This window comes from Sorex fumeus, unplaced genomic scaffold (assembly GCF_029834395.1).
Source record: "Sorex fumeus unplaced genomic scaffold, SorFum_2.1 ptg000002l, whole genome shotgun sequence".
Taxonomy (NCBI): domain Eukaryota; kingdom Metazoa; phylum Chordata; class Mammalia; order Eulipotyphla; family Soricidae; genus Sorex; species Sorex fumeus.
This window is the reverse complement of record NW_026606059.1, coordinates 49688950-49761038: the sequence shown is the minus strand read 5'-3', so window position 1 is coordinate 49761038 and position 72089 is coordinate 49688950.

Here is a 72089-nt window from a genome sequence, read left to right as displayed (position 1 = left end):
AACTTGGCCATGAGCATTGATTCATTCGAATGCCTAACAACCTGAATCGGACGTCTACATTTGAATAGATGTGGCTCACTGCCGGCAGTTTCTATCTTTGTTGTCTGCGCACCAACATCTAATTATAATAAAGGAGAAATTGAGAAGTTCTACATGGAGCTGGAGAAGTTCTATAAATAAGACCACACCTTCTACAAAATTATTTTGGGTGATTTTAATGCCAAGATAGGACCGAGAAGATCAGCTGAAGAACTTCACATCGGGACCCATGGCCTAGAATGGAACGAACAGGGTGAGAGACTGTCTGAGTTCATCATGTCTACCAAGACCATCCATGGTAACTCACAGTTCCAGAAGGCCGAATCTAAACGTTGGACATGGGAGTCTCCCGGTGGACGATTCCACAACGAAATAGACCACATCATATTCAATCGACGGTTTTGCCTGACTGATGTCGCTGTTGTCCCAAAATTCCAAATTGGATCGGACCACCGTCTCCTTCGTGCAAAATTCTACTTCACAGAGTGCGGAGAAAGGGCTGCAAAGTTTAAAAAGAGAACTCCCAGAACGACAACCAACTGGGAGCTCTTTGGCACTATTGCTGCAACATGGGAAGATGCCATTGTTGACAACATTGACAAGGAATACGATCGACTGATTCAGCACCTCCATGATTGTGCGAGGAATGACAAGAGAGAGATAGCCACAAAAAAAAAAAGCCTGTCTTCGAAAACTCTTGAGCTTATTTGCCAACGTGGTTTGGCCCATGCCTCAGACAACCGCAAACGAGTGTCAGAGCTCGCAAAGCAGTGCAGAGATGCGATCAAGAAAGACCTCAAAGAGAGAAGAGCAGAAGTGCTGGTAGATGCAGCAGAAGCCAGGAAAAGTATTCATAACGCCTGCCTATCCTTCGCCAACTACAAGACCAAGATGACTGCCCTCCGACGTCCTGATGGATCTATCACATCTTTTAGAACGGCAATGGAGAAGATTATCCATGACTTCTACTCAAATCTCTTCAATAGCCATGTCCAATTACCGACATACCAAATTCTACAGGATGGATATGTCATTCCCAATGTTCTCCCTTCCGAAATCCGAAATGCCATTTCGTCAGTAAAGAAACGAACAGCACCCAGCCCAGACAAGGTCAGACCTGAACACCTGAAGAACCTGCCATCAGTACTCATCAATACGCTGGCTCGGCTCTTCACATGCTACCTGTCTGAATGCAAGGTTCCGTCTCAATGGAAAACCAGCAGGACTGTACTACTGTTCAAGAAGGGAGACATCCATGACATTGGCAACTATCGCCCCATCTGCCTATGTCTGTAATCTACAAGTTGTTCACTCAAGTTATACTAAATAGGATTGGCAGAACACTAGATGAAGGACAACCACGCGAGCAAGCTGGGTTCCGCAAAGGATTCAGCACCATCGACCATATCCACATGATAACCAAGCTCATTGAGGTTTCTCGGGAGTTCAAGATGCCGCTCTGTCTAATGTTCATTGATTTAAAGAAGGCCTTTGATTCTGTTGAAATGGAAGCGGTCATTGAAGCCCTAGCCAATCAGGGCATTCAAGCTCAATACATCAAGATGCTCCGTGAGCTGTATTATGGATTTACTACCAGGATCTCCCCATTCTACAAAGAAGTAATCATTGATGTCAAGAGAGGGGTTCGGCAGGGTGATACCATCTCACCGAAACTCTTCAGTGCCACCCTCAAGAACAACATGCGACGACTGGAATGGGAAGGAATGGGAGTGAAGATAGATGGTTGGCAACTACACCACCTCTTCTTTGCTGGTGACATTGTTTTAATAACACCAAACATCAGCCAAGCGGCACAAATGCTGGCCGACTTTGACCGTGAGTGTGGAAAGGTAGGACTACAGCTGAATCTTATGAAGACAATGTTTATGAGAAACAGCCTTGTTCCTGACGCCCCATTCACTCTCAACGGAACGACCATCTCCGAATGCAACAACTATGTGTACCTAGGTCGAGAAGTCAACATGACAAATGACCTGGCACCTGAGCTGCGCAGGAGGAAGAGAGCAGCTTGGAACACCTTCAAGAGCGTCAAAGAAATAGCTAAGAGAACGAAGAACCTCCGGCTCTGGGCACATCTCTTTGATTCCACTGTTCTTCCTGCATTAACATACACCTTAGAGACCTGGGCCTTACGCAAACAGGATGAGAACGCTATTCAGGTCTCCCAAAGAGGAATTGAAAGAGTTATGCTTGGAATATCACGTTTCACTCAAATGAAAGGAAGAATCCGGAATTCTGACATCCGTCGACGACCAAGAATCAGGGACGTTGTCTCGTTTGCCAAGAAGTAATCATTGATGTCAAGAGAGGGGTTCGGCAGGGTGATACCAAAAATCAGATGGACTGGTCACGTAATGAGATTTAAAGATGACCGCTGGACTAGAGCTGTTACTGACTGGATTCCACAGGATGCCAAAAGACCGCGTGGCCACCCACCTACCATCATGAATGATCGGTTTGAGGCTCTTTGTGTTCCTAGAGTGAACAGACGTCATTGGGCTACACTAGCACGTGACAGGGACAAATGGAGATGTTACTGGCGCCCACTCGAGCAAATCGAAGATTAACGGGAAGTCAAGTGATCAAGTGACTAAGGGGTGGAGAATCACCTCCTTCCTGAATTAAGTTACTTATTTTGTATACAGCAACCTGGTTTGATCCAGATATTGTATATGGTTATCCAGAGCAGCCAGGAGAGATCCCTGAGCACAGAGCCAGAGGCAGGTACATTCACATCCCCTTCCCCCCAAGAGAGTGATATTGTGACACAGGTATGTGAGATTCTGCCTCAGAGCTAGTTTTCTCCTATCATTTCAGAAAAGGGCAAGTCTCTCTGAAGAGGGAAGGACCAGATGCAAAGATGAAGTGTTTCTTCATTCATATGAGCACCTGAGGAGGTAGACTGAAGGAAGGGCTGATCTGTATGTATTACTTCCTGTTCCCAAACTCCCTGGGCAGATAGGTCAGTCCTCCCATCTGGAGAAAGAATGACCCAGGAGGCAGGAAGAGCCCAGGTGCATCCAGTTCTGAGTGTCCTGAATGCAGTTATCAGTTATCCCTGACCACAGTTTCTAAAATGGCTCTCAAAGGACATTCCTCCTAGCATAAATACCTTAGTTGAATATTCTTACCTTGAACCTTGGCTGGGCTTCTATATTTACTGGCATCTATGGAATAAAGTGATGACATTTTATTTTTTTGCTAAAGTTACAAAATACAGTGAGTTTCATCTTTCTCTCATTTTCAGTTTATGCTCTGCTGAGACCAGCTACCATGTTAGGGGCTGTTTCCTGGAGAGACCTATGCAACTAGAAATGATGGTGGATTTCAGGGTTGTCTCTGCCACATCCAGTGAGAGGCTGAAGTCATCATGTTATCAGTCTTTAGGAAACAATCCTGCACAGCCCAGAAAGAGCCTTGAGAGGACCAGCTCATAACTGCCTCTTCTTCCTCCTTTCTTCCTTTTCTGCTCCTACCCTGCCCCTTCTTCTTATTTATTTCTCTTCTCACTTTATTTCATGTAGATCAGTGATTTTAAATTTTAAAAATTTAGTTTTGGGGGATACTCCTAGCAGTGTTGAGCATGGGTGGGCAGGAATGTGGATCACACCCAGGGATCACATGGACAAGGTGGGTACAGTGTCATTTGAGTCACACCCTTGACCAAGATAAATCAAATCTCCTCTTCTCTTCCACACAATGCCCCTTTAGTCTCAGGTAACCCTGAGGTAGCTTAACATAAGGTATACAAAGCTCTGTAGAACCTATTATCCACCAATTCCACTGTCTCTATTCCTGACCATTATGTTCCTAAAATACAGTAACTTTTGAGGGGGTTGGTTGGGGCTACACCTGGTGATGTTCAGGGCATCACTTCTGGAAGTGTTTAGGGAGATCATATGCAGTGTTGGAATTGATTGAATGCAAAGCTGTTGCCTTACCCCTGTACTATCTTTCTGATCCTCTAGTAAAAATTTAATATCTCTTAATAATTGTGAAGATATCATCATCACAGTAAGATAAAAACCAAATCTTTTAGTGCCTGCAGTCAATATTTACCACCATGTAGTTCAAACTGATCTTACATCTCTTCAGGGGACCATGATCAATGAAATATCATAGAAGCTGAAAGCATTCAACTACTCAGTAGCATTTGTAGATGGCAGCAGTCCCAAGGATTCAAGCTTGGTTGGTTCATTGAGTCTATCTATCCCACAGACATTCAACAGTCAGACATTTTTCTAGATGCTGAGGAAAAAAAACAACTCCTGCTCTATGAGTCAACTTTTCCTGTGGGGAAGCAGGCAATAAATAAACAAGCAAAAGAGCAAAATATGTATTATCCTGATGGCAAATAAATACTATGAATAAAAATAAATTATAGATATAGAAGAGTCATGTTTGAAAGTTTTGCATGTTTGAAATAGTATAATTGCTTTAAAAATCAGTGACATTTGGGCAAGGGCCATATCATGGAGAGTCTAGACCATTGTAAATCCCTTTTTGAACATGAATTTCAAGATGTTTTGCCTTTCTAATCAAATGTGGTTGGTGTATTGGTGATGTAAAGTATGAGATGTCCAGGAATAGATTCACTTATGGGCGAGGCTCGTCCGAGCGTATGAAGAGCAGCTGTGAGTGTGGCAGTGATTGAGTTCTGGAGGTTTTCTGGAGTAGCTTGGGCTGGCTCCTTTGGGACAGGGAGGGGAACTTACCCACCCTCCTCTGGGTTTCCCTGAATGAAACAGCCTGACATGGGGTCTGGCGGCATGGCTATGGCGTATTGTTCTGTGCTCAATTCCTAGGGATTTATATTGGGTCTCTGGATCATGGCCATTAATGAGATTATGTGGCGCCAGTGGCAGCTTGTGGGTGTGACTGCCAAGCTATCGGAAATATGGGGAGATGGAGGGGGGTGGAAGGGGGGAGGGGAGATTCCCAGTTCCATTGAGCCAGGAGTTTTCAGTCACAAGTCCCACATACCTGTTTTTTTCTGCAAATTCGCTCATGGTGAGGCTCTTCTGAGCATGTGGAGAGAGGCCACAAGCATGAGGGTGGTTAAGTTCTGGAGGTTTTCAGCTGTTGTAGCTGGCTCCATTGGGGTGGGGAGGGGCCTCACCCTCCCTCCTCCAGGTTGCCTCAAATGAAACAGTTTGGCACAGTGTGTGGAGGCACGGCTATGGAGTATCTCATATTCTTTTTTGTTTGCCACACCTAGTGGTGGTACTCAGGTACTCAGGGCTTATTCTTGACTCTGCAATCAGGGATCACTCCTGGAAGTGCTCAGAGTGCTGGGTATTGAACCCAGGTTAGTTACATGCAAGGCAAACATTCTGCCTGCTCTACAATCAACTCTGACACGTGTCATAGTCTCTTTTTATTGCCCTTCAAAACTGGAGCTGCAGCATCTCATCCTTGACAGGTTCATTAGGAAACATGGAAAGGATATCATAATCACCGTAATCACGGGTTTCTTTTTTCCTTCCTCACCTCATAGCCTGCCTTCTCATACAAGAGCTCACTGAGCATGAGCTCACCTGGCCTGAACGAAGTCCCTAAAGATCTTGTAGAAAACCCGATGCTAATAGTCAGTGACACAATTAGCAGAGAGGGCTTTCTGATACATCTTACTCCTCCCAGTTTCTTCTGTGAAAAATTGCCCTTGAGCTTAATAATCTGTCCAGAAGAGGAGAGCTCCAAAATGCCAAGTGGACACCTTACCCATGAAAGAGTAACACAGTATAAGGAGTCTAGATTTCTCTGATAATATGCATGGGTCATCTCACTCCCAGACAGTTTCACTGACCCTTCCTAGAGAAGCTCCACTGATGAGTAAAAATAAAAGCAAAATCTTGGCTGCCAGGACTGATCTTGCCTCCCCAGGCGAGACTTTTGGATTTAATTTCTTTGCAATTCAACCAAACTGAAGTCTGTGCCTATTAGGAACCAGACACAGTGCTGATTGTTGGAGTATAAAAGTAAATCAGACAGGCTTTGCCTTTAAGGTACTTGCAGTCCTGTGGGGGAGACACACATACAAAAACAATGGTGATGGACCCTGACAAGGGTTATCAGAGAGGCATACACAGTTATGACAAAGCCATTTCCCCAACCCCCACTATTTCTACCCCTCCTCTGTGGTGTTTGTGTGTGTGTGTGTGTGTATTTGTGAGTGTGTGATTGAGTAGCATCTGTGAGTTAAGGCTACCCATGTTTCCAGGATACTTTTTATTGTCAGCTATTCTTTAATAACAGCTTCTGAGTAAGTAGAAGCATAGCTACATTAAATTGTGACAACCATAATGTATTACAGAAATATTAGCATTGTGAAAATAATGTTGCTGGAACACACTTTTCTCTAATCTCTGAACTCATTATCCCTCATGGGATGGGGACTTCAGAAAGAGTGTTCTCCGAATTAGGGTTAGCAGGACTAGATCAGTGGACAAGTTCACAATGTAGAGAGATCTACTATTTGGACCTAGAACTTGACCTATCTACAATGATGGATATGTGACATGGAAAGAATGATTATTCCAAAACTCTTTCCAAGAGAATACTTGGAAATGGAAAGAAAACTTTTTCCATCATTATAAGAAAGACTTCAACAAGATGTGTATAGGGGTGATTTCATGATGCTTCATAATAGTCCTTCAAAGAGACTGAGGCAGGTCAATTGTGGGGGCTCTGGTTTTGTAAAATCGGATGTGGGATCTCAGAGACAATGAATACAGGCTGGAGGGTTCACCAGTCAGGACACTGTCTTTCTTCTTTAAAACAGATGCTATGTGAATACTTAACAAATATGTCTACTGGAAGGCATGTGAGTTAAATTGCTGCCTAGAGTCCCTTCTATTATTCAGCTCTGTCTGAGAAACATTGGTTGCAAATGATAACCAAAGCAATGTGTAGACAGAGCCCAATCCAGACTGGAGACCAAGTAGAATCTGGAGAGAGGCTGTGATGGCAGTTCCAAAGCATGACAGTGGTTCAGAATGTGGGGCTGAGAGACTGTGCATTTTTTTCTATTAATATTAATTATTTAAAAAAATTTTAATTAGTGAAACACCATGAGAGAGACTGTACAATTTTTAACCAGGATCTTTCCCTATCAGGGGGCTTTGCTGGCCTAGTAAGATCCCTGGACAGGAAAGAGCTATGCAGGGAGTTAAGGTAATTTAGACCATATCTATTTTCTCTTGTGTGAGCTTTGTTACTTCTTAATAGACAACTAGTGGATCATCTTTTCTTTTACCTCCAAATACTTCCCTAAGTCACCACATTAACAAGGTGTGTGTTCCTCCCTTACAGTATGTATGCATGTTGTGTGTGTATGTGTTTGAGTATGTCGGGATTATGGATTTGGAGACAAGGGAAGCAAAATATGGAGCCAAAAAGATTGTTCAGTTTAGTGTCCAGGAAACTGAGTGATGGTGTTGAGGATCTTGGCTGGTGCAGAGCAGCTGATTATTGTGGCCAACAGTATTGCAGCTTATATCACACAGACCTCTGTTTGATTCTTCACTCTCACATTGAGCCTATGTGACTTTTGCAAGGTTACTAAGTCTTTTTAATTAAGTCCTAGTCTGTAGTACCTATCTCATAGACTTATTTAAATAATGCAGTTAGATCATGTGTTATCATGTGTTATTAAGGGTAGAGCATTGTGTCTAGGAGATAGAACATATTCAGTATATTGTTGCTGTTATTGTGCTTGTTAGAAAATAAGCATGTTCATATTATGATTTATGTTTTGGCCTTTGGTGCAAATCAACTACTAAGCAGTTAATTGGTAAAACAGCTCCATCACGTATTTCCAAGGAAGAATTTCTTCACTGAAACTAAAAGTAAGGCTTGAAATCCTTATTTTATTCATGAAGATTCTTGAGTAGCTCACTTGACTTCTCTGAGCAAGTTTCCCATTTAACAGATAAAGATAGAGACTCTTAGTACAGGGATTTTTTTTTATTGATTGGAAACTTTTTTCTGACAGAATAACCTATATTCTAGAGAGTTTAGAATTGACACTATGAACTTATTTGTGGGATAAAATAGAGTTAGATGAGTGTATCTTATTAGATGGGATTTTCATCTTGTTCCTCCCTTACAGGGCTGTTCCCTGTAGTTACTCTATACACATATCTGGACTGGATAAAGGAACAGAACCCAAAGGTGCATATTCCCATCTATTCACTAACCACATGGGATAAAAACAAGATTTATTAGCCTGTGAGTGCTTCCTGTCTCTGGAACTCTGTGTAACAAAGCCAGATGCTCATTTTGAGTCATAGGGAATGACCAGTCTGCTTACCCCAGAAGTAGGAAAGTATACCAAAATGGAACAATGGGTAAATATAGGCATGATGTCAAAATCATGGGAAGAAAAGAGGGAGGATTATTGCTTAAAAAGGAAAAGAAGCAAAAAAGTAGAAAATCTAGGTGGATCTATGCAGTAAAGAATGGGAAAACAAACTGGGAAAAGACAGAGAAGGGATGCAAATGGGGAGACCTGCTACACACTTTGGTGTTAGAGAAAGTGTTTGTGTGTGTGTGTGTGTGTGTGTGTGTGTGTGTTTAGGGAAAGGAATGTAAGGTTGACAAAGCAATTTAAAGTATGAGAGAATCAGGCCTTTGAGAAAAGTATTGTTTTTATTTTAAAGTATCATTTTCTGCTCTCTAATGCTTTCTTTTTAAGTCCTTGAAGACACTTGGGTAAAAAAAATTCCCTTTCTTTCCCTTTTTTTTGCAATTTAAAAAATTTGGGTTTTGGTGGTGTTCAGAGCTTATCCTTTTTAAAATTTTTTTATTAGAGAAACACCTTGAGGTACAGTTGTAGACTTACAAATATTTGTGCTTGGGTTTCAATTATACAATAATCGAGTACCCATTCCTCCACCACTGATCCCAGTAACCCTCCCCTCCCATCCCCCACCATCCTACCCTGCCTCTGTGGCAGGGCATTACCCTTTGTTCTCTCTCTACTTTTGGGTGCTGTGGTTTGCAAAAGAGGCACCGAGAGGCAATCATGCTCGGTCTACAGTCTACTTTCAGCATGCACCTCCCATCCTGGGAGGATCCTCCCAACACCCTTTATTTGGTGCTCCCATTTCTATCTGAGCTGCTTTTCCCCTTGCATGTGCGGCTGTCCTACAAGCCATGGAGTGAACCTCTTGGTACTAATCTTGGCTATTCTTGGGTGTTAGTCTCCTATTTTGTTACTTTATGTTCCCCAGATGAATGCAATCTTTCTATGTCTGTCCCTCTCTTTCTGTCTCATTTCACTGAGCATGATATTTTCCATGTAGTACCACTTGTATGTAAATTTCATGACTTCATCTTTTCTAACCGCTACATAGTACTCCATTGTGTAGATATACCAAAGTTTCTTTAACCGGTCATCTGTTCTCGGGCACGCAGTTTTTTTTTTTTCCAGATTCTAGCTATTGTAAAGAGTGCTGCAATGAACACACAAGTGCAGATGTCACTTCGGCAATACTTTTTTACCTCTCTGGGATATATTCCCAGGAGTGGTATTGCTGGGTCAAATGGGAGCTCAAATTCTAAACTGGACAGCTACATGCAAAAAAAAACTGGGCTCAGATCTCTGCCTAACACCATGTACAAAAGTAAGATCAAAATAGATTAAAGACCTCAACATCAGACCGGAATCCATAAGGTACATTGAAGACAAAGTTGGCAAAGCCCTCCATGACATTGAAGCTAATGGTATCTTCAAAGATGTCATGCCACTGGCCAAGCAAGTGAAAACAGAGATAGACAAATGGGACTATCTTAAACTAAGAAGTTTCTGCCCCTCAAAAGTTACAGTGATCAAAGTACAAAGACAGTCTACAGAATGGGAAAGGATATTTGCCAAACACACATCTGACATGGGGTTGATATCAAGGATATACAAAGTACTGGTTGAACTCCACAAGAAGAAAACATCCAACCCCATCAAAAAATGGGGTGATGAAATGAACAGAAACTTTCTCAAAGAAGAAATCTGGATGGCTAAAGGGCACAAGAGAAAATGCTCTACATCATTAATTATCAGGGAGATGCAGATCAAAACAATAATGAGATATCATTTCTCACCACAGAGACTGGCCCACATACAAAAGAACAAAAGCAACCAGTGTTGGCACAGATGTGGCGAGAAAGAGCCCCTCTTTCACTGCTGGTGGGAATGCTGACTGGTTCAGCCCTTCTGGAAAACAGTATGGATGATTCTCAGAGCTCATCCTCGGCTCTGTATTCAGGGATCACTCCTGGGGAGGTTCGGGGGATCATATGCAGTGCTGGGGAGTGAACTTAGGTCAGCCGCATGCAAGGCAAGCACATTACCCACTGTACTATCTATGTGGCTTGTTCTTTTCATTTTATTAGTTGTGAGACCGTGATTCCTTCAATTCAACTGTACCCAGAAACAAGGCACATGTACTTTGAGTTTATCAGACTCGTACAAATAACAAATATTCATTGTGCACAGAACACTGGATGAGGAATAATGGTTACAGGCAGAATAATTAAAACAGATTTACACATGCACACAAACCCACACAGGCATAAGATCTAAGTGGAAAGTTGTACAAAGTGCTGCAGAAATCAAAGAATTATTCACAAAAGGGATGCTATTTAAGTTGAGTTTTACAGGGAATGCTTACCAGAATGAAAACAGTCAATGGGCTTGTTGATTTCAGCACCACCCAAATAAAAACATGTACATGTGTGTATACATGTAACTGTTCATAAGTTTCATGTATAATGTAGAATATGCTCTAAGGTGAATAAGGCACAAAGTATGAAGGGACTGAATCTGATTTTGCAAGTTGGAGAAGATTCAGAGACAATGATCCCAAGTTTGGGGTTTCATAGGTCCCTATTTTGGGTTTTGATAGTTTAACAAGTGAAACCTGTGAGGAGAGTCTAGGCAGAAGAAACATTGAGCATAATAGCCAGAAAACTCGGTCCTTTATCCCCTAGAGGGCTATATGGTTCTCCTGAAAATTATCCTGCTCAACCACGACTAAGTAATTGTTTCTCTGGAAATTCAAGGGTGGGTGAAAACAACCCAGAGTTAGAATGAGCAGTGTTCTCATTAACGGCTATACACAATCCCTTTCTGTTGATAAAAGAAGTTCTGTAGTGAAATGAATTTCTATGAGTTTGCCTCTGTATGTGCACCCAGATAAAGGGCTCATTATACTTTTCAAAGAACGAAGGCACTAAGGTTTAGAGGAGATGGAACTCTGAAATCCTAAATTCTCTTGCAATGGGGATGTGGGTTGATGGTGGGCTCTGTGCAAAGGAATCCAGATACAGCCTAGACTGTGTCAGCACTTACAGACACTGCTTTATACATATCAATGTTTCCCAGAACTTAGATGCCTACTCCTGATTCAGAGAAATATTTTTAACAAGAATCTAGAGGATCCAGAGTGCCACGGTTGGGCAGCCAAAAAGAGCATCTTAGTTGTGATGTGAATTGAGACAGATAGTAGAACATGGGGGTTAACTAGCATTTATGGGGTGTTATGTTAAGGGAAAAGAGACTTTACTTGACTCAGTTTTCCTTCATATAACTGCACCACGGTATTATATTGTGGAATTTAAGGATTCTTTACACGATCCCAGTTTATACCACAAGGAAGGCGATACTGGCTGAACTTCATGGTTGAACAGACTGAAGATTGGCACATAACAGGTACCAAATAAACAGCAGCTGTCATAGTAATCACCTTGTGCACCCTAAGGGAAAGATATAAAGTCTGACCTTGTTTCCTCCCATTTCCCCAGTACCTAGGACAGCGCCAGCAATATTGCAGACAGCCAGGAGAAATGTGCTCAACTACTGAAATTCTAGTGGCTGCACTTCCCACTGTTGTAGCTTTAACTTCTATTGAACTTCTCTGTGTCCTCATCTGTACAGTGAGAATAAAAGTTATGTCCCCTTTGAATTACTAAGAATAATAGGGAAATGTGTAAGTACTCAACAAATGCTTCCTCAAGTATTACTTCTTGGCAGCAGTGGGGTGTGTGATCAGAAGTTCCTCCACTCTGTTATCTGTTCATAGATTTGATGCGTTTCCCCCACCATATGTTTTCAGAAACACATGACCTGAGAGTTTCCTTGCTGACCTCTTTCGAGGAAAGAAACTGGGATTTGAGCAGGCTGGTTGTCTGGGTGTGTGTCGTTGGAACTGCAGTGTTCAGGAACTCTATGAATGCTGAATACTCTATGTCCTTTTACAAGCTACCTGACTTCTTTGAGTTTCAGTCCTGTAGCTTCAAACTGATATTACTAATGTAACCACTTTATAACCTTGGCGCACAGTACTCATGACATAGCGGTAAAAACAGAAACAGAAACATCATGGCTGAGGACAGCAAAGGATGGCTCCTGTGCAGAATTTACTTTTCTTTAATTTGCTTATTTTTTTCTAAATATAATTTTTAATATCTAAAACACAATATTTTTTCATTTATTTAAATACCATGGTTTGCAAACTTGTTTTTTAATACAGTTGTTTCTGGCATTCAGTGTTCTAACACCAATTCTGTCACCAGTGTGACCTTCCCTCCACCACTGTACCCAGTTTTATCACTTAATCACTTAACTTCCCGTTAGTCGTCGATTTGCTCGAGCGGGCGCCAGTAACGTCTCCATTTGTCCCTGTCGCGTGCTAGTGTAGCCCAATGGCATCTCTTCGCTCCGGGAACATGGAGGGCCTCAAACCGATCGTTCATGACCTTGACAAAGAAGTCTGACCATCTGGTAGGTGGGCGGCCACGCGGTCTCTTGACATCCCGTGGAATCCAATCAGTAACAGCTCTAGTCCAACGGTCATCTTAAAATCTCATTACGTGACCAGCCCATCTGATTTTCGACACCTTGGCAAATGAGACAGCGTCCCTGATCCTTGATCGTTGACGGATGTCAGAACTCCGGATTCGTTCTCTCATTTGAGTGAAACGTGATATTCCAAGCATAGCTCTTTCTATTCTTCTTTGGGAGACCTGAATGGCGTTCTCATCTTGTTTGCGTAGGGCCCAGGTCTCTGAGGCATATGTTAATGCAGGAAGAACAGTGGAATCAAAGAGATGTGCCCGGAGCCGGAGGTTCTTCGTCCTCTTAGCTATTTCTTCGACGTTCTTGAAGGCGTTCCAAGCCGCTCTCTTCCTCCTGCGCAGCTCGGGTGCCAGGTCATTTGTCATGTTGACCTCTTGACCTAGGTACACATAGCTGTTGCATTCGGAGATGGTCGTTCCATTGAGAGCGAATGGGGCGTCAGGAACAAGGCTATTTCTCATAAACATTGTCTTCGTAAGATTCAGCTGTAGTCCTACCTTTCCACACTCACGGTCAAAGTCGGCCAGCATTTGTGCCGCTTGGCTGATGTTTGGTGTTATTAAAACAATGTCATCAGCAAAGCGGAGGTGGTGTAGTTGCCGACCATCTATCTTCACTCCCATTCCTTCCCATTCCAGTCGTCGCATGATGTTCTCGAGGGTGGCACTGAAGAGTTTTGGTGAAATGGTATCACCCTGCCGCACCCCTCTCTTGACATCAACGATCACTTCTTTGTAGAATGGTGAGATCCTGGTAGTGAATCCGCAATACAGCTCACGGAGGATCCTGATGTATTGGGCTTGTATGCCCTGATTGGCTAGGGCTTCAATGACCGCTTCCGGCTCAACAGAATCAAAGGCCTTCTTTAAATCAATGAACGTTAAGCAGAGCGGCATCTTGAACTCCCGAGAAACCTCAATGAGTTTGGTTATCGTGTGGATATGGTCGATGGTGCTGAATCCTTTGCGGAACCCTGCTTGCTCACATGGTTGTCCTTCATCTAGTGTTCTGCCAATCCTATTCAGGATGACTCGAGTGAACAACTTGTAGATGACAGACAATAGGCAGATCGGGCGATAGTTGCCAATGTCATGGATGTCTCCCTTCTTGAACAGTAGTACGGTCCTGCTGGTTTTCCATTGAGATGGAACCTTGCATTCAGACAGGTAGCGAGTGAAGAGCCGAGCCAGTTTATTGATGAGTACTGACGGCAGGTTCTTCAGGTGTTCAGGTCTGACCTTGTCTGGGCCGGGTGCTGTTTGCTTCTTTACTGACGAAATGGCGTGTCGGATTTCGGAAGGGAGAACGTTGGGAACGACATACCCATCCTGTGGAATTTGGTATGTCGGCAAGTGGACATGGCTATCGAAGAGATTTGAGTAGAAGTCATGGATAATCTTCTCCATTGCCGTTCTGGAGGATGTGATGGATCCATCAGGACGTCGGAGGGCAGTCATCTTGGTCTTATAGTTGGCAAAGGACAGGCGGGCGTTACGAATACTTTTCCCGGCTTCTGCCGCATCTACCAGTACTTCTGCTCTTCTCTCTTTGAGGTCTTCCTTGATCGCATCTCTGCACTGCTTTGCAAGCTCGGACGTTAGCTTGCGGTTGCCTGAGGCATGCGCCAAACCACGCTGGCGAATTAGCTCAAGAGTTTTCGAAGATAGGCGACTTTTTGTGGCTATCTCTCTCTTGGCGTTCCTCGCACATTCATGGAGGTGCTGAACCAGTCGATCGTATTCCTCGTCAATGTTGTCAACAATGGCATCTTCCCATGTTGCCGCAATAGTACCAAAGAGTTCCCAGTTGGTGGTCGTTCTGGGAGTTCTCTTTTTGAACTTTGCAGCCCTTTCTCCCCACTCTGTGAAGTAGAACTTTGCACCCAGTTTTATAACCACCCCCAAATTGAGCAGACACAAAATAATTTATTTTATATTGCTTTTGACAACAAAATGGCAAATGGAATTATCAAAAAACACAGAACTTACTTTGCAAGGCATCATTTGCTCTTGGCAAGAACTCTGGATGTCAGGAAACTGCTAACAAAGGTGATTTGATAATATTGTTGGCTGGGGAAGATGTTGATGACTTGCAGTTCAGGTTGCATGGAGCTTTTAGGACATAGGTCAGATGAGAGAGGAGAAACACCTTTAGGACATTTTTTTCAACCTCACTGCAAGTTGCTTTCCAATTGGATTTTTTTCTGCCAAGATTTTTTAAACTATGTGTCCATAAAGAAGAGGCTGACAAGATAGCCCAACAATAAACAAATCATTCTGTTTGCAAACTATACAAGAATCTGTCGAGGTTTGGATACATGAAAAGATCCTGTTAACTTTTGCAGGGAAGGATGTGACTGGAAACAGGTGAGGTGGAATTTCTCAGTATCTGATCTTGTAACTCAATTTCATTCAACTTATATTTGATGTCTACTCCATATGCTAAGCATTAGAATATGGAGACTGAGTTCAGAATTGAGCAGAGGAAGATCCAGATCCAACTCAAAGCCCTGCAGAGCAGAACAATAAAGATCATTGGACAGAAATATCTTCAGTGATGCGTGCTGAAAGTAAGCTATAGACCAAATATGATGGCTGCTTAGTACCTGTATAGCAAACCATAACACTGAAAAGGAGAGAGAGAGAGTAAGAGGGAATGTGCCTGTCACAGAGGCGAAGTGGCAGGAGGGATTCTGAGAACACTGGTGGTGGAGAATGGGCACAGATGGAGGGATAAGTACTTGAATATTGTGTGACTGAAACGTAATCATGCAAGTTTGTAAATCTGTAACTGTATCTCATGGAGATTCCTTAAAATAAAAAAAGAAAAAAATGAATTATCTTGAGTGACTTTCAAGATCAAATAATTCATCCAGCTAGGAAAGGGCTTTTCACTCTTTCCCCTACAGTCTTTCAGAGCTCCAGAAAACTTCCAGTCTCACTCATTTCTTCTTCCTGATTTTCTTTGGAATTTTCAGACCTTCCTCATTATAATTTGTCTTTAAGATACACCAACCATGCCTTTGAAGGATGACTTCATGTCTTTGATGATGTAGACTCATTCACTGAGCAAATGTTTATTAGGTCCTTGATGTGGCAGAGTAAGGGAAGATGGAGCAACATTGGGAAAGGTTCTGTGTGGTAGAGAGATGCAAGAGAAGATTATTGCATCAACCACGGGAGAAATGAAGGGGATATGAATCAACAAGTTGGCCCCAGTTAATGAGATGCATGAAGAACTTCAGAGGTGAAGGGGGCAGAATCAGTAGGAGTTGATGGCAGAATTGTGCAGAGTGAGGTGGGAATAAGAGATCACATCATGCTCAAATTGGGCTATTCTGATTGATATTGGATGCGTTCATGAGAATGATTTCCTAGTGAAAGGTAACATTTTCACAGAACCACTTTGTTATTATAAGTAAATATGCCTTCAGAGGACATGATTTTAGATACTGCACCTAGAAGCAACTAAATTACTTTAAACATACAATTTGAAGGAGAGTAATTAGCCTGTTTTTCATTCCATATTGTTTCTCTGCAATACAGAGAAACATTAGGGTTGGGATTAGTAATCACTGCATCTTTTTGACTCTTCCTAATTGTCCTTTTGAAAAAAGACTAAGAGAAGTTAAAAGACAAAATTCTAGCCATGGCATTTAGCTGGAACTCAGTACAGGACTTTGTTTCCCTTCAAGTTCTCTAGGGCTTCTTTTTTTTTTTTTTTAAAAAAGCCTTCTTTTTTATTTACAGGAAACACTTTATCATTTCCACGTGAAATTCTATTTGTCAGTACCATTTCTTTAAATCTGGGTAGTGAGTCCTTTTAAAGAAAAAAATACAGTAAGCAAGCACAGTAAAAACTGTAAAGTATTACTTGAAAGAACAAAGGTTAAGGACACAAGCACTCTGTGATCTCTCTTTGGAATTTTTCCTCTTCTAGCCAGCTCCTCTAGACAGAAAAAGGATCATTATGACAATGATAGTTGGAAATGACCACTTGTAACAAGAAACAAGTGCTGAAAGGAGGTAAAATGGTATACATAATAACTTTTCATTACCTATAATGCGGGCTGGAGCGATAGCACACCAGTAGGGCATTTGCCTTGCTTGCAGCCAACATGGCCGACCCGAGTTCTATTCCTCCGCCCCTCTCGGAGAGCCCGGCAAGCTACCGAGGGTATCTCACCTGCACGGCAAGCTACCCGTGATGTATTCGATATGCCAAACACAGTAACAACAAAGTCTCCAATGGAGACATTACTTGACCTGCTGGAGAAAATCGATGAACAACGGGAGGACAGTGATTGATTTTGCCTATATTGCAAACCATAATGCCTAAGATAGAAACTGAGAGAGAAAGTGAGTAAGAGCGAGAGAGACACAGAGAGTGAGACAGAGAGGAAGAGGGAGAGACAGAGAAAGAAGGAGAGAAAGAGGGAGAGAAAGAAAAAGATGCGAGAGAGAAGAAAACTTTCTGCCATAGAGGCAGGCTGAGGTGGTGGTAGGATAGAAACTGGAGATTTTGGTGGTGATAAATGTATACTGGTAAAGGAGCAGGTGTTGGAACATTGTTCCTGAACTGAAACTCAGTCATGAACAACTTTGTAATTGTGTATCTTATGATGATTCAATTTTAAAAAGGAAGGGAATGTTTCCATGACCACTCACTTAATTATAGAGGGCAACATGTTCATACAAATTTCCCAATAAAGTAGAAGACGAAGAGGGCAGAAGAAGAGAGAGGGCCAAAGCACTGCACAATGTTTTGGGACACGGGACTTGCTTACTTTGTAGGGTATTTTTCTTTCACACAAATTTCTTTCACCCATTGAACCATCTCTAGAGCCTCTCTGCCATGGTGAGTTTATCACTGAGGATATGATATAGAAATGACTCACAGTAAATTGAGAGTAACTGGGTCCCTGACTGAGTACCACCCATGTCCCATACTCACATATACTCCTACAAGCCTCCCTACAGGTGGGGACTTTTTAAATTACCATCTCTCCCATCCCTAATTTATGGACGAGGAAATGTTTTCCTCTACCTAGTTAAGGTTACATACCTCGTTGGTAAATGGAGTTCCAGAATTTGAGCCCAGGCAGCTTGGCCACAGAACCATGCACTACACAGTTCTTCTCTCCTGGAAGCAAAGAGCCTTTGACCAACAGCCCACAGCCTACAGCCTTTTATTAAACATCTGCTCTGTGCCAGGTAAAACATGGGCTGTGAAGGATCACAAAAATAAGGCTCAGAGAGACATCAACAACTCAACACAGTGATACCTAGGAAGAGGACAACAGGGTTTTGTGAGGGCACCTGGAAGTGTGACTGTTCTAGCTGAGTCTTGACTGGAGTGACCACAAATATATACTCACCTGGTGGGTAGCTGTGGGTGATGGTACACATGACTCATCCCCAGCTGGAAGGAGCCATTAGTGCAAAAGTCTCTGAAGCAAAATGATATGCTAAGGATACAGTACTAGTACTAAGGTTTGTGGAAGTTATGAGAGAGCAGGGCTGGAGACTTTAGTGGAAGTGCATCTTATAGGGAGCTGTGTTGGCTTTACCTGGTGAAGTAAAACATTTCCCAAATTCACCCACCACTAAGAAACAACAAGCAAAAACCTAGTGAAATAGGAAAGCAGGCTGAAATACTAATACAATACAAACAAGCTACTGCAAACTTGAGGCAGTTGACTCGAAACCTATAGGGCAGGAAACACACAAAGCCACAGCCCTTAGAAGTACTTAGACTCAGTTAGAATCAGCCTTGGAGAAAAAAGTCTCTTTCTTAATTGCATCCTCATAAAGGCTTTATGACATTTGTCTTTTTTTCCATTCCCCTAACAAATTGTTGCATTTAATTTTCACCTTCTCTGCATTCAATCATCCTCCTTTGAAGAGAGTTGGTGCAAAAGAACTCAGATATGGCAATCGAATTATGCAGAGAGTGGGGAGAAAGTGATCAGAGCAACCTGTCAGCAGAGCCTCTTGTTTGCTCAATTCTATTGCCCCAGCAAAAAACATCTTTAGAAATCATATTTGCACAAATTCAGAGTCATTTTGGACAGAGTGGGATGCTGGTGCTCAGCATGCAGAGACATATAATTCCAAATTATTCTTAGGTGTTGGTGATGATGGCTAACACCACTATCTAGCATTGAGGGAACATAGATGGAACACTGAGAGTATACAAGAAATTTTTATAAGTTTTGGAGGAGATAGGAGATACAGAGATGAATCAAGCATGGAGCTAGATTCAGGAATCTAAGGTCTAGTAGGGGAGAGAGAAAACTATAACTAACTTCAGCACATACATAACATGCTGAGGACCTTCAGGGAGTCGGAGTAGCACTTTATCATTCAGAAGAAGGAGAATATTTCCTGCTCAGGGAAACAACAATAATTTTATTGTTGGGTCCACCTAAAGGGAGTTTCTAGGTCATTTATTCAGCAAATATATGCATGAAATGTAGGGGTGTACTTGTGCCAGATACTAGAGACACATGGGTAACACGGACTAGAACAGATAAGACTACTCTCCTGGAGCTTATTTTCTGGGTGTGGGAAGAGGTATAGATTAATGCTTCAGATGAAACAAAATGAACAGGAAAATGGGTAAAATAAGTGGTAAGAAGAAAAGCAAACTGGGGAAGATGGGGCTACCTATTTTTTTTTTTGGTTTTGAGACTACACTTAGTTGTGCTCAGGGGTTACTCCTGGTTCTGCACTCAGGAGTCAATCCTGGAGGTACTTGGGGGACCAAATGCTGGAGATTGAACCCAGGTCGGTTTTGTGCAAGTCAAATCCCCTACCCGCTGTACTATCTCTCCAGTCACTGATGGGACTACTATCAATTATTTGATCAGGACTGGCCTGAAGGTTGTTAATGAATTGATCTGGTGTATGGTGCCGCTAACAGGTCAACCTGTACCTGCAGAGCGGTGCCTTCAGGCTTCCTGATACCCCAAAATTGCCTCTGTGCTTTTGGCCGAACCTCAACAACTTGGGACCAAGTTTACCAAGAAATTAAATGACCAAGGCCAAAAGTTAGGTATGTGGGAGACATGCCCACAAACCACCTCCAGCTCAGCTATACAAGCTCATTGATTGTCCTTATTTCAAAGACCCATAAATAAATCTCGAAAGAGCTCAAAAGCCACAGTTAATTTTGGACCTGCACATGGCTGAACAGCTGCTTGCTTTCACAATCCAAAATCGCCACTATGGCCCCGGCCTGACTCCACCTTCTCGGTGGACCTCATCAAGATATAATCTTCTGAAAGTTCAGGTATGTGGGTTTTGTGACTGAAATCTCCAGGCTTTCACAGAGTTGGGGTGGGCTACTTCCCTCCACTTCCCAATACACATTGAAGCACTGGCAGTCATCCCCACAAACCGACTCCAGTGCCAACCTGTGAACTCTATTACTAGCCTTGCTTCAGAGACCCATAAATAAATCTCAAAAGAGATCAAAAGCCAGAGACACAGCAGCAAGTCCCAGAAGACACCATAGAGTCAGAGATCTCTCCGGATCCCATACTGAGTCAATTTCACCAGAGCACCCCAGATGGAGCAAGTGAAGTCTTTCCACCTACTTCAGATGGAATCCTGATGATGAAATTTCCACAAGAAAGGCCCAGGTATGTAGGTTCCAGGACTAAATCTCCATGTTGCATGGAGGCAGAGGTGCCCAGGCTGTCCCTCCCTGGCTCTCAGCCCGCTCATCAGCCTGGATGTCACACCCATAATTTGCCTGCCCAATTGAACCCCAAAATAGATTAGTGCCCTACAGAAATGTCTCTGGAACCCAACCATTTACAATCTAGGATTCCAGAAGTGTGTAGCTGTGGCACACATGATATTCAAAATGAGCAATGGACAATAAATGATCTAGCATCTGTCCCTGGCAGGCAGGCTTGAACGGTGGTGGGATAATCTGAGCAAAACATAATGCTCAAAAATAGAGAGAGAGTATTGGGGAAATTGCCTGCCATGGAGGCAGGGTGAGGACTGGGATGTGTGGGGGGGAGGATATACTGGGAACACTGGTGGGGGAAAGTGTGCACTGGTGGAGGAATGGGTGTTTGATCATTATACATCTGAATCTTAAACACGAAAGTTTTGTAACTGTATCTCACAGTGATTCAATAAAAAGAAAAAAAGTAATGTGGAGTTTATGCCCAATTCAATCAGCATAATCAATGGCTGCATAAATAGCAGTACTCCTACATTAGAAAAAAAAAGGAAGAAAAAATTGACCTTGCAAGGATTCGAAACAGGAACTTTCAAGGACAAAGGCCCTGAGGCAGAACCTGGGGTCCTGGGCAGGTGTGGCAGAATTATGGTGTGGTAGAAAAAGAGACTGAAGTTAATAAGTGGATCTAGGCAAGACTTTGGGTTTTACTGTCAGTGCAATAGAAATCTGTACGAGAGTTTAACTATGTAATGTGTGGCTGGGTGTGTGGAGATGAGGGAGAACAGGTATAGGCAGAGGGATGAGCATGATCATGTGTGGGGACCGGGAAAGAGGATGTTTCAGAAGAGCGTATTGGGAAACATCATGGGAGGTGGTAAAGGATCTTGAAAGACCCTGGTTTGAATTTTGACCTGAGAAATATAATGTTAGAGGAAACCGTTACTTAGATCTGCCTTTCTCAGTTAGGGATCATGGTACTCCCCAAGGGTCCCAGGATGGATGAGAGGCTCCAGGAAGGAAACAAGGGGACTTTGGTCAGAGAAGGTTTGCATTTTGAAACACTGCATTAGGCCATAGAGAACTGTCTCTGATACAAGCAGCCGTCTGCTGAGTTATGTCATCTCTGTGAGTAATTAGAAGGGCTCATCCTCTTCCTGATTTTAGATAAATCCCAAACCAATGTGACCTGCATTGTATTTACACCAGTTATCGATTAAATAGCTGAGATCACAAGCTATGGGCCTCTATCTTTCCCCTGCCAGATCTTGGTTTGTATTTTTTCCTCTTTCCTCCCATTCACCACACACAGACGTACACACATTCACATACACACATGCACACATTTACATACACACACTTACATGCACACAGGCACACATGTACATTTATTCAGGCATACACATATGCATACTAAGATAAACACATGCATGTATACACTCATACTCATATGCATACATGGACATATGTAGATATTCACAGGCATATACATACACACATGCACATGCTCACATACACAAATGTACAAATTTGTGTATATTTGTATATGTATGTATACTTTCATAAACACTTTCATATATCCATACATATGCACATGCACATGCTTACATACATACACACACTCAGACACACATGCACATACACAGACATAGATTCCCCCAAACTCACATACACATGCCACACACTCATAAACATATACTCACACTCACATACACACGTGCATATGCTCACATTCACATATGCACACTCATAATACAAAGTTTTCATATTTATGAATATAGTCTTGAGGACTCCTCTGTTCCCCCCAAAACATTTCAAGACCCGTTGTTCATTGATTTGCTCGAGCAGGCCCAGTAACATCTCCATTGGAGACTTTTGTTGTTGTTACTGTGTTTGGCATATCGAATACATCACGGATAGCTTGCCAGGCTCTGCTGTGTGGGTGAGATACTCTCGGTAGTTTACCGGGCTCTCCGAGAGGGGCGGAGGAATTGAACTTGGGTCAGCCATGTTGGCTGTGTGCAAGGCAAACGCCCTACTGCTGTGCTATCGCTCCAGCCTAAGGAAAATGTAATCATATATAAATAATAACATATTATATTATTGTGATATGCTATTATAAAATAGCATATATTAATATTTATGCTATCATGTATTATATATTATGATAAAATATACATGTAATATGTTTTAAGTAATTTTAGTATATGCAATATACAAGAGTAATACATCACATATTTATTCATATAAAATAGAAATCATGAAACAGAATCATATTAACATAGTCATATATTTACATATAACAGTAAAATAATATATTTATCATATTTTATATGCTAAGCATAATCATATATTTAGATACAATAAACATACTTTACATAGGATAGATATAATTATACATTTGTATGAGTGTGTGGGATTCCTAAGCCATACTGAAGGACTCTGGGGACTATGCCCAGCAATACTTGATCAACCAGACTGATGTTCAATGCTTGGCCCCTTTGATATCATAGTATTCGGGTTAAGAGTGCTGGGGCCACAATTTACCCCAGGAATGCTGGGGAAGGTCAAAGCTGTACCTGGAAGTACTAGGCAGATAATTAGGTGCTGTAGATTCAACCTGGAGCCTTAAGGCATGTGGTCCAGCTGAAAGAAGCAGATTTTTATAATGATAAGTGAGGGAAAGTATCACTTTTTTCATAAGCTATACTAGAAATTAGCTAGTATTATATTATGGTATATGCTGCAGCTGAAAGAGGCAATTTTTTAATTTGCAGATGACATGATATTATATTAATAGAACCCTAAAACCTCTACCAAGAAGTTCCTAGAAACAACAGACATATATAGTAAAGTCACAGGCTATACAATCAATACACAAAAGTCCACGGCTTTCCTATATGCTAATAATGAGAGAGAAGAAAGTGATATGAAAAACAATCCTGTTCACAATCATGCCTCAGAAAATCAAGTACCTTGAAATCAGCTTAATTAAGGAGGTAAAGGACCTGTACCAAGAAAACTACAAAATACTACTTCAAGAAATAAAAGAGGACACAAGGAAATGGAAACACACTCCCTGCTCATAGATTGGGAGAATTAACATTGTTCAAATGTCAATACTCCCCAAAGCATTATACATATTCAATGCGATCCTTACAAGGATACCTATGATATTCTTCTAAGAAACTGATCAAACACTCCTGAAATTCATATGGAACAAGTCCCCATGAATAGCTAAAGCAATTCTTGGTGGGGGGTGGGGGGAGATGGGAGGCATCACCTTCCCCAAACTCAAACTGTACTACAAAGCGGTAATAATTAAAACAGCATGATATTGGAACAAAGACAGATCCACAGACCAGTGAAATAGGGTTGAACATCCTTACACATACTCTAAACTATATGATCATCTAATCTTTGATAAGGGAGCAAGAAATATAAAGTGGAGCAAGGAAAGCCTCTATAACAAATGGTGCTGGAAACTAGACAGCTACATGAAAAAAAAATGGCTCAACCTGTATCTAACACCATGTACAAAAGTCAAATCAAAATGGGTTAAAGACCTCAACATCAGACCAGAATCCATAAGGTACATTGAAGAAATGGTCGGCAAAACCCTCCATGTCACTAAAGCTAAAGGTATCATCAATGACCAAACGCCACTGACTAAGCAAGTGGAAACAGAGATAAACAAATGAGACTATTTTAAACTAAGAAGCTTCTGTACCTCAAAACAAACAGTCATCAGAATACAAAGACAGTCTACAGAATGGAAAAGGATATTCACCATATACCCTTCTAATGGGCTGGAGCGATAGCACAGTAGGTAGGGTGTTTGCCTTGCACGTGGCCAACCCAGTTTCAATTCCTCCACCCCTCTCGGAGAGCCTGGCAAGCTACCGAGAGTATCCCGGCAGCACAGCAGAGCCTGGCAAGCTCCCTGTGGCATATTCGATATGCCAAAAACAGTAACAAGTCTCACAATGGAGATGTTACTGGTGCCTGCTCGAGCAAATGGATGAATAACAGGAGGACAGTGCTACAATTCTACCCTTCTGATCACTGTCCTCCCATTGTTCATCGATTTGCTCGAGCAGGCCCAGTAACGTCTCATTTTTGAGACTTGTTGTTACTGTGACTGGCATATTGAATACATCACGGGTAGCTTGCCAGGCTTTGCCGTAAGGGCGAGAAACTCTCGGTAGCTTGCCGGGCTCTCCGAGAGGGGTGGAGGAATTGAACCTGGCTGGGCCAGGCTGGCTGTGCGCATGGCAAACGCCCTACCACTGTGCTATCACTGCATCCCATTAGAAGGGTAAAGGTAAAGGTAAAGGCCCTCCCGTTGATCATCGATTTGCTCAAGCGGGTCCAGTAACGTCTCCACTGGAGACTTTGTTGTTACTGTGTCTGGCATATCCAATACTCTCGGTAGCTTGCCGGGCTCTCCGAGAGGGGCAGAGGAATCGAACTCGGGTCGGCCATGTTGGCTGCGTGCAAGGCAAACGCCCTACCCGCTGTGCTATCGCTCCAGCCCATTAGAAGGGTATATGGTGAATATCCTTTTCCATTCTGTAGACTGTCTTTGTATTCTGATCACTGTTTGTTTTGAGGTACAGAAGATTCTTAGTTTAAGATAGTCTCATTTGTTTCTCTCTGTTTCCACAGTGCTACAATTCTACCCTTCTGATAAGGGGTTGATATCAAGGAGATACAAGGCACTGGTTTAACTCTACAAGAAGAAAACATCCAATCCCATCAGAAAATGGGGAAATGAAATGATCATAAATTTTCTCAAAGAAGAAATCTGAATGGCCAAAAGGCACATGAAAAAATGCTCTTCATCACTAATCATCAGAAGATGCAGATAAAAAAATGAATGAGATATTATCTCACACCACAGAGATTGACTGGCTCACATCCAAGAGAACAAAAGCAACCATTGTTGGCGTGGATTGGGAACTCTTCTTCATTGTTGGTGGGAATGCTGACTGGTTCAGCCTTTTGGGAAAATAATATGGACATTTCTCAAAAAACTAGAAATTGAGCTCCCATTTGAACCAACACCACTTCTGGGAATATATCCCAGAGATGCAAAAAATACACGTAGAAATGGCATCTGCACTTGTGTGTTTATTGCAGCACTATTTACAATAGGCAGAATCTGGAAAAAATCTGAGTGTCTAAGAACAGATGAATGGTTAAAGAAACTTTGGTATATATACAAAATAGAATATTATGCAGCTATTTGAAAAGATGAAATCATGAAATTTGCATGTAAATGGATCAACAAGGAGAGTATCATGCTACGTGAAATGAGTCAGAAAGAGGGTCAGACATAAAATGACTGTTCTCATTTGTGGAATATAAAATGAAAGAGGCAAATTTTTATAATAATAAAGTGAGGGAAAATATTACTTTTTTTCATAAGGTATACTGGAAATCATCTAGAAATTAGCTAGTATTGGGGAAAAAAACCAAAAAGGGACACTGTACATGTACCCCTGCTAGGTGACATCATTTTTTTAATTCATGGGATTGTGTCCCCAAGAACAAAATGGGCTGTGTTCCAGGACCCTTCCTGGGTATGATTTACTATGCGTTTCTTTCTTGCATTTGCAAAAATTCTACCCAAGAGGCACTGAACCAATTGGGCTTCAGATAGTGCAAGTGTAGCAGGGAGCTCTAAGTGAGTCCTCTGGGCTCTGGGCTAACAGAACCAGACCCAAGACATGTGATGTATGCATGTGATGTGGGCAGAAGGAAATCAGAACTGGAAAAGGCATGTAGCGAAAAGATAGGCAGAATATTGAGCCCACTTCTCAACAGTTAATTTTTTCTGCGAGATATTATCTCTTGAATCCTGATACTTCAAACCCTGAAATTAAATTGTTTGAGGGGATTTCTCAGATGTCCTGACTCCCATAAAAATGCTCATCAGGACTAACACCCAAGGACAGTAGAGACAAAGTCCAGGAGGATTGCTCCAAGGTTGGAAACCTGCCTCATGAGCAGGGGGGAGAAGGCAGCTGGGATAGAGAAGGGATCACTAAGTCAATGATGGTTGGAGGGATCGCTCAGAATGGGAGATGTGCCCTGAAAGTAGATCAAGGACCAAACATGATAGCCTCTCAGTATCTGTATTGCAAACCATAATGCCCAAAAGTAGAGAGAGAGAGAGTAAAGTAGAGAAACTGCTGCCATAGAGGTAGGGGGAGTGGTAGGATGAAGGGGGGAGGGATACTGGGGACATTGTTGGTGGAAAATGTACACTGGTGGAGGGATGGGTGTTTGATCACTATATGCCTGATACTCAAACATGAAAGCTTTGTAACTGTATCTCACAGTGATACAATAAAAATATAAATAAATAAAAAAAAACAGAAAATGCTCATCAGCTGCAATCTTTCAGCTCTGTGAATCTTAAACAAGTCACATGTGGCAAGAGGAGGAGGATAAGCTCTTCCTTGGGTCTTTGCCTCTCTTTAGTTCTCAAATCCTGGTGCCTCTGTGGTCTCCGGAGCAAGCACAGTTCAGAGTGGTCCTTAATAGTGTTTGTATCTGTGGCTTGTCATAAAAGTAAAGTTATGGACTTGAATTTGATCCACTGATCCACTTCACCATCTTGTGGTGAAGCCCAGAAAATGATTGAACAAGCTGTCTCATGAACATTAAAGTTGGAGAACTATTTGCCCTGTGTTTCCAAACAACTGTTGTGGGTCTTAACATTTTTAGATGTCCATTTAATAGTTATTTCCATAAAATTTTTGGTGTGAAGCTCAAGCACTCATTTGTAGCTAAATATTGAAATCTGTATTTTTAAACTATAGTCTACAGCAGGAGGGCAGTTGCCTTGCATGCAGCTGACCCGGCTGACCTGGGTTCGATTCCTCTGGCCCTCTCGGAGAGTCTGGCAAGCTACCAAGAGTATCTCGCCTGCACGGCAAAGCCTGGCAAACTACCCATGATGTATTCGATATGCCAAACACAGTAACAACAAGTCTCACAATGGAGATGTTTCTGGGCCCGCTCAAGCAAATCGATGAACAATGGAAGGACAGTGCTACAGTCTTTTATAAAACATTTTTTAAAGTGCAGATACTGCTTACTCATTGTTGCATCTGCAAGGGCTTGGTAAAATGATTAACACTTGAGCAAAAGCTCAGAAGGCTCTTTATAACCCATGAAATTCTATTACACAGTTTTTATTATTTCCATTTTACGTAACAAGAGAGCTGGCATGATAGCACAGCGGGTAGAGCGTTTGCCTTGCACATGGCCAACCTGGGTTCAATTCATCCACCCCTCTCGGAGAGCCCAGAAAGCTACTGAACGTATCTCGCTGGCACGACAAAGCCTGGCAAGCTACCCGTGATGTATTTGATATGCCAAAAACAGTAACAAGTCTCACAATTTGTTGTGAGACGTTACTGGTGCCCGCTAGAGCAAATCGATAAACAACATGAGGACAGTGACAGTGACAGTGACATAACAAGACATAATTTCAATGATGGGCCAGAGAGGAATAGACAAGCAAGCAACTGACCCAGGTCCAATCCCTGATACCACTTATGAGCACCACCAGGTGTGATCCATGAGTACAGAGCCAGGATTAAGTTGTTAAATACAAAACTAAAAACAGCAACAGCAACAACAAAAATACCCTAAAAAAAATAAATAAAATAAAATAAACTTTAAAAAGAACTAAAAAAGAAAGAAAATGAAAAGACATCAAAATGATGAGGGACTGGGAGATAGAACAGTGGTTAGAGCACATGCCCAGGATATTCCTGACCTGGTTTTAATTTCCAGCACTGTACATTCCCCCAGGCATGACGGGGTGTGGGTGTGGTCCTTAAATCTCTCTGTATCACTGTATGGCCTCCGTGGACCTGAAACTGCTGGGTCTGAGCAGCCTTGCCTCTTTAGGCTCTTGCATTGAATCCCTGGCCTGCTTGACTGAAAGTCACCAGTGGGGCACCCAGAACCTCGGAGCACCACTTGGGAGGCTCCCCATGCCTCCCAAAAAGAAGTTAAAATGAGTGAGGAAAAAGTGGCAATATGAGTGATAAAAAGAGATAAAAATGAGTAACATCACCCAGATAGTCGGCAACAGAAATGGTGTTGAACCTAAGATTCCAGTCTCCTTGGGAAGGCAGCGGACGTGTCACAGGATGATTTTGCTGACTCGGGATTTGCTGCAGGTGGGCACTGAGCCAGAGTCAGGATGGAACGTTGGAAGCACCGTCACAGGTATGAGTCCTGTCTTGCCCAGGTGAACTGGGCAGGGCTCTGCCAAGAGAAGAGAATCTTGTCCAGACTTTCTTTGTGAGCATTTCTGCTCTGGAGCCTGAGGACTTGGCTCCCAGAGCTGGGGGTGTGGAAAATTCCTTCTGCCTCCAGAAAACAAGCAGTACCTGTAGGGCAGGAGAGCATCAACCAGTTGGGTGGAAGCAGAGCTAATTTGTGTTGGACGTTGCTCTTCTAGGTTGATGCTTGAGCAAAAGTGGTTTCTGGGCCCTTCTTTTCTCACCTCTGGGGATGGGCAATCCCTTTGGTTTCAGAGGGTCCAGGAAACTGCATCACTGGACTATAAGGGGATCGGGGCAAGGAGAAACCTTTTTCTGAAGGAAGGACATTTTATTACCCTCTGCTCTAGTCCTTGTCTCCATGGAAATGGCAGACAGGCACAAACAAGAAGTCAGCTTTTGGGGGAAGGAAGGGCTGACCTATGGTAGAGATTTTCCTACCATCAGTCCCAGCTGTGGGCCTGCAGCATCTCAGCCAGACAGGTGCCATATTACCTATTACCAGGATCCAATCTGCTTGTGGATTGTCCAGGAGAGGCAGCTGTGACCATGCTGAGCTGTTGGCAGGCCAACAAGGACAGTCTATAAAAAGACTCTGAATGTCTGGGTTGGAGGAGGTTTCAGAGACCATCTGGGACCAGTAGTGTCATGACTCACCTGAAGCCATGGAATAATTTCTGAGTACTGGGACTAAATCCTAAGAGAGAGTGTCCTGCCTACGCCAGACTCAGCCTTTTTCAGTTGGAGGGAGCAAGAAAATGACTATTCATTTACTTATGTTCGTTGACTGTTTACCCTCTTCTGATTGAGTCCTTTCCTGCCATCATCTCATGGCCCTCAGCAGCCGTGAGAGGTAGCTATTATTCTCAGTGTGCAGACCAAGCCCTGAGTCACAGACAATTGGCATGTGCTGTTCAAGGTCACATAGCTGCTGCGGAGATGAGCTGGTACACAAACCTAGTACATCTGACAGTGGACCCTAGGCACGTCACCACCATTCTTCATTTTTTTTTTTTTTGTTTTGGGGCCTTACCTGGTGATGCTCAGGGGTTGTTCCTTGCTTTGTACTCAGGATTTATCCTGATGGTGCTGGGGGGACCATATGGGATGACAGAGATTGGACTCTGGTCAACCATATGCTAGGCAAATGCTGTAGCTGCTGTACTATCACCACCACTCTTCCCCCTCAGTTCAAAGCCTTTCTGTCCCTTTTGCTGTCCCTCCTCATCCTCTCACGTTGTTGAGCTGAGGAAGGTTCCCAATCTACGTGCCAAGGATCTGTCAGCTTCTGAACTTTCGGTGCCAATTGCCCATTGTTCTGTTGTCTAACTGACAGCAAGGAAGAAGCCGTAGGCTTTTTTTTTAACTAGCTGTCTAGGATAATAAAGTAATTCTTTTCTAAAGTCCAGTGTCATAAAAATGTGTTTTTTTTAGATATATCTTGTTAATAATTTTTTTTATTCCCATATGTGAGATGAGAAAAATCACTTTCTGTGATACTATTTTCTTCTGAACAGGGATTTTCTTTAAAAACTAGAGTGTCTGTTAAGGAGATAGGTTGGGTGGCCAACAGAATCTTGGGGTCATTGATGGAGAGATGGTGGTAGGATTGGAGTTGGGATGTTTCAACAGAGCCTAAAGTTCTATTTTCAACAACTTTGTAAATCTCAGTACCTAATTTTTTTAAAAAATTTTTGTTAGTGAGACACCATGAGGTACAGTTGTAGACTTACAAATTTTGTGCTTTGGTTTCAATTATACAATGATCAAATACCCATCCCTCCACCAGTGCCCATTTCCCACCACCACGGATCCCAGTGTCCCTCCTACCCCCCATCCCTCCCTTCCCACCCTGCCTCTGTGGCAGGGCATTCCCCTTTGTTCTCTCTCTCCTTTTGAGTGTTGTGGTTTGCAAAAGAGTTAAGCCTGATTTTCAGGGAGAAATGTTGGATGATTTACTTTCCATTGATCACTTTGCATATAAGAAAATGTTGCACGGCTGTGTAAGTGGCAGTGCAGTTCGGAAAAAATGTCCTGGTACCCGCATGCCAGAGCTATGCTAGTAGAAGCTCATGGTCACCTGGGTTCCATCTGGAGAAGGTGGGACAGTAGCACCTACTCCATCTGGGACCTCCCGGTGATATTGGCTCTGTTTGGATCCTGGAGCATTCTCCAGAAGCTGTGGGGCCCTCCAGCTGGTTCTCTTCTTTGTTGCTGTGTGCAGTATGATGGCGCTGGGGGGCCATAAAAATGTGTTTTTACAAAATTCCAGATAAGAAAATATAAAGGTTGAAAAAAAAAGACCTAAAGACTTAACTGAAGGGGTATGGTGCTGCCAGCAGGTCAATCTGTACCTGTGAGTTGAGTGCACCAGCAGCCTGATGGCATTGTCAGACTTTCAGATACCCCAAAATTGCTACTGTGCCTTTGGAGAGACCCCCAAAACTTGGGACAAACTTTACCAAGAAAGTAAACGGCCAGAAGTTAGGTATGTGGGAGACACACCCACAAACCACCTCCAGCTCAGCTATATAATTTGAGGCATGGCCTCTCTGGTTCCTGATTGAACTGCTTAACGGCCATGATCCCAGAGACTCAGAAATGAATCTCGGAACCTTTTTGGCAGAAATGCGTCCTGTTCCTGCAGTACGTTACTGGTGCTGGGCCACTCCAGGTGGGAATAGGTTTCATGCCTTGGCCTGTTCCCCTTAATGACCCAAGTGACTGTCATCCTCCAGAGGCCACAGGACAGTCAGGTTTGGGCCTGCAGTGATGAGACTCACGGGGCCTCACTAGATGGGTGTGCAACCGGCCCTTTCTTCTCCATCCCAACAAGACCCCGAGTTGCCGCCTGCAAATGGCCTCTCTGGCTCCTGATCAAGCAGATTAATGGCCATGATCTCAAAGACTTAGAACAAATTTCAAAACCCAGCGGCTTTTGGCAGAAATGCATCTGGACCACATACAAGGTGGCCACTGCCTCAGAGCTTGTTGGAAAGCCAGGTATGAGCCAGCGGTGACGGGGAAACTGCAGTCTCATGGGAAGGGGGATGATACTGGCTTGTCCTTCACACCCTACCGAGGTCACGAGTTTCCCCCCAGGAGCGGCTCTTCGGCACAGCCATGGCTCCAGAGGCAAAAGGACTTACTCCAGAGCTCAGCAACCTGCGGCAGAAAAGCGAATGGACCATGCGTTCAACTATGGTGCCATGCCTCCTTGGGAGGGAAAGGATGTTTCTCCCTTCCACTTCCCCCGCCCCCCCCCCCCCCCCCCGGCAGCAAGGTGGCTGCTGCCTCAGAGCTTATAGGAAAGCCAGGTATGAGCCAGTGTTGACTGGGCAACTGCAGTCTCATGGGAAGGGGGGCAGTACTGGCTCATCCTCCACGCCCAACCAAGGTTACGAGTTGCTCCCCACGAGAGGCTCTCTGGCCATAACACCAGATGCACAGAAACCAATCTCGTAATTATCTGGCTCTTTGCAGAAATCCAAATCATTATATGACATTATATGATTCTCATACCAGCTATAGAAAACAAAGTATTTCACAATGCCTTTTTGGCAATTCTGATTGTTGGGAGGGGAATTCTAAACAATAATGGTACATCTTTTGTTGAAATAATGAATGTAATCAATGTAGAGAAGAATTAAGTGGAAATCATCTGCCTCACAGGCATTGGGAGGGGTTGGGGGGGTATATTGGGGTTCTTGGTGGTGAAAAATGAGTACTGGTGAAGGAAGCGGTGTTTGGTCATTGTATGACCAAGACTTAAACGTGAAAGCTTAGTAAATTTTCCCACAGTGATTCAATAAATAAATATAAGAAGAAAAATAAATAAATAAATAAAACGATGAAAAAAGAAGTAAGGTGGAGTTCATGCCCAATTCAATCAGCTAATCAGTGGCTGAATAAATAGCTGTACTCCTACATTTAAAACAAAAAGACTTAACTGGTATGTTCTTTAGTGGTTTCTTCTGTAAGTTGTTCTCTTATTAATGACGATTGATTTCTTCATCTGTTTGTGCAAGGACAGTGCTCTTTGCCTCCACCAGAGTGGGAGATACCATCACCGCACCCTCCTACCCCTGCACTTCCAGTGCGGTTTGAGAGATTTTTTTTTTGAAGTTGGAAGAGGTTGCCTGATTTTAGTGGACAGATTCCTGACCTGCAGATACTAATTTGTGGTGCTGCGTACCCTCCCTAGCAGTGGCAGGCAGGAAGGTCTTGACAATGGCTGTAACAAGTCTCTATGACCATCAAGGAGCCTAACGTAAGGGGAAAAAATCAAACAGACTCTCCTCCAAGGCCCCACCCATTACTGAGCATTTTTCTTTCCTGGGAAGTGCAAGACTCAGCTTCAAGGGCTGAGAGCCACGTCTTCAGAAACAGGAGGTTCAGGCAGGTCCTTCCAGCCCAAAGTGTTAGTTCATTGTTGCAGAGGAACATCATCTGCAGTATCTTTCTCCATGCACAAAGCTCCATTCAGGTCCTCCTGTCTAGAGGGCTGAAGCCACCATGGCAGTGTAATTTGTATGCTTAGAGGGCCATCAGCTGCCTTAATTTCTTAGGAAATAGCTACTTGAGGCTGCATTGCTGCTTACAAACCATAGTTGGTTTTGTTTGTTTGTTGTTTGTTTCTTTGTTTGTTTGTTGTTTGTTTGTTTGTTTGTTTTAAGCAGAGTAGGTTAGTGTCAGCTTACTTTGCTGATGAGAACACAGGTTCAGGAGGATAGTGTCAGAGAATCCATCCAAACTCCAGTACACCCTCTTTTTTTTTTTCTTTTTGGGTCACACCCAGCGATGCACAGGGGATGCACTACTTCCACTACCCAGCCGTCGCCACACTCCAGGACGCTTTCCGGACCCGCGCGGCAGCTCCGGCCGAGACCCACGCACAACTGAAGACCCACAGAACAAGGTAAGTGGAACTCTCTGAGACCTTGGACTCCAGGCTCGGCGGACCCAGGGACAGAGCTTCTCTGCTTGCTCCCACCACCACAGGTGACAAAGGGATTCTAATCAGGAGCCCCACCCGACCCTGCCCTGTCTGCTTCCATCAACCACCCAGGGATCGAATTGTGCACAGGAGACCCACCCTACCCAGATAAATACCCCACTGGCAGATTTCCACTCTCGACACTACTTCCACTACCCAGCCGTCGCCACACTCCAGGACGCTTTCCGGACACATCATAAGACACTAAATACCCATCCTCTGGAATTGTCGTACCATATTTGATAGGGTTCAAATATGGTAACACCTACAAGGGTGATTAGAGGCCACCCCAAAAGCCTCTATATCTCTTGGAAAGACTGGCAAGCTACCGAGAGTATTCCGCCCGCACGGAAGAGCCTGGCAAGCTATCCGCTGTGTATTCGATATGCCAAAACCAGTAACTACAACTGGTCTCATTCACCTGACCCTGAAGGCTTCACTGACATGGCAGCACTGAGAAAGATGAGAAAGGAGAGACCGACAAAATCTCAAGGCCGACCTAGGCTGCCACAACGAAGGAAGACAAAAATGATCGTCTGTACTTTCAATGCACGTACGCTAGCATCAGATGCATCCATCGAGGACCTGATGGTACAAGCGCGAATGATCAAGTACGACATCATTGGTCTGACCGAGACAAGAAGGCACGAATCTCACCATGCTGTTTTCGACACCGGAGAAGAATTGTTCCTCTGAACATGCGATAAAAGAGGTGTTGGAGGTGTCGGTGTCCTTGTCAACACAAACTTGGCCAAGAGCATTGATTCATTCGAATGCCTAACAACCCAAATCGGACGTTTACATTTGAATAGATGTGGCTCACTGCCTGCAGTTTCTATCTTCGTTGTCTACGCACCAACATCTCATTATGATGAAAGAGAAATCGAGAAGTTCTACATGGAGCTAGAGAAGTTCTATAAAGAAGACCACACCTTCTACAAGATCATTGTGGGTGATTTTAATGCCAAGATAGGACCGAGAAGATCAGCTGAAGAACTTCACATCGGGACCCATGGCCTAGAATGGAACGAACAGGGTGAGAGACTGTCTGAGTTCATCATGTTGACCAAGACCATTCATGGTAACTCACAGTTCCAGAAGGCAGAATCTAAACGATGGACATGGGAGTCTCCCGGTGGACGATTCCACAACGAAATAGACCACATCATATTCAATCGACGGTTTTGCCTTACTGATGTCGCTGTTGTCCCAAAATTTCGAACGGGATCGGACCACCGTCTCCTTCGTGCAAAATTCTACTTCACAGAGCGGGGAGAAAGGGCTGCAAAGTTCAAAAAGAGAACTCCCAGAATGACCACCAACTGGGAACTCTTTGGTACTATTGCGGCAACATGGGAAGATGCCATTGTTGACAACATTGACGAGGAATACGATCGACTGGTTCAGCACCTCCATGAATGTGCGAGGAACGCCAAGAGAGAGATAGCCACAAAAAGTCGCCTATCTTCGAAAACTCTTGAGCTAATTCGCCAGCGTGGTTTGGCACATGCCTCAGGCAACCGCAAGCTAACGTCCGAGCTTGCAAAGCAGTGCAGAGATGCGATCAAGGAAGACCTCAAAGAGAGAAGAGCAGAAGTACTGATAGATGCGGCAGAAGCCGGGAAAAGTATTCGTAACGCCCGCCTGTCCTTCGCCAACTATAAGACCAAGATGACTGCCCTCCGACGTCCTGATGGATCCATCACATCCTCCAGAACGGCAATGGAGAAGATTATTCATGACTTCTACTCAAATCTCTTCGATAGCCATGTCCACTTGCCGACATACCAAATTCCACATGATGGGTATGTCGTTCCTAACGTTCTCCCTTCCGAAATCCGACACGCCATTTCGTTGGTAAAGAAGCAAACAGCACCCGGCCCAGACAAGGTCAGACCTGAACACCTGAAGAACCTGCCGTCAGTACTCATCAATACACTGGCTCGGCTCTTCACTCGCTACCTGTCTGAATGCAAGGTTCCGTCCCAATGGAAAACCAGCAGGACCGTACTACTGTTCAAGAAGGGAGACATCCATGACATTGGCAACTATCGCCCGATCTGCCTATTGTCTGTCATCTACAAGCTGTTCACTCGAGTCATCCTGAATAGGATTGGCAGAACACTAGATGAAGGACAACCATGCGAGCAAGCAGGGTTCCGCAAAGGATTCAGCACCATCGACCATATCCACACGGTAACCAAGCTCATTGAGGTTTCTCGGGAGTTCAAGATGCCGCTCTGCTTAACGTTCATTGATTTAAAGAAGGCCTTTGATTCTGTTGAGACGGAAGCGGTCATTGAAGCCCTAGCCAATCAGGGCATTCAAGCCCAATACATCAGGATCCTCCGTGAGCTGTATTGCGGATTCACTACCAGGATCTCACCATTCTACAAAGAAGTGATCGTTGATGTCAAGAGAGGGGTGCGGCAGGGTGATACCATTTCACCGAAACTCTTCAGTGCCACCCTCGAGAACATCATGCGACGACTGGAATGGGAAGGAATGGGAGTGAAGATAGATGGTCGGCAACTACACCACCTCCGCTTTGCTGATGACATTGTTTTAATAACACCAAACATCAGCCAAGCGGCACAAATGCTGGCCGACTTTGACCGTGAGTGTGGAAAGGTAGGACTACAGCTGAATCTTACGAAGACAATGTTTATGAGAAACAGCCTTGTTCCTGACGCCCCATTCGCTCTCAATGGAACGACCATCTCTGAATGCAACAGCTATGTGTACCTAGGTCGAGAGGTCAACATGAGAAATGACCTGGCACCCGAGCTGCGCAGGAGGAAGAGAGCGGCTTGGAACGCCTTCAAGAACATCGAAGAAATAGCTAAGAGGACGAAGAACCTCCAGCTCCGGGCACATCTCTTTGATTCCACTGTTCTTCCTGCATTAACATATGCCTCAGAGACCTGGGCCCTACGCAAACAAGATGAGAACGCCATTCAGGTCTCCCAAAGAAGAATAGAAAGAGCTATGCTTGGAATAACACGTTTCACTCAAATGAGAGAACGAATCCGGAGTTCTGACATCCGTTGACGATCAAGGATCAGGAACGCTGTCTCATATGCCAAGGTGTCGAAAATCAGATGGGCTGGTCACGTAATGAGATTTAAAGACGACCGTTGGACTAGAGCTGTTACTGATTGGATTCCACGGGATGTCAAGAGACCGCGTGGCCGCCCACCTACCAGATGGTCAGACTTCTTCGTCAAGATCATGAACGATCGGTTTGAGGCCCTCCATGTTCCCGGAGCGAAGAGATGCCATTGGGCTACACTAGCACGCGACAGGGACAAATGGAGACGTTACTGGCGCCCGCTCGAACAAATCGACGACTAACGGGAAGTTAAGTGATTAAGTGATTAAGCAGTCAGGAATTACTCCTGGCAGTGCTTGGGGGACCATATGGGATGCTGGGAATCGAACCCGGGTCCAGCCCCTCAATACACCTTCTTGATGAAGGATGATGAGAAGGATGATGAAGGATGATGAAGGATGATGAAGCTGGGTGTTGGAGGAATGGCGGGGGGTGGGGGGGAGGCTGGTGATCTCAGAAGATGAGAATAGAAGGAAAATAACTCTCTGGTTTTCTGGCTTAGGTCACAGACTCATCTTCTTTCTCATTTTCTGAGTCAGTTCCATTCTCCCTCTGGTCTCTAGAAGCATTATTCCCCCAACCCAGCTGTATCAGCAACACTACACACAGGAGACCATGTCAGGGAATGGGGAGACCCAGACATCATGTACTTATCTATAAAATCTCAGAAGGGGTCTTCTTAGTTTGCAGCAGGGTATATCCATGGTATCTGTCACTTGTAGACTATGGTCTGAAGGCAGAGCCAATGTGGTTAGAATGAGAAAGGAGAGACATAGGTATGAAAAAGGAAGATTTATTATAAATAAAAATGATTTTACATGGACCACACCCTGGATATTCAGTTAGAAAACATCACCAGTAATAGAATTCAATAAGATCTGGGCAATATCATATCTTCTAACCCACAAACATGAAATGGGATGGTGGGAGGGCAGAGAACTAGTACAGAAGGCAACACACTTGCCTTGCACTCACATGTCTGACTCGGGTTCAATTCTCGCACCGCATATGGTCTCTTGAGTACCACTAGGAGTGATCCCTGAACCAGCAATAATCTCCGAACCAGGAATAATCCCTGAGAACAGTCGGGGGTGACCCCAAAACCAATAAATAATGTAAATAAATGGAATGAAAAATACTTTTTTACAATAGCCACAAGCAGTAGCAGTATATATCTGAAGTGGCTGCTGTAAAATTATGATGCATAAGAAGTCTGTGAAGAAAAGCGAAGAAATTACCAAGGACAATATACAAACATTTGAATACATTTAAAGGCTAAAAATTAAATTAATTGAATAAGGGTTTATATGCAATCATTGCCACCAAATTATTTGTATTTAATAAAATCTTGGTTTGAAAAATAGGTCACCATGAGCCAAAATTAAGCATATTAAAGTTTTTATGGAAAAACAAACAGGTGAGAAAATATATTTTAGAAAATGGTGGTCTACGTATGAAAGATACTAAGAAATGTTATAAAGCAAATTTAGCAAAAATAACTTTCATGTGTATGAATAGACAATATGAAAATCCAAATACTAGATCCAGATACACATAGAAATACAGTTTGTTATTAAGTGGGAGAATTTAAATTAGTGGGAGAATTAAGAAATGTTTTAATAGGTGGTGTTATTTTTAGAAAAATGGCAGCCATCTGAAACAAACCTTAGAATTTTTTAGAGTCTTATATAAAAATAAATTCCAGATGGAGCAAAGATTTAAATTAAAAGGACCATAAAGGTATTAAAATAAAATATAGGAGAGTTTATTTAAACAGTATCCAAATGGAAAGTCTTTAAAACATGGCACAAAATCCACAATCCATATGAATTGACACACATGATAGCATAACATTGACACATATGATATCATAGTATTTCTTTGCACTAAAAATTTACTATAAAGTCAAAAGATAAGCAATGAACTTGATTGGGGGAAAAACGTTTCCAACATTTGAGACAGAGCAGAGCTAATTTCCTTGATGGTTGCATAAACTCCTAGAGCTGAGCATAAGGAAACACAATGTAAAAGAACAGTAAAGAATTAAGCAAAGGATTCTGGGTTCACAGAAAAGTGAAAACAGTGACTTTCAACACATGGAAGTTGCTCTCTCACTATTGAAACTAAAAGACCTACTAGAAGGGCAAGGAACTGTATACGTCTTGAAAGTAGGCACAAGTGAAGATGCTGCACAAATGTTTATACTGTGAAACCAACACTTTTAAACTTTGAGGTGGGAGCCCAAACAAACTGGCAAAAACTCTCCCTAGCCTATCAGTGATGTTTTTCCAAAAAAAAAAAGTTCAGTAACTCTTGACTAGCTGTATTACATCTAAGAATATATCCTACACATACATATATACATACAAACATTTACACATTAGCTGAGGGACATATGTACAAGGATATTGTGAGTAATATATATATAATATAAATAAATAACTTCTGTATCAACAGGAGACTGGTTAAATGGAGTACTGTGTCTCTTATAAGGGAATACTTGGCATTTAAATGCCAAAGATTGAAAAGCTATGGGCACAGTTCTATAATGACATAGACAAAGCTTCCAGATAGAGTTAGAATGGCATCATTTACAGATCAAACTTCCAGGTGTATTTGACCATAAAACTGTCATACCAATTATACATACATTATAGATTGGTCCATTCATTTATATGTTCATTCATTTTCTGTTTCTTTTTTGTTTGTTTTCTTTTTATTTTTATTTTGGGTCATATCTGTGACTCTTGAGGGTCATTCATGGTATAGTTGCTCCTGAACGTGCTTGGGGAATGCATGTAGTGCTAAGGATTAAACTTGGGCACCCCACTTATAAAACGTGTTCCAGTCCTGTGAGTCATCTCTCCAGTCCTGTTTATTCATTTTTTAACAGACATTTATTAACTATTGCATATTCATAGCAATTCTTGACTTGGAAGTGTGGGCCTGATGGGCTGGTGCTCAACCTGTTGATGCTTTAAGAACACTTGGAAAGGGAGGGTGGGAAAGGGGGGTATACTGGGGGTATTGGTGGTGGGGAATGTGCACTGGTGGAGGGATGGGTGTTTGATCATTGTGTGATTGTAACTCAAACATAAAAACATGTAACTATATCTCATGGTGATTAAATAAGAAGAAAAAAAGAATACTAGGGTTCCTTACACAGAGTGGGGAATAGACAACCTCCCCCCCATCTCCCTAGTTTACCAGTAGCTTGGCAGTTGTACCCACAAAACTGCCCCTGGCACGATACATTCTCACAAACAGCCATGATCCAGAGACTCGGAAATAAAGGTGTCAAAAGAGAGCAACAATGAAGGACACTCCGCAGAGATGCTTCCAGACCCTGCATGGGACTGCCACTTTCAGGCCAACCCAGAGAGAGTTGGGTGAGTTCCCCTCCTTACCCCAACAGAGCTCTGATAGCTGAAAACCTTCAAACTCAATCGCTTCCATGCTCAAAGTCACTCTCCACAAGCTCTGATGAGCCTTACCCATGAGTGAATCAGCTGCATAATAGTATAGTAAGTTTTAGAATTCTTAGAGTATGTGGCTACATTTGTGGTCATGTGACATCGCATACTTTACACCACTGATGTACCAAGAGTAGCGCATCACATTTGATGGAGTTTGAAGTAGAAGGCAACTCAGGAGTATGGTGCTGCCAGCAGGTCAACCTGTATCTGTGGGGCAAGTGCATCAGCAGCTTGATGGTGCCTTCAGGCTTCCTGATTCCCCAAAATTGCTGCTGTGCCTTTCGCCAGACCCGAACAACTTGGGACCAGTTTACCAAGAAATTAAACTGCCAGAAGTTAGGTATGTGGGAGCCATGCCCACAAAACACCTCAGGCTCAGCTATACAAGCTCATTTTTTGGCCTTGTTTCAGAGACCCATAAATATATCTTGAAAAAAATCAAAATTCTCAATTATTCTCGGACCTACACAGGGTTGAATACACCGAGGAAATTGGAGGGGGTTGCAGGTTGACTTAATGCCTGCCCAAGCAGTGACCCAAGCAGAGACCCCTCCCCCCACAGCTTGCTTCCACAGTCCAAAATTGCTATCATATCCCTGACTTGACTCCACCTTCTCAAGACGAACCTCACTGAGATATAAACTGAAAATTCATGAAAGATATGTAGGTTTTGAAAGTGAAATCTTTAGGCTTTCTTGGGGTTGGGGTGGGCTACCTCTCCCCACCTTCCTGTACTTCAGAAGCCTCGGCAGTCACATCCAAAACTGTCACCCAGTTAAAAAGCTACTCCTGCCTTACTGTCCTGATAAAAATACTAATGACCTGAATAAACACCGTGACCTCTTAGCAAATCATAATGCACAAAAGGAAAAGGAGAGAGAGAGAGAGCACAAGAAGGAAAGTGCCTCCCATAAAAGGAGGCTGGGGGTGCAGAGCTGGGGTGTTGGGGGGTGGTGGGAGGGACACGGGGAAGCATTGGTCGTGGGAAATGTACACTGTTGGAGGCATGGGTGCTGGATCATGGTCTGACTAAAACCCAATTATGAACAGCTTTTTAATGATCTATCTCACAAATATTCAATTAAAAAATTTTAAAAATGAAGTTAAAAAAGTAAAGTAGAAGGCAACCAATCTTAGCAACATATTAGTAATCTCTTATAGAAGGACTTAATGGCTCCAGGGTGAAATACAAAAATCTTCACACACTTTCCTCTAAGGAAACATTTTTGAATAAATTTTAGCAGATTATTCATAAAAAGCAATACAAAATAAATTATTTTGGCTCTGCTTTGGTGGCAGGGTTTGGAGTTCAGGGTGGAAATAGAAAAAAAAAACAGGTGGGAAGCTGTGATAGTGGTTGGATTGGTGTTTGAATATTAAATGTAATAAATTATTGTGAGCAACTTTACAAAAATAAAATAGAACTTTAAAGAAGGTCGATCGAGATAAATGAAGAATAAAAACAAAACAAACAAAGATACAGAACACTAGGGCTCATTTGGTAGTGCCAGTTGGAAGAGTACACGGTGGCTACAGAATGAACTCAGAGCCACACACATGAAAGGCATGTTGTTCTCCCTGACTCTTTTATCTTTTATTAACATGTTAACTATGCCTTAACAGGTTTGAGTGAAAAGAAGAATAACCAAAAGTTTCCTGAAATAATCCTTGATCTTTCAATATTAGATCGTATCACCTTTGTTCCACTCCATATTATTTTTATTGCAATAAGGCTGACCAACCAATCAATCAAAAAGACGTCTAAAGTGTCTTCTGAATTGATTTTCTAGCTTACTCATGCCTAGAACTTCATCCTGAGGACAATGGAGAACCATTAGAAGATAGATGAAAAGCAAAATCAACATTCAAATGGGACCCCATACTCCGGGATCAGTATGGAGAATGGAGGGGAGGTTTAGATCAAGGACCTGTTAGGACACAAATATACCCAAGGTGTGGTGGCCTTCACTCTCAGCCTTTGTGCCAGACAAGAGTTGACTCTTTATGAACCATGGCTCCTTTTAAGATTGTGTTTCTTGCACTGAGACTGAGTCTTTTGAACCCTTCCCCAGGAAGTGATTTGAAAGCAAATCAAAGTGATTGTGATGGTCTCCGTGTAAACAAAGTCTTGGTAATGTGGAAGGGTCCTTCCTGAGGAAGCCATGTTTGTAACCTCCTATTTCTAGCATGGAGAGGGATGGGAGCAACTTGTAGCATTGTAGAGCATTGGGGCTACTTATTTTAGCTTCAGTAAATATATAAAAAGAGTCACCTCTGAATCTTGCCAGATTGCCGGCTCCTGAGAATTTGCTCCCAAGAAATCTCCCAATCCATAGACAATATAGGTGTTATGCATTTAGCCACACAGCAGTCATTCTGCCAGGATTAGATCCCAAACCCCAGGGGCCACATGAATTTTTGAGATAATTCATTGTTTTGTTCATCCAACTAATTTCTGTTTGCTTTTCTTGTTGTTCGCTTACTTCAAAAAAATGTCTCACAGCCAGGCACGGTTCTAAATGCTTTATAAATATTCAATCACTCCTCTCTGTAACCACATGTATAAGTTGCTATTATTCCTATTTCACAGGAGAGGTACATCAAGGTTCAGACCTGTGAAGTAACTTGCCCAGAGTCCCACATCTGGGAGGTGGCTGAGGTGGCAATTGCCAGATTAGCTGCAGCATCTGAGTCTTTTCTTCAGTATCACACAGAAAGCAGAGAGCTGGATCCCAAAGCCAAAGGTCAGGCATTCATAGTGCTGGGGCATCCCATGGTAGTGATCCTGAACTCTTTACCTGAACCTATCCAACTTCTTCAACTATTTGAGTTGGAGCATAGGGTCTGGAAGGGTGTCAGGGCAGAGTGAAGTAGCTTTTCCAGCACGAAGAATACATGAGTTTCCCTTGAACACTCTCTGAGGGTAACAGAACATCATCTTTGCAAGTACTAGTGCACTCTAGAAACAAGATGTAGAGGAGACAATAAAAAGAGGCCAAAGTTGCTCCCCACATGCTCAAGCCGAGCCTCATGCACGAGTGAAGTCAAACAAAACCCAGGTAAAGCAGAAATTTATGACCTTGGACTCTGGGCTCAATGGGACTGAAAGCAGAGATCCTCTGTCCATTTCCCCATGTTTCCCACAACCCAGGGGTCATGCCCATAAGCTACCTCCTGCCAGCGCTAGATAATCTCGTCACTGGCCACCATCCAGATCACACAGCTTTTTCTCCTGGAAGGGAGCAACATGACACCCGCCATAGCCATGCCACAGGAGCTGCACCAGGATATTTCACTTGGGGCGCCCCAGAGGGTTACCAGTGAGAGCCCTCCTGCTCCAAGGAACCCACTCCCAGCAGCTGTAAACCTCCAGAACCTAACCACTGCCAGGCTCAAGTCTGCTCCTAACACACTCAGGCCGAACCTCACGCATGAGTGAATACATCATAAGACACTCACTACCCTTTCTTCAAGAGTACCATACCACATTTAATGGAGTTAAAATAGTAGGTAACCAATCATAGAGCGATTTATATATGCATATATACATATTTCCAGGGGCTGGAGTGATAGCACAGCAGGTAGGGCATTTGCCTTGCATGCAACCAACATGGCCAACCCGAGATTGATTCCTCTGCCCCTCTTGAAGATCCCGACAAGCTACCGAGAGTATCTCACCTGCAGCAAAGCCTGGTAAGCTACCTGTGACGTATTCGATATGCCAAACACAGTAACAAGTCTCACAATGTTACTGGGCCTGCTGGAGCAAATCAATGAACAATAGGAGGACAGTGACAGTGACATATTTCCATATATATATGTATATATATGGAGTCCAAGGTCTCAGAGAGTTCCGCTTATCTTGTTCTGTGGGTCTTCAGTTGTGCGTGGGTCTTGGCCGGAGCTGCCGCGCGGGTCCGGAAAGCGTCCTGGAGTGTGGCGACAGCTGGGTAGTGGAAGTCGTGTCGAGAGTGGAAGTCTGCCAGTGGGGTATTCATCTGGGTAGGGTGGGTCTCCGGTGCACAATTCGATCCCTGGGTGGTTGATGGAAGCAGACAGGGCAGGGTAGGGTGGGGCTCCTGATTAGAATCCCTTTGTCACCTGTGGTGGTGGGAGCAAGCAGAGAAGCTCTGTCTCTGGGTCCGCCGAGCCTGGAGTCCAAGGTCTCAGAGAGTTCCGCTTATCTTGTTCTGTGGGTCTTCAGTTGTGCGTGGGTCTCGGCCGGAGCTGCCGCGCGGGTCCGGAAAGCGTCCTGGAGTGTGGCGACGGCTGGGTAGTGGAAGTCGTGTTGAGAGGGCTGCAAAGTTCAAAAAGAGAACTCCCAGAATGACCACCAACTGGGAACTCTTTGGTACTATTGCGGCAACATGGGAAGATGCCATTGTTGACAACATTGATGAGGAATACGATCGACTGGTTCAGCACCTACATGAATGTGCGAGGAACGCCAAGAGAGAGATAGCCACAAAAAGTCGCCTATCTTCGAAAACTCTTGAGCTAATTCGCCAGCGTGGTTTGGCGCATGCCTCAGGCAACCGCAAGCTAACGTCCGAGCTTGCAAAGCAGTGCAGAGATGCGATCAAGGAAGACCTCAGAGAGAGAAGAGCAGAAGTACTGGTAGATGCGGCAGAAGCTGGGAAAAGTATTCGTAAGGCCCGCCTGTCCTTCGCCAACTATAAGACCAAGATGACTGCCCTCCGACGTCCTGATGGATCCATCACATCCTCCAGAACGGCAATGGAGAGGATTATCCATGACTTCTACTCAAATCTCTTCGATAGCCATGTCCACTTGCCAACATACCAAATTCCACAGGATGGGTATGTTGTTCCCAATGTTCTCCCTTCCGAAATCCGACACGCCATTTCGTCGGTAAAGAAACAAACAGCACCCGGCCCAGACAAGGTCAGACCTGAACACCTGAAGAACCTGCCGTCAGTACTCATCAATACACTGGCTCGGCTCTTCACTCGCTACCTGTCTGAATGCAAGGTTCCGTCCCAATGGAAAACCAGCAGGACCGTACTACTGTTCAAGAAGGGAGATATCCATGACATTGGCAACTATCGCCCGATTTGCCTATTGTCTGTCATCTACAAGTTGTTCACTCGAGTCATCCTGAATAGGATTGGCAGAACACTAGATGAAGGACAACCATGCGAGCAAGCAGGGTTCCGCAAAGGATTCAGCACCATCGACCATATCCACACAATAACCAAGCTCATTGAGGTTTCTCGGGAGTTCAAGATGCCGCTCTGCTTAACGTTCATTGATTTAAAGAAGGCCTTTGATTCTGTTGAGACGGAAGCGGTCATTGAAGCCCTAGCCAATCAGGGCATTCAAGCCCAATACGTCAGGATCCTCCGTGAGCTGTATTGCGGATTCACTACCAGGATCTCACCATTCTACAAAGAAGTGATCGTTGATGTCAAGAGAGGGGTGCGGCAGGGTGATACCATTTCACCGAAACTCTTCAGTGCCACCCTCGAGAACATCATGCGACGACTGGAATGGGAAGGAATGGGAGTGAAGATAGATGGTCGGCAATTACACCACCTCCGCTTTGCTGATGACATTGTTTTAATAACACCAAACATCAGCCAAGCGGCACAAATGCTGGCCGACTTTGACCGTGAGTGTGGAAAGGTAGGACTACAGCTGAATCTTACGAAGACAATGTTTATGAGAAACAGCCTTGTTCCTGACGCCCCATTCGCTCTCAATGGAACGACCATCTCCGAATGCAACAGCTATGTCTACCTAGGTCGAGAGGTCAACATGACAAATGACCTGGCACCCGAGCTGCGCAGGAGGAAGAGAGCGGCTTGGAACGCCTTCAAGAACGTCGAAGAAATAGCTAAGAGGACCAAGAACCTCCGGCTCCGGGCACATCTCTTTGATTCCACTGTTCTTCCTGCATTAACATATGCCTCAGAGACCTGGGCCCTACGCAAACAAGATGAGAACGCCATTCAGGTCTCCCAAAGAAGAATAGAAAGAGCTATGCTTGGAATATCACGTTTCACTCAAATGAGAGAAAGAATCCGGAGTTCTGACATCCGTCGACGATCAAGGATCAGGGACGCTATCTCATTTGCCAAGGTGTCGAAAATCAGATGGGCTGGTCACGTAATGAGATTTAAAGACGACCGTTGGACTAGAGCTGTTACTGATTGGATTCCACGGGATGTCAAGAGACCGCGTGGCCGCCCACCTACCAGGTGGTCAGACTTCTTCCTGAAGATCATGAACGATCGGTTTGAGGCCCTTCATGTTCCCGGAGCGAACAGATGCCATTGGGCTACACTAGCACGCGACAGGGACAAATGGAGACGTTACTGGCGCCCGCTCGAACAAATCGACGACTAACGGGAAGTTAAGTGATTAAGTGATATATATATATGAAAGTTCACACCACTCAACCTTTAACAACATATTAGTGATATCCTAAAGAATGTCTTAATGGCCCCTGTCAAAATAGAACAATCTTCACACTTTTTTGTAGTATTTTCAGCGGCTTTTCATAACAGACAATACGAAATATATTATTTCGGTTGTGCTTTGGGACAGGGTTTGGGGCTTGGGATGGAAACATCCCATATATGGTGGTGGGAAGGTGTAATGGTGGTGAGATTGGTATTTGAATATGGTAGCACTCTCCTCCCGTTGTTCATCATTTTCCTTGAGTAGGCCCAGTAACGTCTCCATTTTGAGACTTGTTGTTACTGTGTTTGGCATATTGAATACATCATGGGTAGCTTGCCAGGCTTTGCCCATAAGCTACCTCCTGCCAGCACTAGATAATCTCGTGTAGGCAAGATACTCTTGGTAGCTTGCTGGTCTCTCCGAGAGGGGCGGAGGAATCGGAACCAACTTGGTGGGGCTGGCCGCTTGCAAGGCAAACACCCTACCACTGTGCTATCGTAATCAGATATTGTTAACTACCTTATACAATTATTATTATTATTATTTTTTAAAAAGAGGCCAAAGTGAAGTTCTCCCAAGGAGAGTCACACACATGCAGAGATGACTACGATCAGTTGCATGCTCATGTTGGGCATTCTGGGGGGTGGTCTAGTCTTGTGAGGTGTTTTGTGCTAAAGTAAGCATATTGATGGTAAGCAAGGCCATGGGAATGTCTGAACCTACCAATTATAACATGTGCTTGTGAGACCAGAGCTTAGGTCTAGAATTTCTGGAAATGCCACCATCTGAAAATGTGCAGATAAAGGTGGCTCACAAAGATGATTTGAGTTGGAGAGAAATTACAGGAGGTACAGTCCTTACTTTGCAGGTGCAGAGACCTAATCACCAGCACCACATATGATATAGTTCCCAGAATATCACGATCATGATCACGATCATCCTGTTGTTTGTCAATTGCTTCGAGCAGGCACCAGTAACGTCTCCTTCGCCCTAGCCCTGAGATTTTAAAAAGTGCCATATTCAAGGCTCTTTCAGGGTTAGGAGGATGAGACCCATCATTGTTACTGGTATTTGGCATATTGGGTACACCATGGGGAGTTTGCCAGATTCTGCCGTGTTGGTAGCCTGCCAGTTTGTCCAAAGTAAGAATGAGATAATAAAGAGACTGGGTTTTATAGTCTCTAGGTCTTGGCCATTGATGGGATTACACAGCGCCAGGGGAGGGGGGGCAGTTGTTGGGTGTGACCCCAGAATATAGCTAGGGTCAATTCTGAGCACAGAGTCAGGAATAGCCCTTAGCACTGCAGGGTATAGTCCATTTGCCTTCAATTATCCACAACCCCATCCTTTATAAGATATAAAGGTTGGTTTAGATGGTTTCTATTGAAAGAGAATGGGGGAGCATGTTTGACAATTATTCCATGAAGACTGCAAAACAAAACCCTGATAATATCTTCTTGAGGTGCAGAGACGCAGAGAGTTTATTTTCTAGGTTTAATTAGAGGTAAAATTACTTTAACAATGGAACAGTTTCCACTTGGCTCTTCCCTTGTTTTATATTCTTATGGATATCACAGTTTCCCATATGTTCCTTTGGCAGGGATTGCTGTATAAATGCATTCACACAACATATACACATACATATTTATATGCACACATCTATTTAAATCAATTAAACTAATATTTATTGAGTTTTGATTTTGTGTAGTGCACAGTCTGTCCGTGGTGAGGGCTTTGCCAAGATGTGAAAGCAAAATGATAAATATGGGGATCCAGTGATGGGCAGAATCTCATCATCATTGGTTAAGTCTCTCCCTAGACTATGGCTTTAGAATAGCTTCTTTTTTAATGTCGGAGTATTGCTATTTATTTAGCCATTTATTAGGCTGATTGAATTGGGCATGAACTTCACCTTACTTTTTTTTCTTTTTTATAAATTGATTTATTGAATCACTGTGAGAACAGTTACAACGCTTTCGGGTTTAAGTCTCAGTCGTACAATGATGAAACATCTGTCCTTTCACCAATGCCCATTTTCCACCACCAAAAATCCCAGTATGCGCCCCATCCCACACCCTCCCCCTACCTGTGGGCCAGAAGATTTCCACATTACTCTCTCTCTACTTTAATTTCATTCAATATTTCAACCCCAGACCCACAATTATTATTTGGGATTTTACCCCAACACTCAGATCTTCCGGAAAAGCAACCATAGACAATTTGTTTTCTATTGTTGATTATGAATAACATATGATGTTGTGCGGCCACAGTAGTGACCACGTGATTTTGGAATTCCGAAATTTTAAAAATTAAATCTGGAGGGATTTCTGCCCAAACCTGCTGGGTTCCAAGATTTGTTCCTGAGTCTCTGGGATAGTGGCCATTAAGGAGCTTGATCAGGAGCCAGAGAGGCCGTTCGTGGGAGGCAACTTTTCAGGGGGCCCCACTAACCACCCTCCGGCCTGCGGAGGTGGCCCGAGGATTGATCCGATGGTGCAAGGAGGGACCAACCGAATGAACATAAGACACAAGAGACAGAGTACAGTTTAGAAACAGAGAGAAAAAGGGACAGGCTTTATTGAGGGATACAGGCTGTTTATATAGGGTCGGGGCAGCTCAGTCAGGAGTAGAAGCAAAATAACCATACGTGGTAAGGTCAGCAACAAGAGCTTTACCTAACACTCAAGGTAAACATTTGTACATCAAAGGGTCTTATGGCAGAAGGTGCATCCTGAGCTTTACATTTGTATATCAAAGGGTCTTAGGGCAGTAGATGCATCCTGGGTGTTACTATAGATAAGGTCAGATAAGATAACTGTCAGCCTGGTGTTATGTGGCTATAATAGATCAGGTATCTGCTGATATCAGGAAGTCCTGGGAGACTGTCACCAATGTCTGACCCAAGCAGTTCCTAACATGGGAACCACGGCCAGGGTCTATGAGAGAGCTCTTGGCTTCCCACACAACTTGGAGTCTTGTTGGGGTGGGGAGGAAAGGGCTGGCTCTACCCCCATCCTGTGAGGTCCTGCATGTCTTGTCACTGCAGGCCCAAACCTGACTGTTCAACGCCTCTGGAGGATGATGGCCACCGAGCCACCAGCGGGAACAGACCAAGGTACAAAACCTATTTCCACCTGGGGTGGCCCGGTGCCAGTAAGCTACCACAGGGACCGGATGCATTTCTGCCAAAAGCCGCCGGGTTCTGAGTTTTGTCTCTGAGTCTCTGGGATCATGGCCATTAAGCAGCTTGATCAGGAGCCAGAGAGGCCGTTTGTGGGAGGCGACTCAGGGTCTTGTTGGGGTGGGGAGGAAAGGGCTGGCTCCACCCCCGTCCCGTGAGGCCCCATGTGTCTTGTCACTGTAGGCCCAAACCTGACTGTCCAATGGCCTCTGGAGCATGGCAGCCACTGAGCCGCCGGGGGAACAGGCCAAGGCACGAAACCTATTTCCACCTGGGTGGTCCCGGTGCTGGTAACCTACTGCGGGGACCAGATGCATTTCTGCCAAAAGCCGCTGGGTTCCAAGGTTTGTTTCTAAGTCTCTGGAATCATGGATGTTAAGCAATTTGATCAGGAACAGGAGGCTTTGCCTCCAATTATATAGCTGAGCTGGAGTTGGTTTGTGGGTGTGTCTCCCACATACCTAACTTTTGGCTGTTTACTTTCTTGGTAAACTTGGCCCCAAGTTGTTGGGGTCTGGCCAAAGGCACAGCAGCAATTTTGGGGTATCTGGAACTCTGAAGGCACCATCAGACTGCTGATGCACTCGCCTCACAAGTACAGATTGACCTGCTGGCGGTACCATAACCCCTTTCAGAGCAGCTTTTACCACACTCTACTTCAGACCTGGTCAGTGATACACTTAGACCCCGTTATGGAGCAGAGAACCATCATACCTCTCCCTAAAACCCTCTGCCAAATGAGATATAAACAAGCTCTTGTTTTGTTTAAAGCACTGATAGTTTGGCTCTGCAAAAGAGCATTAGTCAGTATCCTGATTACAGACATGTTGCTTACAGTGCTTACAGACATGTTGCCCTTGGCTAGCTGCAGAGAAAGGATGCTTTCTGGGAAGGAGGACCTTCCTAAGTGCACAGGGTGGAATCTCAGTTTTTAGTCCTATGTATGGAACTTACTTAAGCCATGTTTGTGTGCTCTTTGTGACCTCTTTCTGCCTTTGTATGTGCTCCTTCTTTTGGCCTGCTAATGAAACATGGTGTTTCAGACCCAGATAGTGGAGTCAAAAAGCAACAGAGTGAGACGCAGGGTTCAATCTCTGGCTCTGCCAAAAAGTGTCTGGGAAGGTCAAAATGCCTCAGGTTGATGTAGGCAGGTAGACAGGGAGGGCCCCCTCCCAAGGCAACGACAAAAGCCAGCCCTGCAGAAAATAGCAAAACAGGAACAAAGACTTGATAAGACCCTCACCTGGCTCCAGCAACAGACCCAAAGAAGCTCCTCTAGGAACAAAAGGCCAGGAAAGGAATTTCAAAGAAGACCATCACCACTCCCATCCTCCCTGGCAACCTCCTTAGCAACGGGACATTTACCTGGGAAGAAGCCCCACGTGGGGGCAGGTTGGAGAAACCCTATAAAGGCCACCTTGAACAAAGGAAGGGCGAGCATATGCTGCCTGAGTCCATGTGCTCCTTGCGCCCATGTGGCCGAGCACATGTGGTTCCCGAGCACGTGTGTCGCCCGCATCTCCCCTCTTGAGATGTGTACTTTCATGCTTTCGTGTCTAACTTTACTCTCTCACTCCCTCTCCCTCCCTCCATACCTAAAAATCCTCCAAATAAAATCTATTTACTTCACTGCTTGTCTACTCCTGAAATTCCTTTCTGCGAGGTAAGACAAGAACCCAGCAACCCTGGGTCCCGAGTGGCAGAGGCGGATGGGGAGAAAGTGACTGTCTTTCTCCTCCTCGCTTCACATAAGTCACCCGTGGGGCCCACCGACATCAAGGTTATGGAAGCCCAGCACTGCCAAGGGGCTAACAGGCACTGAATCAGGAGGTCAAATTACTTTTGAACTGAGCTAGAAATAATTCCAGAGAGAAAGGCAATCATTATGGAAAGAGTGAGATGTGGTTATGGGAAACTGATCATATGGAAGGCCAAATAAAAGAACCTCTTCCATTAAATTTTGAAAAATATTTTTGAAATAGGTGTCACAACTAGTGGTGCTAGGAAAGGTAAGTGGCTCCTCCGTGTGATGCTCAGTTGGGCCATGGGGCCACCACTGTTGGTGCTGATGGTGCCAGAACTCAGGTCATTCCACATAACAGGCTCTCCAACTTGAGATAGCTCCGTGGCCCTTGTATTAAGTATCCTTTTGCCTTCACACAACTGAAAAGTTGTTTGCTTGGTTGGAGGGAAGGACATCTCCCATGTGGTACTCATTGTAGTTTGGGGTGGAATGAAGACTATGAGAGTCATTTATTGGAGACCCAAAGGGTCTGCTGAGATTCTGCCTAAAACGCTAATTATTTGAAGGTAGGTTAATTTTGCTTAATTTAACCCTAAAAAATAATTATGTGGAAGTTCTCACATATGCCACATATGCAGAGGTCTCCTGAATCTGCATGAACCCACCCCAACCCCAGTTTATAAACTCAAGACCATTCTTGTCTTATTCCAACTACTCTGCTTTCCCTCTAATTATTATTATTATTATTATTATTATTATTTTTTAATTTTAGATTTTGGGTCACATTGGAGGTGCTCAGGGCTTACTCTTGGCTCTGTGCTCAAGGATCACTCCTGACAGACTTATGGTATCATATGTAGAGTCGGGGATTGAACTCAGGTCAGTTGATTGCAAGATCAGAGCCCTTCCCAGTGTACTATCACTCTAGCCTGCCCTCTTATTATTTTAAAGTAAAAAAGCAGGAAGACATCATAGAAAATCGTCCATTAACAATTTAATATAGCTCTCTTTGAAGTTATAGCTTTTAATTGATATAACCACAAGGCTATTATCACATTAAGAGGATTTAATATTTCCTTAATATCATTAGTATTTAGTGGAGTGATAGCATAGCAGGTAGGGCATTTGCCTTGCATGCAGCTGATCTGGGTTCGATTCCTCCACCCCTCTTTGAGAGCCTGGCAAGCTACCGAGAGTATCTCGCCTCATGGCAAAACTTCGCAAGTTACCTGTGACGTATTCGATATGCCAAAAACAGTAACAGCAAGTCTCACAATGGAGACGTTATTGGTGCCTGCTCAAGAAAACTGATGAACAACCGGAGGACAGTGACAGTGACAGTGATCATTAGTATTGATCATATAATTGGTGTTTAGATTTTGTTTAAGGAATGCACTATTTGCAAATTGTTTTGGGAAATTAGAGTGATCTAGAGTCATGAACTGTTATTATTTTATACATCTTTTATAAATCCTTTGATCTATAGTCTCTCCCCATTTCCATCCTGTTTTTTGTTAACTCTTGGAAGTTCTTGTAGATGAGACTGGTTTTGTTTTGGTCTTCAAGAATTTTTTCCTTTATGGATTTTCCTGGTTTCACGGCCCAGTTAATTTTCTCCATATTTCTTGTAAATCAGTAATTTGATCTAGGGCTGCATCATCCAATGTACTAGCCTCTAGCTACTAATGAATGAAATTAGACTAGATTTTCAGATGCTCAGTAGCCACAAGGAATCATTACTGCTGTATCAGACAGTACAGATTATAGGACATGCCATCACAGTACAGGCTGCTCCTAGACATTTAAAGCTCTAGAAAGGTTTTTGCTTTTGTTTTTGTTTTTGCTTTTTGGGTCACATCTAGCGATACACAGGGATTACTCCTGGCTTTACACTCAGGAATTACCTCTGGTGGTGGTCAGGGGACTATATGGGATTCTGGGAATAGAACGTGGGTCAGCCACATGCAAGGCAAATGCCCTACCCGCTGTTCTAACGCACTAGCTCCAAAAGTTTTTTTGTTTTTGGCGACACTCAGTTACACTCAGGTGGTGGGGGAAGAACCACGTGTTACCAGGAATTGAATTCGGAATTTCTACATAAAAAAACATGTGCTTTGAGTTATCTCTCTGACTCTAAGATCTAGGAGCTTATCCATACTTAAATTTAATTTTGGGAGGGAAGACTGGTTCACATATAGTGTCCTGTATGTCTAGTGGAAGTAGGTCATATCTTGCTGTCTCTCTTTTGTGATATTAGCAGTCTTTAACACTAACTTCAGTCTTAAACACTAATACTACTTCCTCAGGGGAAAAATTGGAATGAAGTGATTCCCAATTTGGTTCCTTTGTTACTTTCTCCCTCCTTCTCTCCAGTTCCCCAAATCTAATAATCCAATTTCTCCTTGAAACTAACCCCTCCTTTAGGCTTAACTGGTTAATCTAAATATTTCTGGAATAAGGTCCTTGTGTCATTTATGGATCTACTACCCTACACCAAGTCAGTTTTTTGGGTTTTTTTCTTTGCTTTTTGGGTCACACCTGGTGATGCACAAGGGGCTACTCCTGGCTCCTGCACTCAGGAATTACTCCTGGCGGTGCTCAGGGGACCATATGGGATGCTGGGAATCAAACCCAGGTCAGTTGCGTGCAAGGCAAACGCACTAGCCACTGTACTATCACTCCAGCCCAATACACTAAGTCAGTTTTATCTCTGAGAAATTGCATATACTCACAGAGGGCTCTCATCATGGCTATAACCCACTATTTCCATCATATTATTGGCTCTGCAGGGGCAGGATCTTATTATTTCTATCACTCTTAGTTTGGACCTGGTCCCATCTCCCTCACTCCTCATACATTGCAGTGTCTTCTCTCAGGCCTATACTTGCTTAGAAATATCTCTGGAGATATTTCTGAGTCAGGGTTAACCTCTAGCTCATAGAGAAACTCCTAGAGCTCTGGGAATGGGGGAGACAAGCCACTGCAGGAGCCATTGTCAGCTGAGTGAGGTAATGGTTAAACTCATCCAGTGGTATGGGAGGAATTCAATATTGTCACAACAGGCTCAGCTTTAGTGATATAACTGGTAAAATTTCATTTCTCTATCTCCCCTTCTTATAAATCTTTATTTTGGCTTTCTTCAAGGTCTTAGAACTCTCAGCAAGTCTCAATTCAAGATTCATGTCCTTCTGACCTCTTCTTTCACCCTCCAATAGAACTTCGACTTTCTTATTTTCTCTTTTAATTTTTTTCTGATTCTTTCTCTGTGTGTCTGTGGTTTAACTCAATATTAGATTATAAATACTTAGTGGTAGGACATAGAAGAGTTCAATAATATTTTTTTAAATCTTTTTGGCTACATCTGGAGCTTGCGGCCCACTTTTGGTGGTTCTCCTCAAGAAGCCGTGGGTTTTGGATATGGAACTCAGGGCCACGCTCATTCATACTAGGCTTGTGAGCAAGATCTTCATCTTTTGTTGTTGAAGGTGTAAAATGACAGATGAGTTGATATATCGAGATTTTGCAGGAACTGAATTCAGAAAAGATTTTATTTAAGAGATGGAAAGGAACGAAAAGTCTGGGAAGCTCCCAGATTATCGAAGGGGTCTCATTAAATAGGATTCCAGAGAAAGGTATCCTTTTGTAACAAATGGGATTGAGTAGGTAAGCACTTTTCATTGAGTGTAAAGGAGTTCGACTGGTAAAACAGAGGTTAGGATGGTGAGATGTTTATCTCCTAGTGTCTGGTTATTTATATCATTCTGTGACTTAGGTTATTTACATTATCAGGCACATTCTATACCCAGTTTATGACACTCAATATCAGCAATCTTTTCCTTAAGGCTATATATATTATATAGTCCTATTAGGACTATTATATAGTCCTACCTATACCTCTGTGTCCCTATCCTGGCTCCTCTTTAGCTGGGGGTTCCGACAGTGGCAAAAGAATAGGGGCAAAGAAATCTTATGGGTACTTTCTGCTAACAATGGCAGAAGGCATGGGCCAGGGGTGGAGCCCCCTCTATGGAGGAGGTGTCCTTTGTAGAAGTTAGATGAAATATCCCAACTTATTACACCTGCCTTTGTAACTGAATAAGGAGAGACAAGTTTTATTTATTTATTTATTTATTTATTTATTGCTTTGTTTTGGGTGATACCGTGCAATGCACAGGGGTTACTCCTGGCTCTGCACTCAGGAATTACTCCTGGCAGTACTCGGGGAACCATATGGGATGCTGGGAATTGAACCAGGGTCGGTTGCGTGCAAGGCAAATTCCCTATTGCTGTGTAATCACTCCAGCCCCAAGTCAAGTTTTATTAAGGTGCTTATGAGGTATATGCAAATAGTTTAATGTGGGTGAGAAATGGAAAGACCAAAACCTCATTCAGGGGGCATGGTGCCACCAGCAGGTCAACCTGTACCCTCAGGCTTCCAGATACCCCCAAATTGCTGCTGTGCCTTTGGCCAGACCCCAACAACTTGGGGCCACATTTACCAAGAAATTAAATGCCCAAAATTTAGGTATGTGGGAGCCACACCCACTAGCCACCTCTAGCTTAGCTATACAAGCTCACTTATTAGCCTTATTTCAGAGACCCATAAATCTCAATAGATCAAAAGCTGCAGTTAGGGCCAGCAGTGTGGCGTGATGCAGGTGAGCGGGCATGCCCTGCAAGGCATATGCCAATAGTTTATTTCTCTGGAAAAGATGGAAACAAGGGCCATGATCCAAAGACACACAAAAGAATCTCCAAACTGAGCAGCTGGCTGCCGAGATGTCTCCGGACTTTAAGCCAGACAAACTTCACTGGGTGTCTCAGGCGGGTGCAGACATGGTCCCTCCATCTGATCCCTCAGAACCCTGGTGGCCACCAACTTCCAGAACCCAATGAGAAGTGCAAGTATGCAGGTTCAATGATGACAAACTCCAGGCTTCAAAGAATATGGGATGGGCCCGTCCTCTCATTCCCCCATCCCCATGGAGGTCACACCAACTGTCTCTGGCTGCTACTTGAGCTCCTTGATGGCCATGATCCAGAGACACACAAAGGAATCTCCAAACCGAGCAGCTCACTGCAGAGATTTCTCCAGACCATAATTATCTAAAATTTTAGAATTCCGGGAGCATGCAGCTTCTCTTGCGGCCGCATGACATCTTATGCTATTCATAACAAGCAATACAAAAGAGAGTATGGGGAGATTGTCTGCCATAGAGGTGGGCGGGGAGGGGGGGGAGGAGATGGTGAGGAGGATAATAGGGGCCTTGGTGGTGGAAGATGTGCACTGGGTGGGTGTTGATCGATCATTGTATGATTGAAACTCAAACAGGAAAGCTTTGTAACTGTATCTCATGGTGATTAAAAATAATAATAATAATAAAAAGACCTTATTCAGTGTCTATCCCTATTCTTAAAGTAGTTTTTGAAGACAATTTTGTCCCTTGCTTGGTGGGGTAAGACCCCTTTTGTCAATTTGGATTAAGAAGGAGGGTAAGGGGCAAGGACATGTCTTTAGAGAGAATGGAAGAGTGAGGAATATGTGAGAGATATTGGGCTATTCTTGCTCTTAAAGCAGTGCTCTTTTTAAGGAACATGATTATTGACCACAATTATAGACCTTGAACAGAATCTAAATAAGTACCTAGAGCCAAATTCCTGCGTGCTCTAAAAGGTTGTTGCTGATTTTATGTTGGATTTTAACTAAAAGTTTTATTACCCATCTATATGACTAGAATTTGTTTTTATACAAAGAAGTTTGAACGTGAAATAAAGGGTGGTTTTCTCTCTACTTTCACAATTATAGTAACAGATTAAGTTGTATACTAGTAAAAGTGGCAGACCATTTGCATAGGTGCAGAAGAAATTGAAATATTAATGTGTACCTTTAGGTTTACTTAAATTAGAGCAAGGTAGCTTTTTCCAGGAAGAAATTCATACTTTTCTCAAGCCAGTCTAAGTGTTTTTTTTTCCCCCTTCTGTGTAAACCCATAAGGTCCTTCAAGGTCTTTGGAGCGACAGAATTATCTTTTCTTTTTTTCTGGTAAAAAAGAAACTTTTTTTTGGTGTACTTTTTGAGTCCTTGGGCTTTCCCATGTCATAGCTGCAGTAGCACGAGCCTTCCCCAGAACCATCTAAAATCCTCAGTGGGAACCACAGTTTGGGATAAAGGTCAATCTTAGAAACTAAGGCCAGTTTTAGGGCAACTGCAACTTGAGTTAAGCCAATATTTATTGAAATTTTAATAGTCACCATCTTTGCTTTGCTGAATATTTCCCCCTTTCATTTATAATGATTTTGCATTATGGATTTTATTTATTGACTGATTTTTGAGCCCCAGTCAGCTGTGCTCAGGGATTACTTTTAGTGATGAACTCAGGGATTACTCCCTGTGGGGCCTGGGTGACCATATTGGATGCCAGAGATCGAACTCAAGTAAGCACCCTACCTTCTGTACTGTCACTCCAGCCTCAGATTAGGCATTATGAATTTACTGGCAAATTTATTCTTCGTAAACAACCAGAGCCAATGTGTCTAATATTGTCTCTGGAGAATCTGGTTCCTGGTCATCCCACAGAGGACATTTTGTTCATTTGGAACTCCTCAGTACCTGACTTGCATTGACAGCTAATGCCAATATAGTTGAAGGCTATCAATTGTTCAGCATGGCCACTGTGGTTATGAATCACAGTAAGAAGGCATGGGATGCTGAGACCAACAGAGTCAAATTGAAGAGTGGGTTCTAGGGACTTCATGTACTGAAACCTAGTCTAATTCTCACATATAGTTGTAATAAGACAGAGCAGACTTGCTCTTGAAACACTCTTTTTGGTATTTCCACTCCCCAATCATACCTCCCCAGTAGAAAAAACATGCTCTAAGGTGGTGGACAAATGAGATGGCAACAATACAAATATGGTCAAGTTCTGGGAAGAAAATATGGTGATTTGATAGAGAGAAGTCAGGAAGGTAATGGGGGTGGGGGGTGCAGGACTCTGAAAACGATGGTAGGCGAAGGCTTCCTGAAGGTGAAGACATTTGAGCTGAGCTGGAAAGGGCGAGAAGGATGAGAGTGAAGTCAGTAAGCCCCTATGGATTGCTTATGTCAGGTAGAGAGATGTAAGACGGCCACTTTCTCCCAATCTACCTCTGGCACCCCAGGACTGACTGGGAAGGCTCTTTCTAGGAAAGGAAAGCCAGTCCTAGGGTGTACCCAGCACTCATAGGTCTCTGCCTTATCTCACAGAAAAGAACTTCAGTTGATAAGCAGTGTAGTAGAAACAGATTTTATCTGCAGGCTTTTGAGGACATGAAAGGAAGGAGGGAGGGAAGGAGAGAAAGAGAGAGAGGGAGAGAGTTACAAGCTCAAGAGAGATTGCAGGCTTGTCTGAAGGTGGAGAAAACCTCTCAAAGAGAGAGATGAAGGTGATAAATGCTTGGGCACAACATGTATTAAGCCACATGGGCACAAGCAGCACATGGGCTCGGGCAGCATATGCGCACACTTCCTTTGTTCCAGGTAACTTTATTAGGGTTTTTGCATGCTGCTGGTGCTTCTACCTACCTAAGAGTCTGTTGCTAGGGCGATTGATTGCCAAGAGGGTAGGATTGGGAGTGGTGGATGGTCCTCTTTGAAATTCCTTTCCTGGGAGAGTGAGAACAAAAGGGAATGCCCTGCCACAGAGGCAGGGTGGGATGGGCGAGATGGGGGGGTGGGAGGGATACTGGGACCCGTGGTGGTGGAAAATGGGCACTGGTGAAGGTATGGGTACTTGATCATTGTATAACTGAGACCCAAGCACAAAAATTTGTAAGTCTACAACTGTACCTCATGGTGTTTCACTAATAAAAATGAAAAATAAATAAATAAATAAAAGAAATTCCTTTCCTGGCCTTGAAGCTTCTCTGATGGTGGAGGGGAGGGTGAGATGGTTAGGAGATGGAATAGGGCAGGTGGGGATGTCCACCACCCTGGGTCTGTTGGTGCCAGGTAGTCTTACCAGGTCTTCGATGGGCTTTTTGCAGGTTATTGGTTTTACTACTTTCTAGGAATTCTATTGCTATGGGGGCCCTTTCCTGTCTACCTGCCCCTATTAAGAGGAATGAGAAAAATGGTAAGGCTGGCATGCGGCTGAGAAGATCTGGGGCGGAGGGTGTGGGCTGAGGATGGCGGGGGAGTACAGACAGAAGAAATAGCCAAGTGCGAAGGAGCATAGCTGGGGGAGCCAGCTGGTGTCTTGGAGAAGATGGCTCAACCTCAGTTTTTTATCTGTAGGATGGTGATAATTACACCTACGGCTGTAGTGTCCCTGCAAGATTTGGATTTCTAATCTCCGTCAAGATTGGTATTATTAGATACCAATTAGATAGATCGGGAGTAACTTCAATGAAGTACATCTGCTTTCACTGGGGAATATGATTTAGGTCAGAGAAGAGGTCATGGCATTCGGGCCTCACATGCACAGACACAAACACGCACACACACATGCATGCACACAGCACACCCACTGGAGAATTTGGTCATGGCTGTAGGATTTCAACTCTCAGACTCTGCCACCAAGACTGCAGGGTTTGGCATTTCAGTTTTCAGCTCGCTCGCTTTCCCCAGAGTCTGTAGGAGGAGTCGGCTGTCAGTGGCACAGAAGGAGGGGGGGCACAGGCTGTGGGTGGGGACCCAGCCACTTACTTAGCAGACTTTGTGCCATGCTGCAAGGCCTGCTTCTAAGTTCCTCTGCACCAGGCGCCAGGAGAACAGTTTGCAGCTAAAACCAGGGACTTAAAGGTGACCCTGAAATCATGCAGGGCTTGGGAGGAATCCTGTGCAGAAACACTGCTTCAAGGAAACAGAAGTAGCAGGGGAAAACAAATGCTAAAGAAAAGAAATAAAAGAAAAACAGCAGAGGTAGAAATACAAATGGTTCTGTCTCTTTATTTTTTATTCATTTTATTTTATATTTTTGGGTCACATCCGGCCATGCATGGGGGTTACTCCTGGCTCTGCACTCAGGAATTACTCCTGGTGGTGCTCGGGAGACCATATGGGATGCTGGGAATCGAACTCAGGTCAAGGCAAGGCAAACACCCTACCTGCTGTGCTATCACTCCAGCCCCGGTTCTGTCTCTTTAAATCATGGACTCTCTCAGGGGTCTCAGAATTAAGAGACCTTTCCTGAGTGATTGGGGTGCCAGTATGACTCTGACACTACTTTTTTGGGGGGGGGGCAGGGTCTTTCTTATCTTACTATTTTTCAGCAACACAGACCTTGCAGCTTCTCAGACCACACATGTGCAGACACCCCTTTCTTCTTATATCTCCCACAACCAACTCATCAGGAAATCATATTGGCCAACCAGGGGGAATGCTTGTATATGTTTACTGCCTAGTCTAGCATAAATATTTTTGGGGAAGTAACAGGCAGTGCATGCAGCACTGCTACAAACATCCTTGTATGTGTATGTGCTTATGAGCCTTCATGTGCAACTGTGAGATTTGTCTTCCATGCTGGCTTTGGCCAGGAAGAGTTGACTTGACTTCTGCACCGCTTTGCAATTTCAATGCAGTAAAATGAATCCTGTAGGAGAAGGCATTGGAGGCATTGGATTCAATTTGGGCTTGGTGAAAATTTTCTTCAGAGAAAGAACTAGAATGGCAGAAGCAGGTTGGTGGGGATGCTTACTTGGAAGCAGTGTCTCCTGATTAGAACTCAAAGGAAGTGAAGTGTTTTTATTTTAATGTACTGTCTAAATCTCATGCTCTGAACTCCACTTACTGGTGGCTTTCTTTAATAACAGAAGAACATTACCTCTGGGGCATCATTGGTAATTTTTCATTTTCATTAGGGCTGATGCTCTAATCGGAAGCTGGTTCCTAATTTAGAGCGAGTTTTTTTCCACATATCATTTGCAGTTGAGGGAAGGTCACCAGCAAGGCAGGCCTTGTTCAAACACAGCCCCCTGGCAAGTTGCCTGATGACATCAGCACCTGACATCTTCCATGCCCAGGTCACGGTGCCACTGATGGCTGGTGGTTACTGCCCCAGCAATGGTGTGGCCACATCACATCAAATGCAGTACAAATATGACCCAGGTGAGCTGGTAGCAGAGGGGGTCTTTGTAATAAGGCACTGAGTGAGAGGGCCAGGCCAGAGCAAAGAGCACTTGTTCCATCTTGGAGTCTATGGAATAGGGACTTCATTGATAAGAATGGTCTTGCACTACATATGGTGTCCAGCAGAGCAAAGAACAGCACATGGCAAGTGGGCTCAGTGCCTTGAATGTGAGAGGGCTTGACTTTGATCCTTGGCACAGTGGCAAAAACAAAAAAGAAATAAAATGAGGTAAATAAGACCACAAAAATAACAGCCTCGTTTTAGTTCTGGAATCTGGAACTTCCCAAATTGAAGTCTTTGCCGGGCTATGCACCCTCTGAGGCAATAGAGAAGGATTTATCCTTCTCAAGCCACAAGGACCCATTTTCTCTTAACCCAGGTCAGAGGCCCTGGTGAATATCTCCCCTTTCATATCCCATAGGAACCAGAAATGAGCCTCTTATGTGGAACTTTCACTAGGGCAGCCTGATCAACAAGAACATATTAGGTCAATAATTAATTAGCACCATTCAATTAATATTACCCCCAAACACTAGAGTAAAGGTGAGCATGAAGTCCAAACCACACAGGTCACAATGGTACAACAACACAGAAACCCACCAGGCTTAGTGAGTGAAGAAACTAGTCCAGATAACCAACCAGTAATAGTGAGCTTTATAATCTCTCTGATAAGGAATGTTTAGGGAGCTAAAAGAAACAATGGAACACACTGAAAATAAAATACAAGAAATGTGGAAAATGTAAACAAAATTACAAACAGAAATGACAGATCTAAAAACTTGGTAGGTGAAATGAAAAAACTCAGCAGCAGAATAATAGCTGCTGAGGAGGGAATCAGTGAGCTTCAAGATGAGGTGCAGAGAATCTCCAGACAACAGCAGAAAATAGAAAAGAGCCTCAAAATAAACCAACAGATGTCAAGAGAAAATCAGGATGATGCCAAGAAGATAATATAAGAATTATTGGTGTCCCAGAGGGACACTAAGAAAATCCTGATGAAGAAACTGTCAAAATCATAATTGCTGAGACATTTTCAGGACTGAAGAAAACATGCAGGCAGATTCAGTGGCCCGAAGGGTATCAGCTAAAAGAATTCCAAATAAAAATACTCCAAGACACATCTTATCAGAATGATGAAAACAAAAGACAGAGATAAAATTCTGAAAGCAGCAAAAAATTTCTTATAAAGGGGCATCCTTATGATTTTTAGCAGACTGAAAGTAGACTATATAGACCGAACAACCACTCAATGCCTCTTTTGCAAACCACAGCACCCAAAAGGAGAGAGAGAACAAAAGGGAATGCACTGCCACAGAGGCAGGGTGGGATGGGAGGGATGGGGGGTGGCAGGGATACTGGGATCCGTGGTGATGGGAAATGGGAACTGGTGGAGGGATGGGTATTTGATCATTGTATAATTGAAACCCAAGCACAAAAATTTGTAAGTCTACAACTGTACCTCATGGTGTCTCACTAATAAAAATTAAAAAAAAAACTATGGTTACAAGATAAAGTAAATGGGCTACTTTAAGATGACAAGCCCCTCAAACACACTGAATTTCAACAGAAAGATGGGACAAACCCCCCATAAGAATAATCTCTCCCAATTAATGGACTAAACACACCAATTAAAAAAAACAGAGTGGCAGGATGGCTCAGCAAATTGAAACTAACTTTCAACCTGCAAGAAACACATCTGAACAGCCAGAGCAAACACATACTCAAAGTCAAAGACTGGAAAACAATTCTACAGGCAAACAACTCCCTCAAAAAAGCTGGGGTGGCCATAGTGGTATCAGACCACATTGATTTAAGACTGAAGAAGGTCACAAGAGACAGTAGAAGTCATTTCTTTAAAAAGCCTGGGTGGCCATACTAGTATCCGACAACATAGATTTTAGGCTGAAAAGGATTAGAAAGGACAGCGAAGGCCATTTTTTATTAATCAAGAGATATGTACATCAGGAAGAACTCTCACTCCTAAATGTATATACACCCAATGAGGGACCAGCAAAATACTTAAAACAACTATGCATACATCTGAAGAAAGACATCGATAGCAACACAATACTAGTTGGAGATTTCAACCACACTCTATCACCTCTTGATAGATCAACCAGACATGTCTCAGCAAAGACATATTTTATCTGAAGGAAGAAATGAATGAAAGGGGCCTTTTATTCTTTTCAGACCATGATGCACTGAAAATAGAAGTGAATCACACACAAACAGAAAACCAAATAAAAAACCTGGAAAGTTCACTACTGAACAACCAGTGGCTTAGAAATAAAATCAAAAAGGAAGTGAAAAGGTTCCTGGACACAACCGAGAATGAAGATCTTAGATACCAGAACTTATGGAAATGGCAAAAGCTGTATTAAGAGGAAAATTTATAGCTCTACTAGCATTCCTCAGGAAAGAAGAGGTAGCCCACATAAGAAACCTAACCTCACAGCCTGAGATCCTGAAAAATGACTAACAAAAGGAGTTCAAAACAGGAAGGAGGAAGGAAATAATAAAACTTAGAGCAAAACTTAATGATATGGAAGACCTCGAAAAATCCAAAAGATCAATGAAACCAAGAACTGTTTTTTTTTTTAGAAAATAAACAAGATCGATAAACCACTGTAAGACTCACAAAAAAGAGCGAGAAAAACCTAATAAACAAAATCAGAAATGAAAAGGGGGACATCACAACAGAAGCTACAGAAATTCAAGGGATCATCAGAGATTACTTTGAGAATCTTTATGCCATAAAAACCTTGAGGAAATGGATAAATTCCTGGATTTCTATAGCCTCCAAGAGGACTTGGAGTACCTGAACAGTCCTATCACCACTGAGGAAATTGAAACAGTAGTAAAAAGGCTCCCCAAACAAAAATCCTGTCCCAGGTGCATTCACTAGTGAACTCTTTCAAATCTTTAAAGAGAACTTACTCACAATCCTTTTTAATAAAAGGATTATGTAGCTTGGGCCCCTTCCTTTCCTACCTGGATACCCCTGATATCTTTTTTTTGCAATCTGTATGTCATGAACTTGCAGGACCACACTGAATAGAAGTGACTTGAGAGGGCAACCTTGTCTTGTACCTGATCTTAGAGAGAAATATCACAGAAAGAGAGGGACCGATATAGAATGACAGCACACTCATTAGTGGCATAAAAAATAGCACAGCGGGTAGGGCATTCGCTTACAAGCGGCCAACATGGCCGACCCGAGTTCGATTCCTCCGCCCCTCTAGGAGAGCCCGGCAAGCAAGCTACCGAGAGTATTCGATATGCCAAACACAGTAACAACAAAGTCTCCAATGGAGATGTTACTGGGCCTGCTCGAGCAAATCGACGATCAACGGGAGGGCCTTTACCCTACCTTTACCTTATGACACTAACACTCAAAGACAGTAGAGACAAAGGCCAGAAAGATTGTTTCATGATTGAAAGTGTGACTCTTAGCTTGGGGAGAAGGCAGCTGAGATAGAGAAGAGATCACTAAGTCACTGATGGTTAGAGGGATTGCTCAGGATGAGACGTGCCCTAAAAATAGATAAAGGATCAAACATGATGGCCTCTCAGTATTTGTATTGCAAACCATAATTCCCCAAAGTAGAGCGGGAGTAAAAAGGAAATTGTCTAGCATAATGTCCTGACCCTGCCTGGCATCTGTTCATTCTAGGAACATGCAGAGCCTCAAACCGATCATTCAGGGTCTTGACAAAGAAGTCTGACCATCTTGTAGGTGGGCGTCCACGCGATCTTTTGATGTCCCGTGGAATCCAGTAAAAAAATCCAGTAAAAAAATATATATATAATATTTTTTAAAAATTTTTAAAAAAGAAAAAAGAAACTGCCATAAAGACAGGGGGAGGGGTGGTTTGGGGGGGGTGGGAAGGATGCTGGAAACATTGATGGAAAATACACACAGGTGGAGGGATGGAATTTGATTGTTGTATGACTGAACTCAAATATGAAAGATTGTAACTCTAATGCATGATGATTCTATAAAAAGAGGGTTTTTTTTTTTTTTAAGAATCCATCCTTGTTCTTCCAGCTTCTCATGGGTCAGGTCCTGGCAATTGATATTCCTTGGCTTATACCTGCGTCACTCATGCCTCTGTCTCCTTTATCATCTGGCCTTCAACTTGCCCTTTTAAAATAAATTTTACTTATCTATTTTGGTGATTTACTGCAATGCTCATGCTCATGAGAGTTTCATGCATGAATTTTTTCCAGCAATGCCTGCCCTCCAGAATGTCAGTTTTCTTCCAGGAATGTCCCAATCCACCCCTGCTCCCATAAACTCAGCTCTGCAGACCAGCTTTCCAATTCAGAAAAAAAGTGCCATATGTGGGAAACTCTTTTTTTTTTTTGGTTTAGGGCCACAATGGTGGTATTCAAAATTTATATTTGGTGGTGCTCAGGGGACCAGATGCAGCGTAAGGATCAAACCAAGGTTGGTCAAGAGCAAGGAAAACACTTTAATTTCTGGACTACCTCTCCAACACTCCAATTTTCCTTTTCTTACAAGGACACAAATCATTTCATTAGGAGCCACACTATTACAGTGTGTCCTAATCATAATGAGACCTGATTACATCTGAAAGGACCTTCCTTCCACATAAGCATCCATCCACAGATACTAGGAATTAGGACTTGAATGTATCTTTTGATGGGGGTAGTGGGCATAACTAAACCTAAATTACAAATTTCTTTGAATTCCATAAAATTAAGAATCATGAGTAACTTCTGCAGAGTGCATTGCACTTGGCCATTTGATTATTGAGACCTTTCCCTTGTCTGATTTGCACAGCAGCTCTGTCAACTAGACCAGGAGGAAATCTTAGCCCTCCCCTTTGCATTTGAGAAAATTGAATTGCAAAGCATTTTAAGCTTCAGGAAAGAAAGCACATGATGCTGTTGATTATAATTACAGGAGGTTGGTGGTGGATAAGAAGAAGAAAGAAGATGTGGGTTATAAAACCGGGGAAACCAGATAGGCTGTTCCAATGCCCATGAATGTTCTGATACAGGCTTTGGGATCACGTTTTTCATCTTCTTAATTGACTGGCAGCAACCTAACATTTCTGGGAGCTGGGGCATTTCCTTTAGCATAGATATTAAAACCCAGATCCTCTGTTTCTCTTTTGACCCGATTCTATGGTGTTGTTCTTTCCTATTTGAGGGGACCAAACAAAGGGAGGTGATATATGCAGAAGCCAGGACTCATCTCTGCAATCTAAATCCAAACTTCATGAACTATCACTGTGTCATCCTTGTTATTGGAAGTCTTGGAACAGTTAGTGCCCTGTTTAACCACTGTGCAGTGCCCTTTGGAAGGGAGTGGCTGTGAATTGTCTGAAGCTCAGAATTTTCTATTCAAGAAGGGCAAAAAATATTCTGGGGATGCCTGTCCCTTGGAGCAGTGGTAATGAAATGTAAATCTTGGTACAGAGCTGCTGTCAGGGCAAGTCCTATATATAGATCAGAGGTTAATGGACCTCTCTTCTCTTCTCTTCTCTTCTCTTCTCTTCTCTTCTCTTCTCTTCTCTTCTCTTCTCTTCTCTTCTCTTCTCTTCTCTTCTCTTCTCTTCTCTTCCTCCCCTCCCCTCCCCTCCCCTCCCCTCCCCTCCCCTCCCCTCCCCTCCCCTCCCCTCCCCTCCCCTCCCCTCCCCTCCCCTCCCCTCCCCTCCCCTCCCCTCCCCTTCTCTTCTCTTCTCTTCTCTTCTCTTCTCTTCTCTTCTCTTCTCTTCTCTTCTCTTTTTTTGCCTTTTTTTGGTCACACCCAGTGATGCTCAGGGGTTACTCCTGGCTTTGCAATCAGGAATTATTTCTGGAGGTGCTTGGGGGAACCATATGGGATGCCATGGATTGAACCTGGGTCAGCCGCATGCAAGGCAAACGCCCTGTCCGCTGTACTGTTGCTCCGACTCTAATGGACTTTTCTTAACCCTCAAGATCCAGCAGCTTTGCCAGGCCTCTCTTCTTGATCACAATTCATCTGTACCCCACATGCAAAGCAAATGAGTGCAGTTGTGTTATGCTAAAACTTTCTTAACTCTAAAGAGCTTAAGTTTCATGAAACTGTCATATGTCAGGAGTATTATTTTTGTTAATTCCCACCCTCTCTCTCAGTTCACTCATTGAAAATGACAAAGATCATACACAGCATGAAAGACCTTTCAGATGCCAACTTGGTAGCTGGATTTGCCCCTGTGGGTCTGGGTCACCTTAGGCTGGTGCTTGTCCTTGTGAGAACATTGAGCTTGTCCTTATGAGAACATTGCCTCGAGGTGTGGTGGGGTGTGGAGGGGAGGAAGAAAACAAGGTCGAGGCACAATTTCTTTGCAACAAAATGGTTACAAGAAAGAAAGGGAGGCAAAGGAGAATGGGAGTCTCTGAGTAGTGCGTTTAATTATTGAACTCTTCCCGGGTCCAGCTTTCAAAATAGCCCCAGGGACAAAAAAGATCAGGACAATTTGTTTTTCCACCCTTAGACTGGAGCAGGTGTGTAGATAAATGACGCATCCTGGAGCCCTTACTGTTAACAGTATCCATGGTTCCAGCATGTCCAGCAGCTGGATACAGTAACGTCAGCAGGGGTCCAGATGGTTGCAGGGTCAGCGGATGCAGCTGAACCTGGTGTAATAGTGTCTTACTGCTAACCACAGCACCCAAAAGGAGAGAGAGAACAAAAGGAATTGCCCTGCCACAGAGGCAGAGTGGGATGGGGGGATGAGGGGGGTGGGAGGGATACTGGGATTAGTGGTGGTGGAGAATGGGCACTGGTGGAGGGATGGGTACTCGATCATTGTACAACGGAAACCCAAGCACAAAAATTTGTTAGTGTACAACTGTACCTCATGGTGTTTCACTAATAAAAAAAAAATTAAAAAAATAGTGTCTTACTGCTGAATCAGGCTGCTGCTAGGACTTCTGCCTTCCCAGGGAATGGTAGGAAAGTAGTAGTGGCAGTGGTGGTTGCTGAGCAGCTGGCGCCTGCAGGTCTCAAGGAAGGTTTGAGCAGATCTGGAAGGCCTATGTGTGGAGGGTGCGGTTCACACAACTTCCTGTTTCCCTACACTTCTGTGGAAAAGGAAAACGTTGGGATCATGCTCACGGCTTCCTTGAACTCAGTGTCTTTCCACAGTGGCTAACACACTATGTGAGACCCTTCGTGGAGAGGAGGGTTAGCAAGCTAAATTGCTGTCTTCATATTTCAGCTCTAGCATGAGCATGGCCTTGGGCAAGTGGCAGAGTGGCTCTGAGACTCTGTGTCTTGTATATAATAATCGGAGGTGGTGGGGGTAGGAGGTAGCACAGTAGTTAGGGAGACATCATGCTTCTGATCTTGGTTTGATCTCTGCAACCTTCCCCCAAATTACTGGTGCATCCCTGGAGTGCTAAGTATCACTTGGGAGACCCCATCCGCCCAAGTAGGAGAACCCTCCCTCTCTTATAGCAGGATCTTTGGGAGGATCTGGATGGGATTATGTCGCATGCCTGTCCACAGAGTGTCCTGTGTGCGTGATGGTTAATGCAGTGATATGCCACCATCTGCCAAGCCCAGACACAGCTTTTGTTGAAGGTCACTGAAAATCTGAGCCTCCAGGAAACAATCATATGGCATTAAATCTCAGAGTTAAATCTCTCCAGCCTTCCTGGATTCCAGCCACTGGGGAAGGTTAACTCTATAAATGTTTTTTGAGATTCAAAAACATCTTCTTTGTCATTCTCTCCCTAAAGATTTTCATTCCTGGGGCAGACACAAGGAACTCATCAGACATTTGAAGGCAGGAACTGCACATTTTTTTTTTAACAATTGAGACGCAAAGTGGGGGGGAGGGGGATGGAAAGGAGTGCCCAAAATAAAATACAGCAATTAAGTTCTAATTGCGCAATTACTTCACTTTGTGGCTTGGTGCCAGGGTTGGGAGTCTAGCTCCCAACAACTGTGTTTTTGTGCAGAGTTGGATGCAAGAGAAGGGTGGGTGATGGACAAGGGGCTAAGGAGGTGATATTAGGAGACAGGGAAACAAAGGCAATTATATAGGAAAGCCTACTAACAATGAGGCGGTGCCAAGGTTCTGACTGGCAAGGCTGTGGGATTGACAGAGGAACTTGAGGGCTTCTCAGAAGGAAAATCAGCAAATAAACCGAGCTCTAAATTTTCTTTAAGTAAACCATACGGCAGGTCCTGGGTGCTCTTGTCTTTTGTGGAGGGGATGCCCTCTGCAACATGGGGAAGTGGGCCTTCTGCAGAACTGAAATAGTGGTCTCTGTTTAGACAGAGGGTTGCCAGCCCTAACAAGGCTTGGATTATGGATGTTTTCTGTAGGTCAGGTGTATGAGGGTTTTGCTACTGGTGCTGGGCCAAGAGCCATGGAGTGCCTTGGCCTGACTCCCTGCCAGGCGTCTGGAGTGCAGGAAGGAGTTTGCAAAGGTCACTCTGCTCCATACATCTATATTTGAGTTTTGATCTTTGAGGTAAAGAAAAAGATGTGTTACTTTTAATCTGTGTGTTTCAGCTTCTGGACCCCCATTCACCACCCCTAATTTGCTCCTATCTTCATTCCTCACTTGGACATTTCCCTTATTTACTAATTCTTAAGCTATGGACCATCTAGTCCATTCAAGGCCCTGTGGCTTGACAATTTTTTTTTAAACTAACATTTATGATGAGTCCTGCCCATGATGATCGGTATTTCTGAGCACCAACTGTCTTACTCAGTTTGGATTATGAAATGTCACAGACTGGGCTACTTAACCAATGCAGTTAACTCCTCACAGTTCTGTATCAAAGAGTAAGGAGCCAAGAAGTTTCAGTTCCTGATGAGGTGTTTTTCTGGCAGATGACTGCCTTTATGCTGGCCAGCATAGTGTGTGTGTGTGTGTGTGTGTGTTTATGAAAGACAGAGACAGAGAGAGAGAGAGAGAGAGAGAGAGAGAGAGAGAGAGAGAGAGAGAGAGAGAGAAAGAGAGAGAGAGAGAAAGTCTGAGAACTTTTCAGTGTCTCTTCTTATAAGGACCCTAATTTCCCTCCTGACCTCATCTAAACTTAATTGCTTCCTGAAGGCTTCATCTCCAAACACTGGCACTCAGCCAGAGAAAGTACCTCAGTAGAAGTTGACATCAGAGGCATGAGTTTAATCCTGAGCACGACCAGAAGTCACCCTCATGCACAGAGCTAAGGTAGCTCTCAGGTACCACTAAGTGTGGTTTGAAAACCATGCACACACACACACACACACACACACACGTACACCCCCACACAAGAACTTTAGGAATTAGAATTTAAACATATGGAGTAGGATGGGGGAGAGGACAATTTAGATCGCATCACTTACTATGTGCCAAGTGCCTTACACTGTTGACTGGTAAACCTTTTAGCAACCCATAGAAACACATATGGCTGTCATTTCCATTTGCAGAAAAAGAAATTATGAGTGGTTATTCCCTTCTTCCCCCATCACATAGTGAAGTAAGTACACATAGGCAGACACTGGAACTCAACTATATTTTGATGGTGAAACCTGTGACCTTTTCACATCCATGAGCTTGAAATTGATTTGTGTTTGAGAGTATCTTGACTACATCAGAAACTGATAAAAGCACATAACTGTCTTTGATGGTCCAATTCTGCTGCCAATCACTGGCAGAAACCAGAAGCAAAACTGGGGAATAGCAGGAGGACCCCTGACTGACGCCAGCCATACCGGGTGGTGGTGGGTGGGTTCGTCCACTCAGGACCTAGCAGCTGGTATGGCAGCCGCGGGCTGTCCTGGGCTGGCACTAGCTAAGCTGCTGCCACGTCACATGAGTGTGCCAGAATCATGCTCCAGTGGGCTGCCAAAGATGAAAAATTGCTTGCGAGGGAAATTCCATATTATACGTTGCAGCCAACACAAACGCTCCGGAACTGTAGCTATAAAATAAATCACACGCAAGCATAAGAACCGCCTGCACAGTGCAGAGGAAGCTTCCAAGCCAGAGCCAAAGAAGGGAAGCGATGAAATAAGGAGACTCTTCATTTCCCCACCCCCTGTTCTCTGGCCTCCTTTTACTCTGTCAGTCTCATGAGCTGTTGGGGCTTTTCTCCAGATGGAGCTGTTGTTCGGCTTTGGTGACGGA